At 37.8% G+C, this 71,767-nt stretch overlaps 5 protein-coding genes across 5 annotated transcripts; 2 read left to right on the top strand and 3 right to left on the bottom strand.

Annotated features, from left to right (window-relative positions):
• Positions 1 to 2,438: 2,438 nt before the first annotated feature.
• On the bottom strand, positions 2,439 to 11,969 carry LOC6046285 (HBS1-like protein). Its single transcript, XM_001863476.2, has 6 exons — positions 11,734 to 11,969; positions 11,458 to 11,666; positions 11,145 to 11,394; positions 3,688 to 4,214; positions 3,224 to 3,629; positions 2,439 to 3,154 (listed from the first exon to the last, which is right to left on the bottom strand). Exons 1-6 carry the CDS (start codon positions 11,774 to 11,776, stop codon positions 2,523 to 2,525), a joined length of 2,067 nt encoding a protein of 688 aa, XP_001863511.2. The 5' UTR covers positions 11,777 to 11,969; the 3' UTR covers positions 2,439 to 2,522.
• Positions 11,970 to 28,481: 16,512 nt separating this feature from the next.
• LOC6046284 (peptidyl-prolyl cis-trans isomerase NIMA-interacting 4) lies at positions 28,482 to 29,097 on the top strand. Its single transcript, XM_001863475.2, has 2 exons — positions 28,482 to 28,683; positions 28,750 to 29,097. Exons 1-2 carry the CDS (start codon positions 28,590 to 28,592, stop codon positions 29,061 to 29,063), a joined length of 408 nt encoding a protein of 135 aa, XP_001863510.2. The 5' UTR covers positions 28,482 to 28,589; the 3' UTR covers positions 29,064 to 29,097.
• On the bottom strand, positions 29,087 to 30,720 carry LOC6046283 (protein-cysteine N-palmitoyltransferase Rasp). The gene is made up of 3 exons (XM_001863474.2): positions 30,605 to 30,720; positions 29,807 to 30,546; positions 29,087 to 29,753 (listed from the first exon to the last, which is right to left on the bottom strand). The coding sequence occupies exons 1-3, from the start codon at positions 30,708 to 30,710 to the stop codon at positions 29,121 to 29,123; spliced, it is 1,479 nt and encodes a 492-aa protein (XP_001863509.2). The 5' UTR covers positions 30,711 to 30,720; the 3' UTR covers positions 29,087 to 29,120.
• Positions 30,721 to 30,956: 236 nt separating this feature from the next.
• Positions 30,957 to 40,271, top strand: LOC119769970 (E3 ubiquitin-protein ligase RNF180-like). The gene is made up of 2 exons (XM_038263915.1): positions 30,957 to 31,036; positions 39,705 to 40,271. The coding sequence occupies exon 2, from the start codon at positions 39,722 to 39,724 to the stop codon at positions 40,073 to 40,075; it is 354 nt and encodes a 117-aa protein (XP_038119843.1). The 5' UTR covers positions 30,957 to 31,036; positions 39,705 to 39,721; the 3' UTR covers positions 40,076 to 40,271.
• A 1,774-nt stretch (positions 40,272 to 42,045) lies between these two features.
• LOC6046282 (zinc finger and BTB domain-containing protein 17) lies at positions 42,046 to 44,599 on the bottom strand. Its single transcript, XM_038265965.1, has one exon. It carries the CDS (start codon positions 44,392 to 44,394, stop codon positions 43,054 to 43,056), a length of 1,341 nt encoding a protein of 446 aa, XP_038121893.1. The 5' UTR covers positions 44,395 to 44,599; the 3' UTR covers positions 42,046 to 43,053.
• Positions 44,600 to 71,767: the final 27,168 nt, after the last annotated feature.

The raw sequence follows: 71,767 nt of genomic DNA, 5'->3' as shown, positions 1-71,767 counted from the left end.
GCAGCAGGAGAGAGGGACCAGAAGTGGAAAAGAAGTGCGCATCGCCTTCTCGTCGTCACCGTCAGCCAGTTGCCTCTCGATGGCCGGACCGTTAGGATCTTTCGTGGTAGTGGGTGAAGACTTCCCAACTCTTCGGAGTTGCCTCACTCCCCGTCCCTCGTCCCACCCGGGACGAGGCATCAACAAGTTGAGGCGCGCGCCTGCTGCCTTCCGCCGAAAAGCCTCTCGTGGGTCAAGCCTTGGTTGTGAAACAATCGGGACATCCAACTAGCTCGTCGCATTCGCGGTGAGCGCTTCTGAAAGAGTTACGTCGTATCCAATTCCAAACTGTTGAAAGAGTTGCCCTCATCCCTCGTCCCACCCGGGACGAGGCAGCGAGATGCAATAATTTCAATTTAAATTTCAGGAACAAATTTTGGTCTTCGGGGGCGACGGAATGCACAGCTTGCTGAGGCTGCTCTCGCCCCCAACCTCTCTGCCCTCCCCCCATTCTGCTCTTAGCATTCTTGCCAAAATTCATCGAATGCTCTCGTTTATCTTCAAAATCAACAATTATGTATTGATTCATGCCTAGAAATGCTAAAAGTTTATAAATCTTTTTAATCTAATTGAAAATTTCACAGAATTTCATTTTTTCGAAAGTGTCGAAAGTTAAACAATTTACCCGATTTGATTCTCACCAAACGCACACATCTAAACTTTACGTAGTCTACGCCATTCCGGTTATGTCTGTGACATAACTACTTTGACTTTTTAATCATGTTTCTATTGAAAAATTGTCTCAGGAACACGAATATAATAAAATTTTCACCAAAAAATGGAATTTAAGGGGTCTCCCGAGCAAAAAATTACATCCAAAAAATTCACTAAAAGTAAAAGTGTCTATTTTGTGGGTTGAACTGCCTTGCCCAAAATAGTTATCAGTCTCAGATGGTAGTCCCAGATGTCCCCTTCAAACTCCAGGTCGAATTGAGTTGATATCTGGATGGAACACTTTTTTTATTTGAGTTAGAAAATGGTGCTATTTTTTCACTAAAATGCCAATAACTCGCTTTAGATTTAACTAATTGGGATGCTTCACTTCGCCTTTTGTTGGATTTTTCCTTTCAGATTCACTTTGAATTTTAAAATTTAGTTGAATTTTGCCTAAGTTACAGCATTTTTTAGATTTTTTACATTTTTGAACCTTCAAACTTTGTGTTCCGATTTGCCCACTTCCCGTTGACCTAGAGTGCTCATATTTTGGCCAGATGCTAGGTTTATATGTACAAACAATCCCTGGAAATTTCAGGCAGATTGGTGAGGTCTAAACGACGTCCCATACAAAGGGGGTATGCCCTGTTCGTGGACTCGCTCTTAACAAAACTTGTTCGCAAACAAAGGGACCATCCACAAACCACGTGGACACTTTTTTTGGTAATCTCAACCCCCCCTCCCCCCCCCCCTCGTGGACAATTGTCCATACAAAAAAAAATCTTTTTTGTATGGAGCGTGGGCAATCGCCATCCCCTCCCCCTAAAGTGTCCACGTGGTTTATGGATGGTCCCAAACGTCAAAAAACAAAAACAGACCAAAATGACCAAGGGGTGACTGCATGCAAAAATCAAGTGTTATAATTTTTTTTTTTTTTTGTTTTTGTGAAATGTAAAATACAATTAAAGTAAACTTAAAAACTTAGCTCTAGACACAAATTTAGACAACTTTTATTTTTATATTATCCTTTTTAAAGTAGATTATGCATCGGTAGTCCCCTCGGTATATTTTCGTTCAGCTAACTTAGCGAGAAGCATTCGGTAATAAGCTATCTACAATCACTTAACTTAGAATTGGTAAGTTAATTATAATAGATAAATTGTGGGCTGATATACGTTCTGATTTTTCTGATTTTCCTCACGTTATATGAAATTTGTACATCGTTTTCAAAAACTAGTTCTAAATTTGCCATGCTTTTTTTTACTACTACTTCGAAAATTTCAATTAAAATCTTGTGGAGTGTTTGAATGAAAAAAAAATCCTAGTTTATCCCATTCAGGTCTGATGAGACCCAAAAATCCAAATTTCCAAAACCAGCCTATAATGTTTGTGTGGTTTTAAGAATCATTTGCCCATCAATAATTTAAAAAAATATTTTTAGAGGCCTGAAAGGGTTGAATGACTGAGGAGCTATTTGACAATGGATCATTTCGAATTTTGAGTCATTTCACGGTATTTACAAAATTTCACGGATTATGCAGCTTCAATTCTTGTGTCAATGACGGTTTAAAATTCAAAGTGCACGTGTTTCTGGGGACCCCAAACTTCATGCTTCCCTTCGAGTTGAGCCTGCGCAGAAATTTTGTTGGTCGGTGTGATTTGAATGCTTTTCTAAACGAAACGATGAATGAAACCGTTCAAAATAAATGGCTGTGATATCTCAAATGATAAAATGAACAGCACTATCGAGTTGTCATTTTTATTGCAAATAGTTAAAGATTTGAAATGGAACCCCGTCCTTTCGTATAGGATGATTGTAACTTACATTCTCATTTAACAATGTCCGTCACGAGTCCTGCCGCGATCGTCACTCCACTGACCCGCAGCATAATCCGTCCGAGTTCCTTGCAATCCGCGTACCGTTCCATACAAACCGGCCGCTGAAACTCGATATCGACCAGGGCGCACGAGTTATTGCCCAGACAGCGTGGGTTCTTCTTGAGGACCTCGCCAGTTCCTTTGTGGAGTTGCGCTTTAAGTTTGTGGATCGTAGCCGGTTCGATGAGCGACTGGTGATGGAGCAGCACCGGATAACCCATCGTAATTGGAACTTTAATGTTGAACACCACAATCCGAGCTCGGATGCGCGTTGCCAGAGGAATTGGTGCGTGAATATCGCTGAGTATGAAGCCGATTGCCATGTTGGCCGCTTCGACGTTGGCCAACGTGATCGAGACCTGATCGCCCGCGAAACAGGTCGTGTATTGCAGCTCGTCGATGGTTATGTTCTTGACCACGGCTTGCTCCTTGCTGGGACACACGAGCACGCGATCGTTTACGCAGACCACACCGGCCTCGATCCGACCGGAGATACAGAAGCCGGAGCCGGTGCCCTTGAAGATGTCCGAGATTGACATGCGGAACGGTTTGTCGACGGAACGTGCCGGGGTTTTGAAGGCATCTACCGTGGAAAAAGAGGAAGGTTGTTACAATGAGGATTGTGAGATTTGAAGTAGCTCGTCCAACTTACCAATCACCTTCAGTAGCGTCGGTCCCTTGTACCACTTGAGCAGCTCGCCGTCGGATGGATCCTTGACCAAGTTTTGACCCGTAAGCCCCGAGCAGGGCACGTACGTCACGTCGGAATCTTTGAAGCCGGCTTGCTTCAAGAAGAACCTGAGCTTTCCAACAATTTCGTCGAATCGCTCCTTGGACCAGTTGACCGTGTCCAGCTTGTTGACAACGACGCCCAGTTGGTTAACGCCAAGGGAACGCACCAGCAGCGCGTGCTCCCGAGTTTGGCCGCCCTGCTCGAAACCCGTCTCGAACTCACCCCGGGTGGCATCGACCACGAGCAGTGCCACGTCCGCCTGATTCGCTCCCGAGATCATGTTTGGGATAAAGTCTTTGTGGCCAGGGGCGTCCAGTAGGGTAATCTGTAATTACAACCAACAATTACGTATCTACTACATTGAAATCCCACCTCCAACGAACCGTTTTATTCGGCGTCTCGAACCGGGAACTCCCGACGTCCATGGTAATGCCCCGCTCGCGTTCCTCTCCGGTCTCATCGAGAACCCACGCGTACATGAAGCTCTGCTTGCCCATCTTCTTACTCTCCTGCTCGTTCTTGTGCATCACCCGCTGGGGAATATTCCCGGTGTCGCACAGCAAGTGTCCCATCAACGTACTCTTTCCGGCGTCCACGTGGCCAATCACGACCATGTGAATGTGCTGTTTGTCCGCGCCACGCTCCTTCTTGAATAGCTCCAACCCGTTCCGTAGCAGCTCCTTCGGAAGTGGTTTGGGCGTTTGGTTGTTGGCGTTTGTTATTTCCGGGGTGTTCCGGCCGGACACCGAGGGCGACTGGACGCGCGGGCTGCTGATTTCGAAGCCCATCGTTACGTTGGCGGTCTTTTTTGCCGTTGGCGTTACCAGAATGGACGGTTTGACGACGTCCGCGGCCGGGGCCTTGACGGCGAGCAGTTTGTCGGACTTTTCCAGCAGACGGTCGCCAATGCCTGAAACGAGTTTAGCAAGAGCATTTGGGTTTAGCCTAGCAAATGAGGCGATGTTTTTCCCATTTAAAAAAATAAATAGATTTATTTTTATATTATAAGTTTATATCTCAAAGCTATTGCAAAAAAAAATCCAAAATTTTCAATAACCAGAAAATGCCAAAACTCTTAATTAAAAAATAAAGTTTAAAAAATTCACAATTAATTTTATATGCAAGAATAATGTTTCAATTTTATTTGATTTATTTATACAAGGGTTCTAATTGCTCTAAACGACTCATTCACTCGCGAGAACAAGACGAAACCGACGTCTACCGAACGTTCCTACCGTTGGTCACTTTCACACCAATCGCCACTGAATAATCTCTTTTTGTTCTCCCTCTCACTCGAATCGGTTAGTACAGCGAATGGATCAGAGAGGCCGATTACGCTATGTCGCTCAAAGCTGACTCAAAATAGTCTGCGATCGGCCTTGTTTTGATCATTTATGGAAATGCTTAAAATCTTCAATGTTATCGAAAATATTTTGCGATTTTGTTGATAACACATCATCAAACTGTTGTAGACTACAACAGTTAGACTACAACTTGTAGTGCAGACCTTAAGAGCGCTGCGCTAGAATTTTCTTAGATTCTCTCCTCTCTGAGCATATTCGTTTGTGACTCGGGTCGACAGACGGGGTAGGCTAAGAAATTCACGAAGTGGGATAAAATCGGGAAAAAGTTTCCCGAAGTCCTGCCAAGACTTTTCTTCTGTTAAAAAGTCCTGGGAATCGATTGGAGGGGGTTTCTTCCAGTGTGGACTACGGAGAACCGAGATATGGCCGGATTTTCACCGGAACTTTTATTCCGACGATTTAAAAAAAAATTCCCCAGTGGTCAAAAATCGACGAAAATGTCACTCTTGACATAATACGACGTATAAATATTGTCCAAGATAAAACAGTACAGAATTGGCCACAGGAACCATGTTCCGGAACCCCGGTGGTCCAGTAATTTTGGCATTTCGCATTTCAAACGTCATGATTTCAACAGAGTAAGTAATTAGTAAAACAATCAATTCTGACCGGCTGTGACCGGTTCCAGGTGCCCTGAGGCAAGGATTGGCCACTTTGGTCCAGCAAAAAAGGCAAGCTGCATGTTAAACCTCATGATTTTTCCAAACCAAGAAGCGTTTTGAAGGTTAAAGAATGATTTTAGTTTTTTAAGTATTTAAAAAAAAGCTTTTCTTTATTAAATTGGTTGCGCGCTTAAGTAAGCAAAGATTCGTACGGCGATGAGTGAGTGATTTCTGATCTTTTAACCGAACATCAGGACCGTTGTTTATAATTCGGATATTCTGTATTTTTGTTGAAATAAACAGCTTCAAGTTTAAATTTTGTGAGAAATTAGTTTTTCTCAGTGTATTCAAATAAGCGCTGATTTTTCAACTTGCGATAACTCGGAAACTATTGATTCGATTTCCAATAATAAAATATGAATCTATTGTGAGGGTTTCTATTTTTTCTATAACAATGATTTTGAAATTAAGAAATCTAACCCCTATAAATTCGAAGTTTTTCAGTAAAAGAGCAGAAAATTTCACAAGTTTCATTTTGTAATACTGAAAATCATGTTGAAAATTAGGGCTAATTAAATGAAACTTAAAAACCAATTTTCCCAAAATTTTAATTTTTGGAATCTCAGCAACCAGGAGTCTGATCAGCAAAGTATTTAAAGGAAATTTTGTCAGTGAAGAAACATAATGCCGGTTTCTTTTCCTCCACAAAGAATGATTTTTGAAATTTTGTTTTAAAAAAAAATTTTCCAAAGAATTTCGAAAATTAATATCAAATGTTTTGGAAAATCACTTTTTAGTTATGAAAAGTCAAATAAAAAACGTTACTTAATCCACCTTAAGGTGGTTGGTGCCTTCCTCGCATTCATGTTGTATTTACAAATTTATTTAAGAGTATTTTTTTTTCAATTATTTTTTTTATAATTATTGATTTTACTTAAAAAACAACAATGTTCAATTCTTTTTTTACCAACTCTCCAAAATAAAGGAGAAAAGTCTCATGAGTTGGGCTTCATCCATAAAGTACGTCACTCTAAAATCGACCAAAATATACCCCCCCTCCCCCCCTTTGTCACGCTTTTCCTATACTTATAACACGCAATGTCACACTTGCTCAGACCCCCTCCCCCTAGAGCGTGACATACTTTATGGATGACGCCTTATATATTTCAGTAACAAATTCGTGTAAATCTTTGTCGAGACAAAATGATGCAGCAACATAATTAATACAGAATTTTTCCAGAAGAGACGCAGACACTGCAACAATGTGGCAACCGGGCGATACGCATGCAAGGGGGTGTGGCTGCCAATCCCCCGCGTGGTCAGACCAAAATCCCTACGCATGCTGCGCGACTCTCGCGCGTAAGCAAAAAGACCCGGCCTTTGAGGTTATGCAAAAATCACCCTTTTTTGTAGCTACAAAAAAATGTTTTCTTGGCATAACTTTAAAAGCACTTCACTAAACAGAATGAAATTTAATAGGGTCTTAGGAGACCCCAAAACGAACAGAATAAGGCGGATCCGGCCAAGATCGGTTCAGCCAGTTCTGAGATAATCGTGTGGAAAAAAAATATGTCTACACACATCCCCACATACATTTGTTCAGAATTTGATTCTGAGTCGATAGGTATACGTGAAGGTATATCTAGGAGTCGTATTTAAGAAGCTCATTTTTTGAGTGATTTTATAGCAGGGGTGACCAAAGTACGGCCCGCGGGCCAAACGTGGCCCGCGAGGTGATATTTTGTGGCCCGCGGACCCATTTTGAATGATCATGTAAAATGGCCCGTTAACCAATTGTAAAGTGATTTTATACTTTTCAAAATTAAGGTTTATTTTAAACTTTTATATGCTTATCTTTTTTTTGTCAATAAAAAAACTTATGATTTATCAATATTTTGATCCCCACTTTAGGATACAAATAATTTGTTTAAAAAATTATGGTTAAAACAATTTCACACGTTTCAATGTAAGTGAAACTAGTAAATATCCTCAAAATTTTCATCAAACATTTTTGGAAATATTTAAAAAATGTTCAAGTTTGACTTAGGTAGAATTCTGTAATAGTTGCAAAAATATAAGTTTTCTTTATTAATTTGCAAGTCATAATGACCCTTTTATGAACTGACCCCAAACTTACATTGCACTTCCTTCAGGATTCGAACTCATTACACTTAGATCTGAATTAACTACCAACTGATTCAGGCAGACAAAATGTGGAAAACGGAGGATCAAGTTTGTTGCAAATATTTTACAAAGCTTTCGGAGCAAAAATATATTTTTAAAAAACTTCAAAAAAAAATGAAATTTCAGTGCCATCAGCTGAAATTAATTAAATATGCAATCCATTGCATGTAGAATCATTTGAGCATGTTTGGGTTTATTAAAAATAATTTGAATTTTAGTGAATTTTCGATGAAATAAAAAATGTTTTTTCGCTAAAATGTTTTATTTTGTCGAATCTTATTTTTATTGAAAATAATGATTGCAGTTTAACCACAGACAAACAGACATGAAACTTAGAACAAATTTTTGTTCAAAAAGTGGGACCAATTTGAATTTGAATTTTGCTTGCTCACTAACGAAACCTATCTACGATTCCGAGAATCTCCTCTTCCTGAATGACAGTAGGGCATGCGTATGTGTGTATGTCAACCTATGCAGAATAGCACCAAAAGGCAAACCAAAACAAAACATTGAAACTGAGCTACGGAAGCTTAAAACATTTTCTAACAATTGTTTTCATTGAAATGTTGAAATTCTGGCTCTCAACGATTTGTCATTAGCCACACATAACTAATAGGTAAAATTACGCCTTTAGATGAATTGTTTAACATGTAATGTTACCATTTTCGAAATAAAAAAACAAAACATTTTTTTTTGAAAACTAAGTACATTCATCTAAAAACTTTTTTTCAAATACCTGAAACAATAAAATCAACAATACCGATAAAAACCCGTTATTTTGTGGTTTCTATTATTTTGAATTGACGTTTTTTTAAATAAGAGAAATTAAATCTATTAAAATAAAATAACCCAATTTATTTTTTTATAACTTTTTTTTTTGTAAATTTGGCCCGCAAGCTCATTTGAGCTTCATATTTGGCCCGGCCTCCAAAAACTTTGAGCACCCCTGATAGCCTTGCCTCAGTGAGGTGAGGAAGGCAAAAATAGAGAATGTTTATTTCCGTGTACCTATTTTCCTAATTTACCTTAAAACTTTGCCGAAGACACCCAATCAATTAGAAAATTCCTTCTTAAGTTATACAGATTTCTGAATATTCATACCCTTAGTTTTCCTGGAAAAATAAATGATGCAAATAGTAAGGAATACATGAACAAAGTTTCATCCAAATAAAAAAAAACAAATTTAACATCAAAATTTGCGAAATTTTACATAACCACTCTTGAGAAATAAATTCTAAAAGATTAAATCGAAAATTCAATTTATTTTTTTACCCAATTTTACAGAGCTTAAAATATTCTACACTCACCCCCGGTGGCTGGTCACTTTTTCGTATGACACTTTTTTAGTTTGTACCCCGTTGGTTTGACAAAGTCAAACTAGAAAATGATAAACGGTCACTTTTACACGGGACTGACTCTTACTTTTAAACCAAAAGTTTGGTAGTAGGTAAGTGTGAGCTCTGTGTAAGTAGGGTGTCAAACTAAAAAGAAAGTGACCCCGTTCGTATGACAACAAATTAGACTCAGTGTATAAATTTTGCGTAAATGATCAAAACGTTAAATAGGGTTGTCAGATGTTCAAACTTTTTGGCTTATCGGGAAGTTTTTGATTGCCTTTCCATGGTCATGGGGTGTTTCCAAGCAGAGCCCAGGCCCGAAACTTCAAACACGAACAATGGCTGTGAACCGAAGATTAGCAGTTACGTTTTGGAATTTTGACAGTCTGGAACGTATAAATTACCCCATTATCGCTTTCCGGCACAGGTGAAGTGGAAATTATTGCACATGTTTTCATTTGGTAAATTTTGCGGCGACATAAACTTTGAAAAATTATTTGGAGCGGCCTAATTTTCAATAATAAAAAATAGATGAAAAAATACATCAAATTTAAAGTTTATTTCGAAGGTGAGGGAAAAATATCAAATAAATAAATACTTGAAATGAAATAAAAAAAAATGGATAAAACAAACAACTAAATACAAACTAAATCGTCTCACTTCAAATACTTCGTGCTCTTCAAAAAACTCTTAAAGTCGGCGTTTTATTTTTCAAAACATTTTTGCTTTATTTTCTAGGTTAAATCTAAAATAGTGTACTGAATGGTTTGAAAAAGAAAACTTAATTTTACCACAACTAGGATTACAAAGAAATTATTATCAATTCGTTCGAACGCTTAAAAGGCAGGTCCCACAGATAAACGACCCTCTCTCCCCTCTCAACTACCGCCGAAACTTCTTCATATGTCCCAGCACGACATCATCCGGCGAGGGAACGTGAAACCGGAAAGGCACTATCGTCGCTGCTGCCACCGCCGCCGTGGCCTTGGTAACAAATCCATGCCGCACCCGGACCGTGCTTCGCTTCCGATAGCGCCGGCAAAGCACAGCGGCCAACCCGGACGCGTGCGGCGTCACGTTGGCCAACTGCTTGGCCGCGAGCCAGCTCGCATCGATCGAGCAGAACTCGTCAAAGATTGGCTTTTGGCCGGGGTCCTCCTCCTCCTCCACCTTCTCGACAATGTCACAGTCGATGAAACCGTACCGAGGAGGGGAGGTTGCCTCGTTTTCGGCGTCGTTGGATTTGGCGGAGCTGAGCTCCGATTTGTCCTTGATGAGGGCCGACTTGAGATCAACGATCCACTGCTTTTTGGCGAGTGGGTTTTGCTGCGAGTTGCTTCGGGCGGCGCTAGCTAGTATGAGGGGTGGCCGATTTGCGGTGGGTGGAGTGTTGAACAGGTTTGGAATTGTAAAAGTGGGGCCGAGAGGACTCCCGATTGGAGTGCCTCCACCCTTGGCCTGCAGGTGGAATTTGGCCAGATCGGTAAGGTTTGAAAAGGTGCCCTCCGACGGCGAGGACGAGGCCACCCCACTGTCGTTGCTCAGCGAGAGATTAGCCAGTTTGGGGATCGTCGCCTCTTCTGCGTCGTCACTCTGTTCAGAACCACTTCCACTATCAACGGACGGTTTCTTCATGCGAGATTTGACCAGATCGCTTAGGTTTGTGCCAGCTTGCGCGCCAAACCGAACGCTTGGCAGCGCAAAGCCGGAGCTTGATGGGCTAAACATTTGGGGAAGTTTTGAATCTTACCTTCCAGAAGCAATCCAAGCAGGGCGCCCATGAGACGGGGTTGTGAAGAAGTTACGCCGGAACCGGGTTGAGAACGTGCAAAGAGAAGTAAAATGAAGGAAAACGGGTTAGCGGTAATCAGAACTACTGCACTACACCACTTCACAGAAGTAAAACAACGACTGAACACGGTCAGGTACGAGGCATCAGATTTAAGAGAAAGTATTTCATAATGTGTTGAAGATAATGAAGACTTATCTTTGTTCATGTTGTGAAGCTAAATTGCGCAATTCTTTGGCATTTCGCAAATAGATTTTTTGTTATTTTTAATCGCAATTTTTAAGCAATCAATCAAAAACTTTTTTATCTTTTAGTAATTTTTAGTTTTAAATGTTATTTTGCAGATGTTTTGAAAAGTTAACTTTCTTCATGAGTCAATTTTGGCTGTGTTTTTGACTGCATATCACAGACACATAAAATTACAATTACAATTAAAAATGTAAGAAGTAAAAAATAACGAATGATTGAAAATTGTAGAAAATGCCCAATAATATCAGACAATAAAAAAATAACAAGATAAAATTCAAATAAAAATACTAGAAAAAAATAAGATAAGATATTCACCTTTTTCGATAATTTTCGGGATGGTTTTGGCCGCCGCCGTCACGATCGGCGAGCTCACGCTGGCCGTCGGCGGAGTTTTGGTGCTGTTCAGCACGTCGTCCAGCGCCAGATCAAAGTTGTAGCCGTGCTTCATGATGGCCTCCACCAGCTGCTTGTCCGTGGCGGATTCGCCTACAATGTTTCTGATCTCGTCCATGCAGGAGTTTAACCGAACCCGGTCTTCGTCGTTCAGTTCCGGCAGCTGGTAGCACTGCAAACGCATAAGAAACCCTTTGAAGTCTTCTTAAATTCAACACATTCAACCCTGACCGACCTCCGAATCGCGCCGGGTGTGCAGACCGGCACACCGCTCCGCTTCCAGCCCATCGTCGTCCTCCTCCTCGATGTCCCGATTGTTGGCCAGGAAGGCGGAAATGCTCTGCTGTCCCTTGGCCCGGTCGTACATCCACTGTTGGGCGTCCGTCGGCGAAATGCAGTCGTCCTCCACCGAATGACCGAGGTAATCGTCGTCATCGTCGTACTCTACGGCGGAGTAATTTAGAAATTACGACGAATTGCTCAGGCTGGTGCGGGGAAGGTCAACACTTACCATCGTCGTAGTTCATCGTCCGGACATTCCGATGACGAGACATTTTGAAATTGGGTTTTGCTCCAAGTCACAACCGCTTAATGCACAAATATCATTTGATTAAACTGTTAGGTTGATTAAACGCGATTAGCACACTAGCAAATCATAGTTTAAGAGATTGAAATTAAAATCAGACACTCGCGAAAGCAAAATCACACAAGAAGAGGAAAACTCTTGCGCGATTTGATGCATCAGCAGCACACGGTTACTGAAAATCGCACTTTTGGGAGTTCAGAAATCGCACTTTTGACAGTTCGCTTAAACGAACTCAAAAAAGTGTGATTTCGCGAACTCGAAAAACTGTGAAAATTACCAAAAAACGAGTTCAGTTAAGCGAACTCCCAAAAGTGCGATTTTGGACTTAGCGAATTTTGAAATTCGTTTGAAACGTTTCGTCCTAAATGTTTTTGTTTAGTTATTTTTGTGCTCCGGAGTTAGGAGTTGGATTTCAGGTAAGTAAAACGGACGGATTTTTGGTGGCGAAAAGGGTCGGTCTGGACTGGTACTGGACAAGGTTTTGCAAGGGGAATCTGTCCACCGGTGGACGGATTACCTACCGATGTTGGCGAAAAGGTTTTGCAAGAGGAATCCGTCCGCCGGTAGACGGATTGCCTGCCAATGTTGGGGAAAAGGTTTTACAAGAGGAATCCGTCCGCCGGTGGACGGATTACCTGCCAATGTTGGCGAAAAGGTTCCATCCACCGGTGGACGGATTACCTGCCGATGTTGATGAAAAGGTTCTGTCCACCAGTGGACGGATCACGGCACAAGGTTTTACTAGAGGAATCCGTCCGCCGGTGGACTGATTGCCTTCCAATAATGGCGAAAAGGTTCGGCCCGCCGGTGGACGAATTACTGGACAAGGACGCAAGAGGAATCCGTCCATCGGTGGACGGATTTCCTGCCAATGTTGGCAAAAAGGTTCCGTCCACCGGTGGACGGATCACGGCACAAGGTTTTGCTGGAGGAATCCGTCCGCCGGTAGACGGATTGCCTGCCAATGTTGGGGAATAGGTTTTGCTAGAGGAATCCGTCCGCCGGTGGACGGATTACCTGCCAATGTTGGGGAATAGGTTTTGCAAGAGGAATCCGTCCGCCGGTGGACGGATTACCTGCCAATGTTGGCGAAAAGGTTCCGTCCACCGGTGGACGGATCACGGCACAAGGTTTTGCTAGAGGAATCCGTCTGCCGGTGGACGGATTACCTGCCAATGTTGGCGAAAAGGTTCCGTCCACCGGTGGAAGGATTCCTCTTGCAAAACCTATTCCCCAACATTGGCAGGCAATCCGTCTACCGGCAGACGGATTCCTCTAGCAAAACCTATTCCCCAACATTGGCAGGCAATCCGTCTACCGGCGGACGGATTCCTCTAGCAAAACCTTGTGCCGTGATCCGTCCACCGGTGGACGGAACCTTTTCGCCAACATTGGCAAGTAATCCGTCCACCGGCGGACGGATTCCTCTTGCAAAACCTATTCCCCAACATTGGCAGGTAATCCGTCCACCGGCGGACGGATTCCTCTTGCAAAACCTATTCTCCAACATTGGCAGGCAATCCGTCTACCGGCGGACGGATTCCTCTAGCAAAACCTTGTGCCGTGATCCGTCCACCGGTGGACGGAACCTTTTCCCCAACATTGGCAGGTAATCCGTCCACCGGCGGACGGATTCCTCTTGCAAAACCTATTCTCCAACATTGGCAGGCAATCCGTCTACCGGCGGACGGATTCCTCTAGCAAAACCTTGTGCCGTGATCCGTCCACCGGTGGACGGAACCTTTTCGCCAACATTGGCAAGTAATCCGTCCACCGGCGGACGGATTCCTCTTGCAAAACCTATTCCCCAACATTGGCAGGTAATCCGTCCACCGGCGGACGGATTCCTCTTGCAAAACCTATTCTCCAACATTGGCAGGCAATCCGTCTACCGGCGCACGGATTCCTCTAGCAAAACCTTGTGCCGTGATCCGTCCACCGGTGGACGGAACCTTTTCGCCAACATTGGCAGGTAATCCGTCCACCGGCGGACGGATTCCTCTTGCGTCCAACATCCAACATCGCCGCATCACAGGTTTGCGACGGGGTTCACTGAACCGTCCCGTCCTTTCGTATTAATTTTATCACCAGCTGCGATGGATCCCTCGTCCCTACCAAGTACGCGTTCCGGATTCGACAACCCTCAAACTGGTGAAACTTATTCTTGATAAAGCTTATCTGTAACTAACCTTTTGTTTTTAGGTCAACTCGGACAATCCCGGAAAACATCTACCGCACACAATCTAGACACGTTCCCCGGAATGGACAGCATCGGGCACGAGCCGGTTCACCCGTTCGCAGGACAGCCGCAGTTCACCTGCAACGATCTGAAGCGACCACCCAAGTGGTTGAAGCGACCAACGGGAACGTGCTTTGGGGTGAGTCGCCATCATAAACTTCCACAAAATAAAACCTAAAATTTTCAACCCCTCACAGTTCGGCGGCAAGCTGGTCACGTTCAACGGAACGAGTCGCACCGCACCATGGTCACGTACCTGTTGGTGATGCTGTACCGCTGTATGTGCACCCGGAACTACGCCGAGTAGCGAGCCAGCTGGACCGCGGACAGTGAAAACGAGCAGGAACCAAATTAGCAACATCGCGTCTTGGAAGGCGTTGCCATCCAGGTCAACAACCACCGCGTCGGGGAACAGTTCCTGTTTACAAGGTCACTTTAAAATTTGGGACGTGACGAATGGTGAACTGATGGCGGAAATCCACCGTAACAACTACTTTGACATGCAACGCAAGGAGGGCCACCGATCGCCAACGGGACCTGTGCTGATCAAAGGCAAACCCTCCAACACGAACATCACCAGAATGCAGGAAATCTACCCCGAACTACAGGCTGAAAAAGAAGCTTCAGTTCAACTTCACCAGTCCAAACAAAGCCAAGAACCGAAATCCGGCAAGGATCCGTCCCTCTTTGACTTTGCGGCACAGTACGTGAAGGTGTTTACCAGCGATCCGGCGAACTCACAGAAACGACTCAGCAATGGCGGATTGTGAGCGGAGCTCCGAAACCGCTTCCTCTCGTCTTCCGGTCTAAACACGATGCGACCACCGTGCAGCTGCGACAAAACCGCAACGAAGAAACGTCCCAACGACCTAGCAGCAGTACGGCGCGCAAGAAATCCTACCAAACCTCGCCGATCTGGTGTCTGGACTTTCTGGATAATCTCATCGTGATCGGGTGCGCCGACGGGCGGCTCGAGTTCTGGGACGGCACCACCGGCAACTTGAAGGTAAGCTCGTAGATCTCAAGTCGTGTTGGCAGCTAACTGAGGTGCGTTTGTTTCAGGGCATCTACGAGACGGAGCACACCCCCAACAACGGGGTCACCAACATCAAGCTGACCGGGGACAAGGTTGTGACGGCCCGGCTCAGCGGCCTTATCGACTTCCTGCGGCTCGAAACGTAGACTCAGGGTCGGCAGATCGACTGGGGATTTACGTCCGCGTACCGGAGCAGTAAGTTTTATCAACTCAATTGTCCAAGGATCATTTTAACATCTTCCAAAATTTCCAGCGCACATTCGCACCGGTTCGGCGGGTAGCTTAAGCATGTTCCAGCAGCCGAACGGTCCGACCAGCGTTCATCACGCCTCGGAGGAGGAGCTGCGCTGCATCCTGAAGTTTCACCAGCAGGGCCCCCAGATGCCGGAGACGTGTCGGGAGGTGGCCGGCGAAACCGTCATGACCTGTAGCATGGACCACACGGTGAAGGTGTTCCGGCACGGTCACTGCGGGCCGATCTCGTGTCATGGCCCGTTCGAGCCGCCGAAGCCTGGAGCTGGATGTGACCTCGGCCGAGGACAACCGCAAGATGCGCGAGTACGAGCAGGAAAAAATCCTGAGCATGGTCAAGCAGGCCACCAGCGGCAGAATCGTGCTTCGCTTGGGCTTAACTACACACAGGAAGTGGAACTGGTAACCGGAACTCGCCTGTTGTCGTTATCGTGCTTCCGGCATTTGTCACCGAACCTAAAAATTGGCGGAGACAAGCGATCCTGTCCGGTGCAGCATTAAAGAAGTCGACTAAAATAATAAAATAAAAATAACGCCGTGTTGTAAATTTATTTTAAACTTAGTTTTCATTTCAATCCCAAAAGAGAAATCAAAAAGCGCCCCGAGATAGGCAACCTCTAAACCTGTGAAATATTTCCCCAGCTCGAACTCGGCAAATCATGAAAATCATGATTTTGCCAGTTCGACCCACTTTACCAAAAAAAGTGTTATCCGAGTTGAACTCCAAAAATCATGATAATTACCATTTTTTGGGTTTTATTTGGTAAGCGTGCAGCAAGTCCTACGTCGCGTCAGCTGTCAAGCGTTGTTGTTGCATTCTGTGCGCGCGCCTTTCGCTTTCATGTCCCTTCAGAATTGATGGCTAGGGTAGAAAATAGATTTTGGGCCGGAACCCACTTTTTGCCTTCCTCACCTTAAAGGCTGATACGCAGATGGGAAGGAACGCAAAACTCCATACAAAAAAAAACGCCCAAGAAACGGTCAAGGAAAGGGTCAAGAAAAGATTTTTCTTACGCGGTACGCAGCTGAAAAGTAACAGAAACGGAAAGATTGCGTTTGACGTTTCTTCGCGCGGTGCTTGTTTGTAATATGTTTTGATGAAAAAATCAAAGAATTGTAATCTTCCTTTTTGAATGCGACTGATAATTACAAACGTTTGAATAATTTTGTATTGGATATAATATTGCGGTATTTGAAATTCCCGCCGAATCTCAAAAAGCAGAATATTGAAACTAAAAGGACAGATTTAGTGTTTTGGTAGAAATGGAGTAAAAAAAGAAGCTGTCTTTATAGATGTCGGCCATTGTGTCACCAACAATTTATTGATAGTACCAACCAGCTACCTCTGGATTATGAGTCCCCTGCACTGTCCGATTTATCCACACTCGCGGGACCAAAATGAAGTAAATCAGAGTGAAATTAAACTTGACAAAAATCATACAAATATCCACAAAAATCTACAAAAATCCAACCAAACAACAAATTCAAAAATATGAAAAAAAAAACAAACATTTCAGAAATTTCAAATAACATTTTTTTAAATAATAAAGCAAATTTCAACAAAAATCTGAAATTTGGAAAACCAAAATTAAAAATATGCAGAATTGAATAATAATTTTAACTTGAATTTTAATATTAAAGTTTTTATAAATTCAATAGATCAAAAATGTTTGAATTCGAAACGAATGTACAAGTCGAAATTTCAAAAGCTTTAAAAATCGGAAATATAGAAATTCGTAAATACAAATTTACGAAAACCTTGAAATTATAACAATCAAAAACTTTATTTCTCGGATAAGTTTTCAAAAAGACGTAAGAGCCATTGGTAAACAAAGCCCTTTTTGCAACGGTACTCGACCTACTTACGAAAAAGCACCTTCAAAAATGCTTGAGATTGTTCATTTACAAGTCCTGCAAGTGCTCTAAATTAAAGATAAATTAAATTTTGTTTCAATTTGGAGAAAAATGAAGATTAGTGTCGGAGGTCACGATGGCTCTTACGGCTTTTTGAAAACTCACCCGAGATTTCTTCCAAAATAAAAAAAAACTAGAATGAAAATTTAAGAATAAAGAAATTTTAAAAAAAATAAGAATTTAAGAATTTAAGAATTTAAGAATTTAAGAATTTAAGAATTTAAGAATTTAAGAATTTAAGAATTTAAGAATTTAAGAATTTAAGAATTTAAGAATTTAAGAATTTAAGAATTTAAGAATTTAAGAATTTAAGAATTTAAGAATTTAAGAATTTAAGAATTTAAGAATTTAAGAATTTAAGAATTTAAGAATTTAAGAATTTAAGAATTTAAGAATTTAAGAATTTAAGAATTTAAGAATTTAAGAATTTAAGAATTTAAGAATTTAAGAATTTAAGAATTTAAGAATTTAAGAATTTAAGAATTTAAGAATTTAAGAATTTAAGAATTTAAGAATTTAAGAATTTAAGAATTTAAGAATTTAAGAATTTAAGAATTTAAGAATTTAAGAATTTAAGAATTTAAGAATTTAAGAATTTAAGAATTTAAGAATTTAAGAATTTAAGAATTTAAGAATTTAAGAATTTAAGAATTTAAGAATTTAAGAATTTAAGAATTTAAGAATTTAAGAATTTAAGAATTTAAGAATTTAAGAATTTAAGAATTTAAGAATTTAAGAATTTAAGAATTTAAGAATTTAAGAATTTAAGAATTTAAGAATTTAAGAATTTAAGAATTTAAGAATTTAAGAATTTAAGAATTTAAGAATTTAAGAATTTAAGAATTTAAGAATTTAAGAATTTAAGAATTTAAGAATTTAAGAATTTAAGAATTTAAGAATTTAAGAATTTAAGAATTTAAGAATTTAAGAATTTAAGAATTTAAGAATTTAAGAATTTAAGAATTTAAGAATTTAAGAATTTAAGAATTTAAGAATTTAAGAATTTAAGAATTTAAGAATTTAAGAATTTAAGAATTTAAGAATTTAAGAATTTAAGAATTTAAGAATTTAAGAATTTAAGAATTTAAGAATTTAAGAATTTAAGAATTTAAGAATTTAAGAATTTAAGAATTTAAGAATTTAAGAATTTAAGAATTTAAGAATTTAAGAATTTAAGAATTTAAGAATTTAAGAATTTAAGAATTTAAGAATTTAAGAATTTAAGAATTTAAGAATTTAAGAATTTAAGAATTTAAGAATTTAAGAATTTAAGAATTTAAGAATTTAAGAATTTAAGAATTTAAGAATTTAAGAATTTAAGAATTTAAGAATTTAAGAATTTAAGAATTTAAGAATTTAAGAATTTAAGAATTTAAGAATTTAAGAATTTAAGAATTTAAGAATTTAAGAATTTAAGAATTTAAGAATTTAAGAATTTAAGAATTTAAGAATTTAAGAATTTAAGAATTTAAGAATTTAAGAATTTAAGAATTTAAGAATTTAAGAATTTAAGAATTTAAGAATTTAAGAATTTAAGAATTTAAGAATTTAAGAATTTAAGAATTTAAGAATTTAAGAATTTAAGAATTTAAGAATTTAAGAATTTAAGAATTTAAGAATTTAAGAATTTAAGAATTTAAGAATTTAAGAATTTAAGAATTTAAGAATTTAAGAATTTAAGAATTTAAGAATTTAAGAATTTAAGAATTTAAGAATTTAAGAATTTAAGAATTTAAGAATTTAAGAATTTAAGAATTTAAGAATTTAAGAATTTAAGAATTTAAGAATTTAAGAATTTAAGAATTTAAGAATTTAAGAATTTATGAATTCCAGAAAAAAATTAAACATTTGTACCAGCCTTATTTTATAATTTACAAATTTCCTAGCTTCAGTTTCCGAATATCCTAATTTCCTTATTTCCTTATTTCCTGATTTCCTTATTTCCTTATTTCCTTATTTCCTGATTTCTTACATTCCTAACTTCCTAAACTCCTAATTTCATAGTTTTCTAATTTTCTAACTTCCTAATTTCCTGATTTCCTAATTTCCTAACTTCTTAATTTCCTAACTTCCTGACTTCTTAATTTCCTAATTTCCTAGTTTCCTGATATCCTAATTTCCCAATTTCCTAACTTCCTAACTTCCACACTTCCTAATATTCTAATTTCCTAATTTAATTTCCTAACTTCTTAATTTCCAAATTTCCTAACTTCCTAATTTCCAAATTTCCTAACTTCCTAACATCCTAATTTCCTTACATATAAATTTCCTGATTTCCTAATTTCATAATATTCTTATTTTCTTTATTTAACTAATTTGCTAATATCATAATTTCCAAATTTCCTAATTCCCTGGTTTCCTAATTTCCTAATTTTTTAATTTTCTTATTTCATAATTACATATATTTTTTTAATTTTAGTTTTTCTTGTTTTAGAATTTAAGAATTTCTAAATTTGCTTTTATTTATTGATTTCTTAATTTTGTTTATATTTGTTGTTAAAATCTATTTAATTTTAAGTTTTGAATATTTTTAATCTTTTTATTTTTCCCGCGAAAGAACCTCAAGCGCGCACACCGTCAATCGCGCTCATACCGAACTGTCAACTTTTCTTGGGGGGGTCACGAAAAGAACACGCAACATTTCTTGACCGCGTTCCTTCCGATCAGCATACCGTACTTAAGTTCTTTTCGTGAACCCCCAAGAACAATTATAAACAAAACTAAGAAATCAATAAATAAAAGCAAATTTAGAAATTCTTAAATTCTAAAACAAGAAAAACTAAAATTAAAAAAATATGTAATTATGAAATAAGGAAATTAAAAAATTAGGAAATTAGGAAACCAGGGAATTAGGAAATTTGGAAATTATGATATTAGCAAATTAGTAAAATAAAGAAAATAAGAAAATTATGAAATTATGAAACAAGGAAATTAAGAAATTAGGAAATTAATATGTAAGGAAATTAGGATGTTAGGAAGTTAGGAAATGAGGAAATTAGGAAATAAGGAAATAAGGAAATTATGAAATTTGGAAATTAGGGAATTAGGGTATAAGGAAATTTTTAAAATTAGGAAATTAGGAAGTTAGGAAATTAAATTAGGATATTAGGAAGTGAGGAAGTTAGGAAATTGGGAAATTAGGATATCAGGAAACTAGGAAATAAGGAAGTTAGGAAATTAGGGAATTAGGAAGTTGGGAAACTAGGAAATTAGGTTTTTAGGAAGTCAGGAAGCTTAGAAATTTTTGAAATTGATATGTTAGGAAATTAAGAATTTAGGAAATTATGAAATAAGGAAAAAAATAGGAAATTCAGAAATTAGAAAATCGTGAAATTAGGAAAATAATATGTTAGGAAATTAGGATGTTAGGGAGTTAGGAAATTAGGAAGTTAGGAAGTTTTAGAAGGAAATTAAGAAGTTAGGAAATTAGGAAATCAGGAAATTAGGAAACTAGGAAATTAGGAGTTTAGGAAGTTAAGAAATCAGGAAATTTGGAAGTATGGAAATTAGGAAATTAGGATATTCGGAAACTAGGAAATTAGGAAGTTAGGAAATTTGGAAATTATAAAATATGGCTGGTACAAATGTTTAATTTTTTTTTGGAATTCTTAAATTCTTAAATTCTTAAATTCTTAAATTCTTAAATTCTTAAATTCTTAAATTCTTAAATTCTTAAATTCTTAAATTCTTAAATTCTTAAATTCATAAATTCTTAAATTCTTAAATTCTTAAATTTTAAATTCTTAAATTCTTAAATTCTTAAATTTTAAATTCTTAAATTTTAAATTTAAATTCTTAAATTTTAAATTCTTAAATTTTAAATTCTTAAATTCTTAAATTTTAAATTCTTAAATTCTTAAATTTTAAATTCTTAAATTTAAATTCTTAAATTCTTAAATTTTAAATTTTAAATTCTTAAATTCTTAAATTTAAATTCTTAAATTTAAATTCTTAAATTCTTAAATTTAAATTCTTAAATTCTTAAATTCTTAAATTCTTAAATTCTTAAATTTTAAATTCTTAAATTCTTAAATTCTTAAATTCTTAAATTCTTAAATTCTTAAATTCTTAAATTCTTAAATTCTTAAATTCTTAAATTCTTAAATTCTTAAATTCTTAAATTCTTAAATTCTTAAATTCTTAAATTCTTAAATTCTTAAATTCTTAAATTTTTTAAATTTCTTAATTTTTTCAATTTCTTTATTCTTAAATTTTCATTCTAGATTTTTTAATTTTGGAAGAAATCGAGGTTTTTAAGCGAAGATGGCATTCGAATGGTGTACGCCCGAAATGTCAAAATCACACAGTGGTACCAACATTACGGAACAAGTGTGCCATGGCATGACAGCCACATTTTTTTTTCTAATGTTGGTGCTACTGCGCGATTTTGACATTTCGGGCGTTCACCATTCGAACGCCATCTTCGCTTAAAAACCTGGATAGAGTTTTTGATTGTTATAATTTCGAGGTTTTCGTAAATTTGTATAATTTCTATATTTCCGATTTTTAAAACTTTTGGAATTTCGACTTGTACATTCGTTTCGAATTTTAACATTTTTGATCTATGGAATTTATAAAAAAAGTTAAAAATTTAAATTATTATTCAATTGTATATTTTTAATTTTGATTTTCCAAATTTCAGATCTTTGTTGATATTTTCTTTATTATTTAAAAAAAATGTTATTTGAAATTTCTGAAATATTTGTTTTTTCACATTTTTGAATTTGTTGTTTGGTTGGATTTCAAAATTTCAGATTATTATTGTAGTAAGAATTTCCAGTAAGAACATAGATATTTGTATGATTATTGTCAAGTTTAATTTCACTCTGATTTACTTCATTTTGGTCCCGCGAGAGTGGATAAATCGGACAGTGCAGGGGACTCATAATCCAGAGGTAGCTGGTTGGTACTAGCAATAAATTGTTGGTGACACGATGGCCGACATCTATAAAGACAACTTCTTATTTTACTTTTTTAAATCGGTTCTTTTAGTTTCAATATTCTGCTTTTTGAGATTCGGCGGGAATTTGAAATATTATTATCTCCAATACAAAATTATTAAAACGTTTGTAATTATCAGTCGCATTCAAAAAGAAAAATTACAATTCTTTGATTTTTTCATCAAAACATATTACAAACAAGCACCGCGCGAATAAACGTCAAACGCAATTAGAGGGTGACGATTCTCGAGATTTTCAATTTCCCGGGAATCGAGAGTTGAATTTGGCCATTTCCCGGGAATTCCCGGGACCCGGGAGTTTTTTGTATTATGCCAATAGTGCCAAAATTTAAAAATGAAAAGTATTAAATTCATTACTTATTCGTTAAATTAAGTATCCTCATAATTTTGAGGATTTACATAGTTTACTTTAATAGTTTAAAATATTTACGAATCATTATTCACACTGAGTGATTTTTCAAATGTTGCACAAACTTGTTCCATGAACTTCTTATTATTAATTTTTTGTGAAGTAAAAACACAGCTAATATAAGTTACGGAAATTGCTTTCCGCATAATTGATCGACGCCACCAACATCGTCAGCATACCCGACAACAGTAACCCAAACTGCGGACAAAGCTAAACTTCGTTTACCTCGCCGCGTTTCAAGCAAGTAACTCGATTAATGCTCACTAAGCAAAACCGCAGTACCTCATGTGTGAGGCTCTGGGGGACTTTTCGACGACAATAAAATCAGAACGTTTTGGACAATCTAACTAACCACATCGGTGTTATTAATTTGGTGAAATCTCCCCTTCGATAATGGACTTATATAATAACTTATATAATTTCTTATATAATTTCTCAGTATCGAGATTTTTGCAATATGATAAATAACGACTCAAAAAAAAAACAATTTAAACTTTTTCTATCCTTTTTAAGATCAACTGTAAATTTTAATTGAAGATATATTTACAGTTATCAGGAAAACAGGAGTGTTCACAATTGGCGAACCTTAACGTTACAAAGATTACCGCTTCAGAGTTTTTTTTTTTTTCAAAATATAATTTAATATTGAGGTTGACGTGAAACATAAAATGACTTATTGACATAAAAAAAAAAGAAATTACCTTGATATAGCTTAGGTACATAGAATTAAAAAAATATAAGGATTGCTATGCTCGAGAGAAGATATGGTATTTGAACTTATCTTGAAAAAGCTTTAACCTCTTAGAAATAATAAACAAAAATAATATTTCTAGAGTTTTTTAAAACGTCCTATAAACATATGAAACCCAATAGCTTATAGGACATTAAAAAAACTCTGGATTTATGAAAAAAAAAAAACATTAAATTTCATTTCTGGGGTGTAACTGCAAAATATGTTTTAAGGTAAATCTTGGGGTCCACATTATTTTGGCTTCTCTCGATTATAGTTATTGTATTTTTTTACAAGTTAAAATTTAAAAACAAAAAATATGAATAGGAAGATTAGAGAAGCATTGGTTTATTCGAACTTGAACATCGAACATTAAACATCCAATGTTCCAAACAATTTTGAATTTTTCAAATAATTCTTGATTAGTTTATAGTTTATATTCCTTCAATATTTATAAGTTTAAAATTTCCCGGGAGTCTCGACCGAATTTCCCGGGAATCGAGAGGTCCAAAAATGGTCGATTTCCCGGGAAATTTTTCCCGGGAATTCCCGCTCGTCACCCTCTAAACGCAATCTTTCCGTTTCTGTTACTTTTCAGCTGCGTACCGCGTAAGAAAAATCTTTTCTTGACCCTTTCCTTGACCGTTTCTTGGGCGTTTTTTTGTATGGAGTTTTGCTTTCCTTCCCATCTGCGTATCAGCCTTTACTGAGGAAAAGCTATAAAATCACACGGAAAATGAATTTTTTTAATGGAATACCCGATTCGAGTGGTAGTTTGACAGTTCGCTCCATAAGAAATACATTGCTCACTACCAATCGCGTCGGGTACTCCATTAGGCCTCCTAGGCCTACCTTCATTTGTACATATCGACTCAGAATCGCCAGCTGAGCAAAATTTGATTGTCTGTGTGTTTGGCTGTATGTAGACATGTGTACCAAATCAATGGGCTGGAATGGTTTTAATCGATCCGTCTTAACGTCCCCTAAGTTGGTATTTAAATTCATGCAGTTTTATCTGTGAAACAAAACGAGGAAATAGTTACACGCTTAATACCCCGTTCGCACGGGCTAGTTATAGCCGGTTTTAACGAAATGGTTATAAGTTATAACCAAGTTAAAACCAACCCGTTCGCACGGGCGCTAGAGGTTTTAACGGTTTTAACTGTTTTGACAGTTCAAAGCAGGCTGTGGATTTTGTTTAATGTCATTAATATTTTTTCTGTGATACAAATCTTTGCTTTTGTGGCCACTTGTTCCGGCGGACCAAGATAGTAGGTATTTTGAATTCCAATTGTCTTAATCAAACCTGACCCTCCCGTTTTCCCGACCTGCTGCATATAAATCTTCTCCTGAACTACCATTTTCAGGACTATTTCGGTCGTACCCAGTCCAGATGATCTTCAGTCGCCTCACGGGTTCCAGCTGAAATCAAATGATCCGCTTCCGCCGCTCCCAGACGACCCATTGCAGCTCCTTCATCTACCTACGGTAACTGGAATGCCCGTCAGTACTTTCTTCCTCGCGGACGGAGATCATATCATGGAGAATTCGTCAAAGAGAAAGAAGGTCGCATCTTCCGATGGATCGAGGCACACCCAGGCAGATGCGGATCTGTGTCGCATGGTTGGTGCGCGCAGGCCATCGTTGGAGGTTTTGTCCAGCAGGGAAGTCAGCCAGCCGCTTTGAACACGATTACGTGCTGGGATCAAGATCGCCGATTTTCAGGAAGATTCATTTGTTCATGCTGGAACATGAAAATTTCAACCGCCAGCGAAAAATATGTATCCGAAGCAGGTCAAGAGCCGTTCAAGTCACCTTCAGCGATGGTGGTCGGGTTGCGTCAACTGGAGAAACATAAAGAGGCATCGATGAAGAAGGTGAAGGGGGGGGGGGGGTCTCTTTATTTTGAAAGAAAAACAGGACATGATTGTATCCGCCACCATAGCAGCTGGATACTGTGGTGGCCGTTTGGAGTCTCGCAGTGGAATGACCCACTTCTCGTCCCATGTTCTATCCGACGGGCAAACCCAGCTGGTGATGCCGGGTTTATGGACGACCAACGGGCGTTACTGGTTCCGACGGGCAAGCGTCTTCCCTCTTTGACTAATCGTCAGCCCCAGGATATCCCTCGACGCATCTGGCGTTACCCAAAACCAGGCTTAAGCAAGTAGCCGATACCGCCACGTTATCGCCCGATTTATGATAACGCTCGCTTAGGACAAGTACTAGCCACGCTTCCACCTTCACAGATCGACGCAACATGTGCTGATCCTCCCCTACGTTGCAACTGCGTTGCGATTTGAGTTTGTCCGCCGAATAAAAGTCAGCATTTTTGATTAGGTACTCGTAACTCACGTGAAATATGAGAATAAGCTCACAGCCTTGCTTTCTAAATCATTTTACGGAACAGTTAAGGAGTCAAAACATCTCCATGTGACCTTCATGCTAGGTTTTAAGCTTTTAACAGTCTCTTGTAGCTTTTAGGACAGCTGACGGACGATCGGGAGCCATACAAAACACATGATCGAGCACCACCTATCACAGCCACAATTTGGAGTGTGTGTGTTCGTTAATAGTGTAACGAGCCGGTTTGGAGGTGGAGAAACTGATGATTTGCCCGATCAGTTTTTGATCAACCATTTGCCCGGTGAACTGGAGTGTGACAAGACGCGAGAACCGTAATAGATTTGACTACAGCTCAATGAGCCTGGGTGAAGCGAGCCAACCAGGAACTCTAGAACCCCGCGATTAGGATACTCCGGCATCACCGGTGGCTCACCGAACCACGCCCCACCCATCAAGGTGGCCAGAAACGATCATTGTCCACCATGTCGACGAGCAGCGACCAGCCGCCATTGCTGAGTTGTGCATCCTCCGTACGGGAACCACGAGCCACACCCAATACCTGCCCTACAACTACAACCCTGCATCGGAAACCGGGGCATTCCACGAAACATCGGGGACGTGTAAATTCGAGAATCCGTCAACATACTCGAGGGCGATAGGGCAGGCACAAAGGGGTCAGCGAAGACTGCAGCATCAATCACAACGACGTTGAGACGCCTGCAAGTTGAACGTCCACCACCAGACCAGCGAGCAGCAGAACGAGACGGCTGGAGGTGTTTCCTGCCTGAGGCATGCCGACCCTGCAGAGCAATAGGGGGGTCATGTGGACACCCCTGGACATCCCCTACTGTTGTCAGCAAACCTCCAACTGTCTATCAGCTTAGGTTTCTAGACGTTTGGTAGGCCGTCCAGCGATGTGCTTAAGTGGTTCAGCACTGAATCCGAGGTATGAACCCGTGGTTGCAGTCTCCAAAAGCGTTTCCGGCCAAGGAACTTTTTTAAAGTTTCAACTGCAAATTAAAAATGATCAGTTTCTATTACTCCAACTGTTAAAATAAAAATCCTGTGTTCCTTGCGGCTTCATTTGGCAAAGCCGTAACCTCGTTGATTAGTTGGTCTTCTTTTGTTCCAGATCTCGGTTATTTTTTTCACGCTGATCCGTCCGATCCGTGGAATTGGGACACGAAACGAAGAAACAGAAAAATATTTTTTTGTTTCTGTCAATGTCGGATGTTTTGCAAGTGTTTGCAAAGGCTACTATGAGTTTTCTAGTAGTCGAGTTCCCTTTTCGAGCAGTTTTAACTTGGTTATAACTCTTAAAACCAGTTTTAATCTGACAGATCGTTGTATGGGCAAAACCCGAGTTATAGCCGGTTTTAAGAGTTATAACCACTTTTGGTCTTATAACCGGTTATAACTCGCCCGTGCGAACGGGGTATAAGGTTGTTTATAGAAAAGATGATGTTTTCGCAACAGGACTGCAGATCGCGCTAGTGTGCATCCAAATTTTAAATTTTCTTACGGAACGATGGATTTTTTTTGAAAAATCAATGAAGATTCACGTCTGTTTGTCTGTGGTGTGCATGCCTGGCACGAACACCCAAAGCGTGTTCTAGCGTGTTGCTCGTACTGACTCAGAGCAAGGGTGAGACACAGAATAACCCAGAGTGACCAGTCAGAAGAAATGTCATTTCATTTTTTGGCTCCATACGGTTTGCTGGTAGCAGGCGTGCGATGTACCTGCGATGTACCACCAAGTTGAACCAAAAATCAAGAGGCAGTGGAAACTCTGTCTTACTCTGTGGGTGAGATGTAGGTGTAAGGGCAGTGCGTGTTCGTCGGGAACCTAGTGCATAAGATCGGTCAAGGCCCGTTCTTACACTGAAAATTGCGAATTGCGAATGTTATGATAAAAATCAAAAGAACATAAAAAACTAAGAATGCATAAACTCACAGAAATAATTGAAAAAATATGCCCAAAATATAGAATGCAAAAACTATCAACAATTTTGCAAAATGTTATGCTGAAAACCAAAAGAACTGCTCATGTTTGAAAGAATGCAAAAACACCCAAAAATTATACAGATAAAGTGTTTAAAAAAAACAAAGAATGCTTAAACAAACAGAATCAATCAAAATTATAAGCAGAAAATTAAAAGAACTACTCATGGTTGACATAATGCAAAAACTCCGGACATGTTGCTTCATCAAGCGGGGGTATGATGGCAATCTGCCTGAGTACATCCTGGAACATCTGACACACGGACAACAGCAGCGAACGCGGTCACTCATCATCCCGAGGCATACGACAACCAGTGGAAAAAGTGTCCTGGTGGCGGGAGCGTCTTGCTGGAATAACCTGCCTCTGGAAGTGAAGCAGAAACCCACCATGCCTACTTTTAAGAGTGCTGTCAAACGTTTAGTTTTAAATCAGGATTAACTTAAGTTCAGTTTTGATTTGTTGAATTTTATTTTGGATCCTACAGTAATCAATCGATATGATACAATCCTTGACCTGATGCACAGTTTATACTAACAGGCTATCGTAACCAATAAAACAACAAATTACAAATTACTCACAGAAATAATTCAAATAATATATCGAGAAATTAAAAAGAGAGATGTGAGCCGGTAACATGGAGTGAAACTTTCGCAGCTGTCATGGAAAACTTCACAGCAGTTTGACACACAGTTTAACTCCATGTTTCTCGATTATTCAGGACCCAATTTAACAATTCAACCGAACGTTTCCAGAGGGGTAAAATTGATTTGTCAAAACTAAAATTTGTCATATTTTGTGGCCGCGGAGACGAGCGCATTTGTTTTCGTTCCCTTGTTTCAAAGATTTCCCGGTGACCCGTTCCGCAGTCCGAAAAGCATCCATCTCAGGTTAAAATGCCCCCAAAAAAGGACGCAAAAGGTGGCTCCAAGCAGGCATCCGGAGGCAAAGGAGGCGGTTCCGGTGGCAAAAAGGGTGGCGCCGGCGAAGGTACGATATTTTCCCGTGTGTAGTTTGGTTGGTTTTTTTTTTTTAAAATTTTTGACTTGTTTTTAGCCAAGGAGAAGAAGGGCACCAACACGGCGATTAAGGTGCGCCACATTCTGTGCGAAAAGCAGAGCAAGATCCTGGAGGCGATGGAGAAGCTGAAGGAGGGTCAGCCGTTCAACGTGGTGGCCACGACGTACAGCGAGGACAAAGCTACCAAGGGGGGCGATCTGGGTTGGCAGCCGCGCGGAGCGATGGTGGGACCGTTCCAGGATGCGGCGTTTGAGCTGCCGATTTCGACGATCGGTACGCCCCGATATACGGATCCACCGATAAAGACTAAATTTGGCTATCACATTATTATGGTTGAAGGAAAGAAATAAACGACTCTTTTTTGTATGTTGTGTTCTTAAAAGTGAGAATGGGGTTTTATTTATTTTTCAGAAGGCTTTCTTTAGTGGTCCCCGCCGGTCACCCTCGACAGATTTGATCCATTCGCCGGTGCGGAAGAAGCAGTACGCTACGGCGTACAGCGCAAGGTAGTTGTTCAAATTTTCGTAATAAGTTCGCTGCAAGTAGATGTAGCCGACTTCTTCGCGAGCGAAGAAGAAAAAGTTGGACAGTACCGACAGGACGAAAACGTGCGTTCCGACGAAGGCAGCCAGCTGTTTGCTGTGGCCGCAGAACTTCTTCACGAATCCCTCCATCACGATGCAGATCCAGTTGAGCGTGCTCCAGATCATGATGAAAGTGTACAGACCGTGCCAGATGTAGATGAAAACGAACGTGATCGAGCTAGCCATAATTTTGCGCGCCCCGGACGAGGTCTTCGTGCAGAGCTGGGTGTAAATGTATCGGAACAGGAACTCGTACAGGCCGCGATCAAAGAACTTCCACATGTCCGAGTAGAGATGAACGCGCCCGATGCAGATCGGCTTCTGGGGCATGTCAACGCCGTCGAACCTGCCGAACGCGATCCCGATTCCGTAAAAGACGACGTACTTGACGTAGAAGAACTGGCCCATCAGGTAGCCGCAGCCGTACAGAACCCAGAGGTTGATTTTGTGTAGGAGCTGTTGAAATAATTGGGATTAGAAGGTCGATTGGTTTGAGATGCAAGTCTTACCTTCAAATCTAGTTGAATGATGTTGATGTAGAAAAAGTGCTGCCCAGCTTCCATTACGAGCGCCCAGAAGAAACAAAGAAGCAGTTGGAGAACCAGTTGCTTCGCGCGTTGGAATGTGTTCAAGTTTTCAAATGGAGATCGCACTTTCAAACAGTCTTTAAATCTATCGTAAATTATTACAGGACCGTGCAGCTGCAGGGGAAAGTAAAACGAATAGCCCAGCAAATCTACCAACCGGTAGCGAGATCCATCGTCTTTGGTTTTGCAGCGATCAATGCAGAAGCACGTGCACTTGATCACGTTCCATGAAATTATGATGCTGAACTCGAGCAGCTTATCGTTGTCGATTCCAAGCAGAACGTTTAGCTGATCGTAGAAATACAACAATTTCACACTGTTGATGACCGCGATCCAAAACAACGCCTTCAACCACAAACCAACCGTACTCTTGCTGTAACTTACGGCAAAGAACGTAACGTTCTGCAACAGCATAATCACCAGAACCTTGTACCCGTACACGTAGAGCACCGCCCCGCTGCCAAAAACGGCCAGCGCAGCCGACACGTGCCGGAAGCGCACAATTCGCACCACCTCAAACAGGATGGCGTGCAGCGCGAAAATCCACAGATTTCCGACGGCGGACTTCTTGCCGATCTCCCACTCCCAGTCGTAGTCATCGCGGCGCCGGCCCGGAAAGATTGACCAACCTTCCTCGAGGTAGTAATAATTTTGGAGAGTGTCTGAAAAAAAATCATGCAAAATAGTCGGACGATTTTCAAGTTATAAAACACAACTCACCATTACTTATCAGGTAATTCTTGTAGAATGAATAAAACAAGCAAGACACGTAAAAAACAACGCAAACTGCCGTATCAATCGTAATCTGAACGGACCCAATTTTCATGATTTCAAAAGTTTGCCACGTGTGCCTGCTCTCCCGCTCTTTAACGGCCACGTTGAATCGAATAGTTATGAATGAACTGCACCGGTTCAACCAACCGCTTCGCCACACACAAACACACTCACAATCCCGTTAGACTTTGCTCTCACCACTACAAGCGCACCGATCGCGACGCGTCGTCAAAAAAAGGTAAACAAACAAACGTGGTTTTCAGTGTGCCAAAGGTAGCTTTGTTCGGTTTGGATTTCGACGGTCTAATCAGCTGGCTCTGGGCGCCGCAGACGACGGTTATCACACTCACGTGGGAGATCGCACCGGCCGGCGTAACGGTGAGTTTACTGTGGAACGTTACGGCGGATTGATCGCGCGAAAATTGAGGGGGCAGAAACCAGCGTCGGTGTAGACGTGTGTCTGGCTTCGGAAGTTTTGAAAATTAATCTGCCTGTGGGAGGAAGATACCGAAGACAACACTGCTGTGGGGGTAGGGATGTTCAAAAATGAGGGACTATAATAGGGGTGCCCCGTAGAGGTGTTCAAATTGTCCACTAATTTTTTTCCGTCCTCTACAGAGCAAGGTTATTGATTTTTCGGATTTTTAATTTTTGACATTTACGTACCCAATGAGTTTCTCTTGCACCTGATGATTGTGCCGTGAACCTTGTTTTGAGTACCTGTCAAAATGCTGCGCACCCTAACCAAAAATCATGATTTTCAGAGTAATAGATTAAAGTAGATTATAATCACAACTAATCATAGAAAAACATTCACTCTAAAATAGACAATTTCAAAATATTTTGTAACTCAGGTTGATAAACTTCACTTATTTCGAAAAGTGTTTTAGAAAAACTAGACATAACGGCCGTTTAGCAACCACATTTCTCATCTTTAAAAATAAGTTGCTTCCTTATTCCCAATCTTTTGAAATTTTTATCGCACCCCTACCAAAAATCATGATTTTTTGAGTTCCATATCCCACTTTTCATACGATTTTTTCAGTTCAACCCATATAACCATTTTTATGGTTGTAGTACCTGAACTCAAAAAATCGTATGAAAAAGTGGGATATGGAACTCAAAAAATCATGATTTTTGGTAAGGGTGCGATAAAAATTTCAAAATAGTGGGAATAAGGAAGCAACTTATTTTTAAAGATAAGAAATGTGGTTTTTTTTTTTTTTTTTGTTCATAACTTATTTTTATTAGGTCCTTTTAGGTGCTGTGACCAGGTTAGGACCGAGGATCAATAGTGCAGAAAATAATAGAAGAAAAGAAAAAAAAAAAACCGTAACTGAATTAGATGATCATTTGCTCGTGCCATGTGTCAGCAAGTGTGCGATCACATCAATCTGTTCCTCGGGTGTCTTGCACTGCCTCAAGCGTACTCGGTATTCTCGGTAAATGGCCCACAGCTCCGACTCGCTGTACAGCTTCCGTTCGCCTTGTTGCTCCTTCGGGGTTGCACCGGCGCCGGCGCCAGTATCTTCTCGACTTCTTCCTGCGGGACGAGGATGCTTTTCTTCCGTCCCGATGGACGGCACCGCTCCAGGTAGCGGAGGAAAATCCGCCGCGGTGAACGCGGCTACAGCCGGAGACTGTTTGTCCTTCTTCCATGCTGGCGGCTTCGGCTTGGACGCCTGCTGCCTCGACTGAATGAACTGCGCACGTTTGGGACAGCTGCGGTCCAGACCCTCGTGAGATCCAGAGCAGTTGACACACTTCTTGGCTTCCGTTTCTTCAGCTTTGCACTTTTCTGTGCTGTGGGCACCCCCACAGCTGCTGCACCTGGGCTTGAGATGGCAGTTACTGGTTCCGTGACCGAACTGCAAGCAGTTCTTGCACTGGGTCACGTGCGGTTCTTTGTTCCGGTAGGCCACCCACCGGACGACGACTGGTCCCACTTTCTTTACCTTGCTACTCAACTCCTTCAGACTGGTATGCCCCTTGGGGAAGAGCACGATGAAAGGCGTCTCATCGATGGCGGGAAGCTGCTGCTTCCGCCTGATGGCGTGTACTGACAAGACGTCCAGCTGATGTTCCGTCTTGAGCAGCTCCTTGACGTAATCCGGTTCCGCGTTCGGGAGACCTCGCATTACTACCCGGTGCGGTCTCGCACTGCGCTTTCCGTGCGTGTAGAACTGCACCTTGTTCTTCTTCAGGTGGGCTTGCACCGTGTCGAAGTCGTCGCTCGAGAAGCACGTAATTTTGGTGCCGTACCGCGTCAGTTTGTGTTCCGGCTGGACATCACATGTCGACATCACCTTCGCAAGGCGGGCGAAGCTCGTTTCTTTCATCACCAGCGGCGGCTGCTTCTTCTCCCCGGCCGACTTGCCGGGTGCTGGTACCACGGGGGTAGTTTTTTCTGCTGCTGGGTTCGCATTGTTGTTGTTGTTGCTCTTCTCCGCTAGCGGGCTGAACTTGTTGTTGCTGAGCAGTTTCTCCACTTCCTGGCCATCGCCGACGTTGATCTCCTCGTTAGCCTTCCTGCGCCGAACCTTGATCACGGGACGAAATTCGCCCCCGTCCTCTCCTCCTCCTCCGGAGTCTTCCACCTCCATGCCCGTCGCCGCCTGCGTTTTGGGTTGGAACCCGTCCGGTTTCTCCCACACACTTTTCTTCATGGCCGCGTTCCAGTAGAACGGCCTTCCATCCTCAGTCCTGTGCTCCGTCCACTCACTCTCCGCCGTCGCGGCCGCCGCCATGGCCGTCGGCGAAAGTTAGAAAAAACACCGTCAAAAACGCGCTAAGCTCCAATCAAAGGACACACGTCTGCTCTGGGCGAGCTGTCAAACTGGAATTGTAAGAAATGTGGTTGCTAAACGGCCATTATGTCTAGTTTTTCTAAAACACTTTTCGAAATAAGTAAAGTTTATCAACCTGAGTTACAAAATATTTTGAAATTGTCTATTTTAGAGTGAATGTTTTTCTCTGATTAGTTGTGATTATAATCTACTTTAATCTATTACTCTGAAAACAATTCGCTCAGAAATCTGCCGATTTCTTAAAAAAAAATTATGTTTTTGGTTTACATTTTGTAGGATAAGATTACACTTTGTCACATCTATATATCGATATACCGTAAAACGGGGTGACTTTGATAGCCGGCGTGACTTTGATAGGTTTGAGATTTTTCCGCAAAATGAAGAGTACAAGTAAAATACGTACGGAATGGTTTGGAACCATACTGACCATGGTAGAGAAGTACTCAAAGTACCTCAAGAAGAACTTTTCATAATATTTTGAAAGGTTTAAAAAGTTAGTTAACTATTATTAAGAAAATGTTGTTGAAAGGCATTATTTCAAACTTCTCAAAGTGTCATGATTTTCTCAATGAACATAATTTTGAATCGGAAAATGGAATACATTTTCGGATTCTTTGGACAATTTTCCACTAGGAGGAGGTAAACTAATTTTGTAAATATTAAATAATATGTGTTTTTGAAACATATTGCAGATTGCAGCGATTTTTAGACAATCGTACAACTTGTGGAAAGCTCTATACAAAAGTGCACACCTCAAACTACAGCAGAAAAAAACTGTCTAAGACACACACCCTAGTTCGAAACTGTTCTAGAGTGTTCGAAAGCAACAAAGCTCAGTCGAGACACGCACCACTCTAGGCGGGCGGGGGGGAGAAGGGGTAGGATTTCAAGTGTGCAAATATTTGGTGTGCAGTTATGATTTGCAAGGGTGGAGAATTTGGTGCAAAGTGTGCAATAATTCAAAAAAAATCTCCAAATTGATAGGCAATTTCAGTTGAACAAATTTCATATGATATGTGAAAACTTGTCATTCGTGCTTCGAATTCAGTTTAAAATGTAATATAAATCGATAATTTTATGAACAATACTAGATTTAACGAATTTCAGGCAAAATTCCGACTTTTTAACAACTTTACCTAAAAATTTATATGTATTTTGTTAAAAAAACCTTTAAACTTAGTTAACTTAATATAAACATTGATTTTTTTTTCTTGAAAACTATATCATCAACCTTAGTGATGGTTCATTTAACGAAAAAATGAAGTTTGAACACCTATAATCTGATTTTAACAAGAAAAACTATAACTATCAAAGTCACCCGGAATTTAAAATAAGAATTTTTAACGTAACTATTTTCCTGATCATTATAGAAAAATAACTGTTTCCAGAAATAGTGCATGAACTTTGTGTGGCCTATCCCAGTACATGTTTTAAAAATAACAATCTTGAGAAAAACCTTTCCAGTTGGGAAATATTCCAAAAATAAATTGAAATCCTATCAAAGTCACCCCGGTTTACGGTATATATATATATATATATATATATATATATATATATATATATATATATATATATATATATATATATATATAAAAAGTCCAATAAATAACGATTCTAATAAGATTCCGTTTTAAGAATTTAAATTGAATTGACTGAGAAGTTGTTCCAAATAGCAAATTCGGATTCGCTAATTCGAATGCAGTTCCATTCGAATTATCGAATCCACTCTGTATTCGAAAATATGTATTTTGAGAAGGGTTTTCTAATGGGTTCGATGTCTTCGTCAAAGTTGTAGGTCATAAATAGGATACTTTAGAAAAAATAGGAATACAAAATATATATTCTCGAGCCAAATCAACTCGAGGCTTGAGCCTCACTGGGTCACGATATCTCGGAAACTATTGATTCTATTTTCAATGATAAAACTTTTCTGACATTTTCTGGTATTTTCCATAAAAATATTTTTTTTTTGGTCAAGAGTTAGGCCGTTCCAAATATTTTTCAAAGTTTATGTGCAGCTAATGTACAGCACTGCAAAAACTTTTTTTTTCTCGCAAAAACAAAAATTTCGTCAATACTAAGATATTTTGGAACTTCATGATGCAAAACAACTGGACAGGTGTCTAATGCATTTTAAAAAACTTTTTTGTTCAAATGTTAAAACTTGTTTGATTTTTTAACTTTTTTTTTATTTTTTGCTATTCATAAAGTATATTTTAATTGCAAAAAATAAAAACGAAAGATTGTACGATAAAATGCATATAATTTTATCAAAAAATGTGTAAAGTCAGCTTTGATTGCCAATTTCATTTTGCACTTAAAAATCAATATTTTAATGCAAAACATAACAAAATTAAAAAATCTAAAAAAAAATTCAATATTTTCTAAAAATTTCTAAAATCTAAACTACAAAAAGTAAAAAAATTACAAAAATTACAAAAATTACAAAAATTACAAAAATTACAAAAATTACAAAAATTACAAAAATTACAAAAATTACAAAAATTACAAAAATTACAAAAATTACAAAAATTACAAAAATTACAAAAATTACAAAAATACAAAATTACAAAATTACAAAAATTACAAAAATTACAAAATTACAAAATTACAAAATTACAAAATTACAAAATTACAAAAATTACAAAATTACAAAAATTACAAAATTACAAAATTACAAAATTACAAAAATTACAAAATTACAAAATTACAAAATTACAAAATTACAAAATTACAAAATTACAAAATTACAAAATTACAAAATTACAAAAATTACAAAATTACAAAATTACAAAATTACAAAAATTACAAAATTACAAAAATTACAAAATTACAAAAATTACAAAAATACAAAAATTACAAAAATTACAAAATTACAAAATTACAAAATTACAAAAATTACAAAAATTACAAAAATTACAAAATTACAAAAATTACAAAATTACAAAAATTACAAAATTACAAAAATTACAAAATTACAAAATTACAAAAATTACAAAAATTACAAAATTACAAAATTACAAAATTACAAAAATTACAAAAATTACAAAAATTACAAAATTACAAAATTACAAAAATTACAAAAATTACAAAAATTACAAAAATTACAAAAATTACAAAAATTACAAAAATTACAAAAATTACAAAAATTACAAAAATTACAAAAATTATAAAAATTACAAAAATTACAAAAATTACAAAAATTACAAAAATTACAAAAATTACAAAAATTACAAAAATTACAAAAATTACAAAAATTACAAAAATACAAAATTACAAAATTACAAAATTACAAAATTACAAAAATTACAAAATTACAAAATTACAAAAATTACAAAATTACAAAAATTACAAAAATTACAAAAATTACAAAAATTACAAAAATTACAAAAATTACAAAAATTACAAAAATTACAAAAATTACAAAAATTACAAAAATTACAAAAATTACAAAAATTACAAAAATTACAAAAATTACAAAAATTACAAAAATTACAAAAAAAAATTATTTAAAATTTTTAAAGAAAATCTAAATAAAAAGTAAGTAACTTTAAATAGTCTAGAACAAATTAACAAAAAATATTTAATTAAGAAAATACAGAAAAAAATAAAGGGGACTAAACGCCCTTTCAAGTCTGATAATCATGCTCTAAGTTTTTGGATTGACTAAACTATTTTTTATTGATTCTTAAACCTTTTGACATTTTTTTTTTAATTTTTGAATTTTTTGAAATTTTAAAATTTGTCTGGGAAATTTTTAAAACTTTTGAAATTTTTGAAATTACGATCGAATGATCTCAATCTACTATCGACAAATTACGACTTACCATTGACAGATAACGGTCGTAATATTACGATCGAGAAATTGCGATTGAGGTTTTACGATCGAACGTCAATTTTCCCAAAAGATTTTCGAATACCTATTCACATGCCGCGAAAGAGAGTGGAGACGAAACACGCAAAAGAATATCGCTCCCGAACTTTTCGAAAAAATCAATCAGTAGAAGATTTTTTGTGTGACTCTCACCACTTAAATCAATTTATTTCGTTTTCGCTTCGCTTCGCTTCGCTAGGAGACGGTGATTTTAGCGGATTGCAGACTGGATTTTCGCCATGTGATGTGATGATTGTCTAAGCCCAAGTTGCCTAGGAATCGATAATTGGGAATAGAACCAATTCCACCTGAACCAGATTCTCACCACCATGGCAGCCGTCCATTGCCGGCCGCTCCCATCTCCACCGCGCACCAGGGACAAGGAAAGGGAATTGGAAGACGGGAAGTGTTGATGCTCCACTTTTTAAGAGTATTAAGGAAAATCTCCACGGTATCCTCAAGTAAGTTTCGCTTGGAGTTGGACGGTTTTTGGGAAGGTGAATGGTCTGAGGAGCCACCCTAGGCGAGTGGTAACGACCGTTGGCATTGTTGTTCGAATTCTTCGTGTGTTCTCATTTCTAATGGGAATGCTTTCAATTCTTCTCATCTCTTATTGGATGAATTTTAGCAGTCGCCCAGGCTATTTATAGCGAGGTAATGTAGGTTCATTTCAAATGCGCCTGCATGCATGCAATGCAATGCATTCTTGTATGTTCTGATATTCAACTTGCATTCAACTTATTCTCGTCCGTTTCTTGGATTCAACTATACCAGTCTAAGTCCTACTAAAGCTACTAATGCTCCACGGTAAAGAGGAAAGCATGTTGCTTGCCAATCCTAAGGACAGGGGATCGAACCCCGCCGTGAGCTAAAGTTTTTTCATTAATTCCAAATTGGGAGCAGATGGGTATCGAACCCAGAACCATTCGCTTATAAAGCGAACATCGTAACCATTCAGTCACGACCGCTCCCCCCCTTAAATCAATTTATTTCGTTTTGTTTACAAACATTGTTCAGTGACGGGTCATTTTTGGACGTGGACCTTTAAGTGTAGTAGATAAATCGATGTTCCGCCGAAAAATCTTAGTGCAAAACTTGTGAACTTTCTTCACCCGCGAAAGAGATAAGAGACGAAACATGCAAATGAAAATCGCTCCCGAACTTTTCAAATAAAATCAATCAGTTGAAGTTTTTTTTTTTAATGAATTTCCTTGTTAGCATTACTTAAAAAAATATTTATTTCGTTTTGTTTAAACACTGTGCTTTCCTACAAAAAGGGACAGGTCATTTTTCGACGTGTGACGTTACAGCTGCAAGTGTAGTACCGTAATCTGAAGTGAATCGGGACTACAGTTTGAATAGGGACAGCAGTTTTTAGAGCACTTGAAGCTTTTAAATTTGGAAATGGATGTACCCATTTTGTTGGCCTGAGTCTGTTCTAAGCGAAACCAACCAGAAAATTCAAAATATTGTGCTCCAACATGGTTGAAACTGCTGTCCCAATTCGCCCCATGTGTCCCGATTGACCCCAGTTTACGGTATAGATGTTAACGAAATAGATGTTCCGCCACGTGTTCCACCGAATAATCAAGATGATGACTTTAAAATTTCTTTTCTCGATCTTTCGTGCGCGAAAGAGGAGAGCCGTGTTCCCATCCGATTTTTTTCTTGATGAGCGTCAAAAGATTTTCTTCACAAACGGTCTTAGAGGTCAACTGACACCGCAAAGGAAAAAAAAAGATTTTCTTTTGATGATGATTCTTCAGGGGTATTCAAAAGCACCCAAAAGCAAAAAAATATGATATAGTTTATTTTTATTAAAAAAAGATGAAAGTTATTCAAATTAGATATTTCAACATAACACTATATAATTTTATTCAAATTGAAAAACTACTTTGACCTTTTACAAATTGTGATCCTCAGCTGGAAAAGAAATAGAACTCAATAAAACAATGTTTAAACATTATTTTTGATAAACTTTTTATATTTACAACATTTGAACTATAGCTAACCTTGATCAACTTGGGCAATTTCGGAGCTTTTCTTCTAAAGCAGTTGAAAATTTATCCTTAAATTTGAAATATTTAATTTGTCTACGATTTTGATGGAGACGCATGGTACATTATCGATTTTTGTCACATGGAACTAATAAAGTGAATTCTGCAAGACAATTTTATGTTGATTTGTTTTTTTTTGACTGCAATCGAGGTGAATAGGGACTACAGATTTCAAACAAATTAAACAATTTAAAGCATATAATTTGGAAATGAAGTAATTGGGGATTGTCTTTAAAGCTAAAGCGAAGAAAATTACTTAAAATATTTTTTTAATGCTCTCTTTTACTTTTTTTACGCTTTCTTTCCAGCTTCCCCCCCGCAAACAATGCTGATCAAGTGCCGCAAGTGCTCGAACCCGCTCGCCGCCATCGACGACGCCCACGTGCTGGCGGTCCACTCGAGGCGCGAGTTCGCCGCCGATTCGCTGCCGGCGTGCCCCACCGAGCGGGACGGTGCGGAAGTGTTCCTGCACGAGGACCACCTGCCGGGCTGGATGAACGCGGAAATCGAGCAGACCCAGTGGACGCGGGGAAAGCTCAAGTGCACCAAGTGCGGCCAGAAGGTCGGCTCGTTCGACTTTGTTTCGGGCGTGCGGTGCAAGTGCCCGGTCGGTGGGAGTGTCCTACCGGCGGTGCATTTGGTGCGGAGTAAGGTCGATTTGCGGAAAAGTGTCGGATAAATAGAGACGAGGTTTGTTTTTTTTTCGCTTTTTTTTAAATAATTTATTTCAAACTCTTATGCATAAAAGATACAAAATATTTTTTTTTGTTGTTCAAATTACGAGTAACCTTAAAATTTACTAGAAATATGTACGCGTTTACGGTTTGAAGAGACGAATTAAAAATGAAACATGTATAAGTGTACGTGTGTAAAGATTCGGCTTCTGTAAAAACTTACTCATCTAATATCACATTTCATTTTGTTACACTATAACGTTTTTTTCCTCCAAGATCATTGGATGATTTGTGATTTGTTTTCATCTGTTTCAAGCGATTATGATTGTTCGTCTCCTAGTTTAAGTTGGGCGATGTTCTATCTCGTTTTTTTTTTGCTTACTAAACGATAACTTATGAAATATTATAAATTAGGTGATTAAAACTATAGTTAGAACTCATTTGTAGCAGTGGTTTGTGGCTGTTGTATGTACAGAATTCGTTAAATAACTTAAACTAAATTTGAAGATTTGGAAAAAGACTAGCATTTGTGCGTTGAAAATTAATTTCGATGACTAGGGAAACCCATTACTTCTAAAATTATTAAAATTACGTGAGATCAAACGAAAGCTGCAAATTAAAATCTACATTTGGTTGTACGGACTAGAGTCGAGAAACGGTTGACTAGTTTTTCTTGACTAAATTTGCTCGTTCGCAAAGTTGACTGACTAGATTTTAGAAATAAACCTACTTACAGTTGACTAGGACTCTGACTAGCACTAAAATGACTATTTCTATTGGTGCTGACTAGACCTTACACGAATTGACTGCTGTTGAAACCCTTGTCTGTAAACCTACATTTTCAAAAACCCGAAGCAACAAATTTTGTCCGTTTTTTTAAACCCTTCCCCTTTTTACACATGTAACTAATATGGCACAATTTTCCACTCGATTGCAAAAGCCAACCCCGAACCTGCTGCTGGTGCTTCCTTTCCTGGACAGTTTGTCACTTTCAAAGCAAAACCAAAGAATAATTAAATGAACGAAAAAAATCTGGCGAAAAATCTCACTTAAGTTGTCTTTCGTGCTTTCTTTTGTACAAGCTTGAGCCTTTCAACCCGATTTGAGGGAATGAAAAAACGCTCAAAAGTGCTGGCGAATATTGTCCTGTACACGGTAAATAATTTCGGTAGAAATTGTTGTTTTGCTTAAACCTAACCTCTGATGGCTTCTGAATGGCTTTACCCATTCTGAAAGATGTTACACGGGTAGTGGGGGAAATGTACATTTAAATAAGTTAAATAAATACGGTGCACGAATATATTAATCTCTGAATAAATTACTTTTTGTTTTCACTAAACTGCAGTTAAACGTGTAACTGTACCATGCTTTTGAGTTTCATTGAGTATGAAACAGTAACGCGAAAAATTACAGTTTAGAAAAATGACTAGATGAAACTTATCTTTGGTGACTTTTTGAATAATTTAAATAAATATGAATATATTAATCTCTAATAAATTAGGGTTTTCTCGTAAAACACTGCTGTTGAACGAATAACTGTCAAAATACGATCATAAACACACTCATTTCTGACTTTTTTTTAACCATGTTTGTTTCTTATTAATCAGTTTTGAGTAAAGGCAAACAAAACTGGGTTAAAATGTATCAAAAATCATTATTTTCAATGAGCGTGTAAACTTCACACAATGACAGTTACGCATGCAGGTACATTCAAAATTACTCAGTTTTTTTCGGAACCAACCCACGCAGAAATTAGGCGAGGCAAATGTCAGATTTAAGTGATGTTCACTCGGATTAGGGGAAATATACCCATTTTAATCACTCTAAGCCATTCGACCGATTCTCATCACTTTTGCCGTTTTCCGCTATTAAATCAAAATGTTCAGATGTATTAACAATGGAGAGTTGCTTGCTCACTTTTATTTGAGCTATTTATTACTTTGGAACAGTCAAAAACACTTTATGGAAGCTGTAATTCATGATCAAAGTGCTGATAGGCCGATAATAGAAATAGGCTGAGAAAGGGTATAGTTCCCCTACATAGAATTCCAAGTAAAATTCACCACAATCTGATATTTTCATCATTTACTCATTCCTGAGTTGTTTTGGTTTGGAAAATTAAAGCAATTTTGGATTTGTGTTTAAAACAGCAATAAATTTAGGAGGATGACTAGATTGAACTCTGTTTGGTGACTTTTGAATAATTTAAATAAATATGGTGCACAAATATATTAAGCTCTTGAATAAATTAATTAAATAGATCTGTGCACTACGCAAAAATGCCCAAGTTACTAAATCCAATCCAAAATAACTCAAATTTACCACCAAAAACAAAAACGCGTTTTTGTTTAGAAAATCGGAGTGATTTTGGTTGAAGTTTTCAACGTGGGACATTAGTGCATAAAGCGACAGGAATACTCGAATGACTAGATCGAAACTCATCTTTGGTGGTGAATAATTTAAAATAAATAAGGTGCATGAAATATATTAAGCTCTTCAATAAATTACTATTTTTTCATTAAAACTAGGGGAATGACTAGATGGATACTCATCTTTGGGTGATTGAGAAATTTTTGGAAAATTTTCAAAATCGAATGTACAGAAGTGTTGGAGGACGCAATGCTCTCTGCGCCACAATTTAGAAAGGAAAATTATTAGAAAGTTTAAAGCTTGTTAGTAGAAGGAAAAGAAAAAGGTTAGTTTTAGAAGCAAGATTTGCGGACGCTCGAGCATTGCGCCGAATTTCCTTACAAACTAGTCGAAAGCTTTGCTCCCAGTCTCTTACACTTGTGTCTAAAGCTATGTACAAACAGTCTTGTGTCTTTTTGGGCGATCCAAGTCTCTTATTTGGTGTGATGCTGTTTCCAGTTTGTTCGGTACTACGAAAATTTACACAAATCATAAAACCTATTCCGAGATAGAACACCGCCCTCGTGTGGTACTTAAGCGACTAATGATAGGCTGAACTTACACGCACGGATTTCTAGACAACCAAAGCGGTGGTGTGCCGAATGACCGATGGTCCGTTCCGCAGGTGGGCCAGCGCCGCTGCGGCGATGTTTTCCTCCTCCGTGAAGCGGTCGCAGTACGCCGACCGGATGGCGTCCATTTCCTCCTGCTGGTAGTCTTCGTTGATGACCAAGGCACGTTCCTCGTAATCGTCGTCGTCGCTTTCGTCGCTGGTCGACTGCTGCGAAGAACTGGACTGATACTGCTGCACGAGGTCACTTCGGAGCGGTGGTTCGCTGGCCACCACGGTGAACACGGTTTGTGGTAGCTCGGTCATGTGGTTCACGTAGACGGTATTGCTGCTATTCGAGTGGTTCGATTCTTCGCTGCCGCTGCTGCTGCGGAAGCTGGACACGGTGTTGATTGTTGCTGCGCTGATTTCACTTGTTTCGGCACTTGATTGATTATGTTTGGGCTTGTTGACTTTCGTTTTGTTATGCGTAAGTTGGTGCTTTTTCAGGTAGGCCGGCCGTTTGAACGATTTGTTGCACTGTTCGCAGCGGTATTTGCACTCGGGATCTTCGCCGGCTTTGTCGCCGTCGCCCTTCTTGGCGACCTGATCGCGGGGTTTGTGCCAGCGTCGGTGCGAGGCCAGGTTCGCCGGGCAGTTGAACCGCTTGCTACACTCGGGACAGCGGTACTCGAGCAGAACAATGCACGCACAGCGATGCTGAGCCAGTCCGAAGGCATCGTCGAACTCCAACCGACAGAGCTTGCAGTTGTACGCGCCAATCACGTTCGGGATCGTAGCCAGTTCGGCACGAACCTCGTCGGAGATCTCCACCAAATTAAACTGCGGATCGATGTCACCCGATTCCCGTGGGATGTCCCCGTTGATCACTTCCTCGAGCGAAATAATCACCGTGCCCGACACTGGCGACGTCGTCTCCTCGTCAAACTTCAACTTCCGGGCTGCCTTTGTACGGCGTTCCTTCGAAACCGGACCCGCCACCCCAGCCGGGTTCTTTGAACTCTTCTGACCCACCTTCGCGCCTTGACTCTTAACTGGTTTAACCGGTGTGGCTTCCTTGACCGGCTCCACTTCCACCTTAATCTGCTTGGTGCGCTGATGGTTCCCATCGCGGTTCTCGTCGTTGTCCTCGCGGTAACGCTTCTTCAACGGCGACGGCGTCAACGGAGGCGTAATCGCCCCGAAGCTCTGCTTCACCGTCAAATCCAGCGGCGACTCGGCGGTAAGCTTAGTCGTGGCGTTGTTGGCCACGGCTATGTAACGCACCTTATAGCTCGGCGGCAGGTCGGCCACCGTCGTCAGGAGGCCCATTGGCGGGCGGATTTGGAGCTGCGATGAAGCCATACTAGCATGTCCCACAATGCCCCCACTTGACACACACAACTCTCGCGTCCACACACTCTCACTTCATTAACCACTTCAAACAAAATAAAATCTCGTTTCGCAACTCACTAACCTATCGATACGGTATTTACAAAGAAGTAGGAAAAACGGGGAAATACAAATAATCTACTAAACTCAAGCCGGATCAATGTCTTCCGGACCGAAGCCAGACGGCGAATGACACGATTTCGGCTTGAGTCCTTGCGCTTTATATAGCGCCGAAGCGAAACCCCCCGAAAAGGACGCAAAGCCGAGCATGCGCAATCAACGCACGAGAGAGAGAGCGAGCTCGAGTCCTTTCGACCGACGCCCGAACGTGTGAGAGTAGTGGTGTAACGACGCCAGCGCTAGACACAGGGGTTTCCCCTTGGCAGAGAGCGAGCATTAAATATGTTGCAAGAGAGACGAAGGAAGAACGAACAACAACAACAAAAAAGCGGCACGCGACCCGAGCTAGGAAACATACACAAAAGACTCCGGAGCACGTGCGGATGTACCGGCGATTCCTCAGGTTACCGCGCGTCGCGCGCCACCACCGCCAAGCCACATCGTCCGCGCTCTTGCTCGGTTCTTATGGGGTGGACATGGTGGCAGCCTGGGATTGGGATAACATTTTTTGAAAACATTTTATTTTTTTATCTTTTTTATAGATGTTCTTTTATAGATTTAGGCCAAATCATCGTTTGTTTGTCTTTTTTCTTATTTTTAAAGGCACTTTTTTAGATTTTAGATTATTTTTTAACATTTATTTTTGCTACATAATTAAATGATAAATGCTTTTGAGTTATAGCAAATTGCGCTCAATTATAACATAGGAGTCATTCTCCCCAAATTCCGAAAATTGATTTTATTTGTACCATACACAATTACACATGCACAAACCGCTACGTAAATATTCGAAAATCTGTATTTTTTGAAGGAATTTTCTGAACGATTTGGTGACTTCGGCAAAGTTGTAGGACTATTCAGAAAAAATAGGTATTGCGCAATTAACAATAACTTGGACTTCGCACTAATTTATTGCTATCGATCGCACTATTGCGACTTGTCACACTGGCCTGGTAAATTTTTAATTTCCAAAAAAAATATCAAAGTGAGCCTAGGTTACTTGCTTGTTTATCAGCTGTCAATCGTAATTGTTAAGTGCGGATGTCCAGTTTGGTGGAAAATGCGACTGGAAATGTAAATAAACAACAACTCGTTGCCTAGTTTTCAAACTCGTGTTGTCAAAAATGCGAGAGAAAAGTGCGGGCCAAATTCAAGTTACAATGAAAGGATCAATACACTCACTTTTTTTTAACCTTTTTTGACCGAGCCACGTAGCCCAGTGGTAACGCTTCCGCCTCGTAAGCGGTAGATCGGGGTTCAAATCCCGGCTCGGACCAACACAACTGGTGATCTTTTCCCTTCTGGAATCGATTGCTTAGTAAAGGGAAGGTAGTGTATCGTCACAAACTGGACCTTATCACGACACCTTAGGGAGGCGACCTATGGAATGTTAACATTAACCTTAACATGTTAACATTAAGTTGAAAATGAAACTGCCACTGAATCCGCTTTGTAAATGCCGGCCCCGATACTCTTCAAGGGTGTTCCCCTCAGGAACTGGGAAAGATTTACTTTTTTTTTTACAAAATTTTGTTTTCCAAGATCTTAAATTTTGAATTTTGTTATATGTTTTAGAGGACAAAAATCCATAGAGAAGTACAGCCAAAATGTTTTTAAAAATGAAATCTTCCCAAAGTAAAAAATTTACTCAAAAAATACCTACAACTTTGCCAAAGACACAAACTGGATCAAAATGTGTTTCCAAAGACACAGATTTTCGAATATCAACGTACCATTTTTGTATGGATTGCTGCCAAAAAAGTATGGAGACTTGTATGGGTTAGCCAATTAGCCCCCACAAAGCTTGTGCCTTTTCAAAAAATACAAGCAAATAAAAATGCAACAAAAAAAAACGGCTGATTTCGTGTATTCTCTAATAAAATTTTACAACAAATTTTGTTACCTGTTATGACTTAGGAATAATAGACGATTATTTACGGCCAAAGTTAGCCCAAAAAAGGTTTTTTTAAATATTTTAAAAGTTTAATATTTTCACCTGATGCAAATTTAATGAAAAAAGGATTTTGTGGTTGGAAAATAAACAAATAGAAAAAAATGTGCTTAGTAAGACAATTATTGATATTGATTTTATTAAAAACTATGCGTGTGTATTCTTAAGCTCGTGGATTAGGACAACCGGTTTCCGGTCGTGGATGGCAGTGGGTTTATGACAAGTGTCGCTCATCCAGAGTCGCATGCAGAGTTGTTCCTAGGGTTTCAACATTTTCAATCATTGATTTTTAAGGCAATCTATTTGTATTCTATTGTTAAAGTGTTTTTTAAACTTAATTTCCTATTTTGTATACAAAAATACTTAAGCAATATTTTGTCAATGGCAGAAGCAGTATTAGTCTTAAATAATTAAATATGAGGTTGAGGACATCAAACGAAAAAATCCTCCTTTTGAAAGATTGTTTGTAACTGTTGATAAAACGAGTGCTTTTCATACGTTGAAATTATCTTTCAAAATTTAAGTCGCCCTCCCTTTTCAAAAATGTTGCGACAATCAGACTAAAACACTTTTTTTTTTCAAAAAACTGCAACAAAATGATGAAGTATGCAGTGTTATAAACTAGGCACGTTTTCGTGCATAATTTTTAGTTATTATGTATATTTGGGCTCTTTCTCCTTCTTTCTCTTTCAATATTTTGAATGTGTTTAAAAAAAGTTGAACTTTTGATTTTTTACAGAAATCCTGCATGATATCTGTAATCACGTGTAACGCTCTCGAAAAAAGTTTCCTTTTTCTCTAAATTGTTAAACCACGTGTTGAAATTTAAATTTTTGCAATTCCGTCGTGAAACTACTAACTTTTCCTGTCATTCTTGAACGACGAAATAACCTATTTTTCTGTACCAAAAATAACAGAATCGAATAGCAACACTTTTCAAAATAAACGCTGAAAAGTTCTACTCTTCAGCACTGAAATGGGTGCTGAAAAGTTGAACTTTTTAGCACTTGTTTCGAAAAGTAACACTTTTCAATTTTTTTTTGGTTTAAACGATTTATTGACAAAATACATGAAAATTTGACTTAAAATTTCACTCAATGGGTGTTTTTAGGAATTGCAAAAAATGTTGTATGGAACTCGTTGCAAAACTTGATTTTTTCAGCACTCTTCGTATTTGAATGTACGACTCGTGCTAAAAAAATCCTCTTTTTGCATCTTGTTGCATAAACTACTTTTTTCTCTCTTGACTACAAATGTATAGTTTGGAAGGGGGATCTTCAAACAATTCCTCAAATATCATGGAAAAAAAATAATGTCATGAAACTTAAAGAAAACTAATTCGTTTTAGGTTAGATTTCTACATTTAGATCAAATGGGACTGTTTTCGGATTTTTGAAAAGTCTGAACTATGTGACAACAAATCTGGCAAGGAAGAAAAACTCCAGGATTTTTTTGTCATTTCTCGTGTTAGTTTGCAGTAGTGCCTTTTGTAAAAAATGCAGTTTTTCAATTGGTGGTCGACCAATTTACGAAAATTCAATTTCAAAAATGCTTTAAATTGTTCATTTCACGTCCTTTAAATGCTCTCAACCCAAACACAATGGAAAATAAGTTTTTTTAGAGAAACCTTAAACGTCGTGATGGCTGATAAGACATATTTCAAACTAGCCCGAGATGCGTGCTTTGGTATTTTTGCAATATCTTGGCAGTAGTGATAATTCTGCACAATTGAAAATAAAGTCTGAATTTTTTTTGTTTGCTCTTCCCCTCCTTGACGGTCCGAAGGAGAAATGGATATTTATTAAATTTTTTTTGCAAAACACCAGTACAATCGTGTAACATTTCAGATTTTTCCATAAACGTTTCACAAACGTGTAAAACAGAGAGTTACCAAATTGTACCAATTGAACTAAATTTTAAAAAAAGTTCGAAACAATAGCTGTGGGAGTTTGATGAGAAAAAAATGAACTATAATTTTGCAGAGGATGCTTTTAAGGTAAACATCTCAATGCATTTTATAAATTAAAAAAAAAAACAAATTTCAGTGAATTCATTTCAAGAAAATTTAATTTTTAAATCAAGTTTTACACAAGCCTTCACCATGTTTCTAACTGTGACCGATCAAAACACAAAACTCTGCCCTATCGAGTCCCACCTTTGGCTTGCTGTCCACACTGTCTCTCTTACTCTTTCAATCCGCGTGCCATATCCTTCCTTCCTCTCAATTCAGGAGGGTGACGGTGGCGGTGGTGGTTGTGTTGGTGGTGATTCATGCCTGAACATATTTTTTATGATGCATTTCTCGTTTGCACCCTATTTTTTTACACTCTCCGCATTTCGGCTCAAATGCAACAAACGCTCTGGACGCTCGATCATGCAACTATTTGCTACTTGTTTTTACATAAAGCTTATTTTTTTAATGGTTAATTATGATTAGTGTTGTTACCTGGGCCAGCGGCGACGACGACGGCGGCGCCCCAGCTTTTCCGAGCTGGCGTGAAAATAATGGAAATTTATTCACGCAGCGAGCAACATTTCAGCAAACTACTCAACCCAGGTACGCAACCCAACCTGGGTGTCGCCTGTTCCGAATCAATGTGTTGCACCTGGACCCGGTTTCGCCGCTTCTTCTTCTTTTTCCAACCCGCTTTTACCTGGGGGTTCCGGATATCGGCCGGAATGTGGTGGTATCTTTCAAAGCATTTAATTGATCGTGTGCGCACACGACGTCTATTTTTGTATCTCCAAATAATAGGGGTTTTGGGTTTTTGGCAAGCTGCTGCAGGAATTGCGATGCAGCCGGTTGAGGCTGCCATGCTGGAGAGGAGGATCGAATTTGGGATCGGGGTTGAACCTGGCCAGGTAACTCGCCGAGGTTTAGGCTGTTTGTTGTGTGTGTTTTTCTGACTTTGGAAGGGAAATGCAGCAGCTGGTCGCTGGATGTTGGTGAAAGGTCGTTGAACTTGGGTTATTTACATATTGTAAAAATATCGCAATTCTAAACATGAATATGTTAGTCTAAATTTTGTGAACTATCTTCTAATTAGCAAAGTTTATAAGATTTTTAAACAATACAAAAACACTTTTTTCCCTTGGGTCACATTCTTTTTTTTCAATTTATCAAAAAGTTCCGATATGCTGCAAATTTAGATTTTTTTCCACCTAGTGCCACCACCTGTTGCGTTTTTCAATTACGAAAATTTTAGTACCCAAAAAATTATAGGACCTCGCCTTCATTTTTAAGTTATCACAGATTTAGTGAAAAATCATGGAATCATGGAACATCGAGAGTAAGTTTGCTCAGTGGAGTGAGAAAGGAGCCCCTTTTCAGATGTTTTCCCGAAAATTTAGTCTACCCTCAAACCCCGATGGTTTGACACGAACTGTTGTCAAACGAACGGGGTCACTTTTTAGTTTGACATCCCTTTTCCACGGAGTTCACACACACTACCAAACGTTTGTTTTTTAATTTGAGTTGCTTTGGAGAATTTGCCTTGGAGAATTTGAACGGTGCGCGTCGCGTTCAACAAGCCAGATTTTCGTTGCCGTTTCCGTCTTTGTTTTCCCCCCGATTGTGTGTGTATTTCGGTCCGGGCGGTTTCGCGTTTTCGCATTTTATTTGGTTTTATCTTTCCACAGCCGGCTGTCTAAGATTGAATCATTTATGCTAAACTCAACACCAAATAACCGGGAATAATCTCATCCGCATCCTTCGACTGTTTGCCTTGAGAATGCATAATACATCACATCATTAAACAAAATTTATTGATTATCGAGTCGCATCATCATCCTCTATGATGAATCCTGGCCATTACCCTTTCCCACTAACAAAATCCCAAGTAGAAGTAGTTTTCCGGCACACGTGGGGTTGTGGATATCGTATAGAACCTACCCTTTGTAGCAACCTGTGCTAACTAACATTCCCGTCCCAATCCCCCCGAGATCTACAAACTGACATGGCGGGCGCCGTTGGTAGCCAATGACCTATTTGCTTCAGATCTAGTTTTAATGATCTTCATGTTTTATCTTTTCAGCGCATTCATACATGATGTTGATAAGGGAAACACCATTAGATCGTTTAAGCGTATGGTCAGTTGTATTGATAGGATATTACGGTCCTGTTCAGCAACGGAGAAGGACAACCATGGGTGGTCTCTCATGCTCATGCTCATGCTCATCACAGATTTAGTGAAAAAGTTGGTTTTTGACGTTTTAGCCGTCGAAAAACCCAGTTTTTGTTTTTATCCCCGAATCCTGTAAATGGATATTCACAATTTTTGTATTTGTTATGTAAAACGTCCTAAATAATAATGGAAAAATTTTGAAAAGCTGTGAGCTCTTTGGTTCCTTTAAATCAGCAAACAAACTTTTTTTTATCTATGTTTTTAAAACGTCTTAGTAATTTTCATTAGAAGCCCAACTTATTACCTTATGTTCAGATAAGTTCTACTTTCCAGCACTAAAAAAATGCTGGAACAGAAGTTTACAATACAAATTGTAAATACGACGAGTGTTGAAAAATCATTAGCAACGAATTGCTTACAACATTTTCCGCAATTGAATTTCAAATCAAAACAATTTTAAAAAGCGTTACTTTTCGATACAAGTGCTGAAAATTTCACTGTTTCAGCACCCATTCCAGTATTGTGTCTATTTCAGCCCTTGTATCGAAAAGTATTACATTTCTATTCTGTTATTGGAAGGTAAAAGTAGGCCATTTCGTAGTCCGAGAATGATAGCAAAAGTAAAAAGTTTTAAATTAATTAATTAAAAAAAGTATTTTTAGATTTCGTCATTCGAGAATGACAGGAAAAGCAAGTTGTTTCCTATGGAATTGCAAAAAACTGTTTTGAAGTTGAGAATTGTTTATGCATTATTCTTCATAACAATGAATAATTTTGAAATCTGTTCAGTATTAGGGTCAGGTCAGTTAAAGAATGACAAAAACATTTTGTCGTGCGGTGCACTGAAAAATCATAAATATTTGAAACTCGCACTAAATTGCACCTTTATTTTTATTCAAAATTCCCGGGAAATCTCGGGAATTCCCGGGAAATTTTAAATTTATTAAAAATTGCTTTGATCCTGCTTCTGATAAATATTTTGCAACAAAATTGTATAGAAAAGAAACTTTAATGGTCGAAATGAGTGTTAGGATCAATTGATATTTAACATCATACAACTTTAAGAAAATATATAAAATTTCGAATTGTATGTGCTGTTTATCCAAATTAAAAAAAAAATAGCACTCGTATTTTCGGTTGTTCGGTAATTTTTTTTATTATTATTTTATTTGATATAAAAACAATTTTCGTTAAAAAGGTTTTTTTTTTAATTTTCAAAACATATTTGTGCGAAAAAGTAAGGACATGTAGACTTCCGCTTGAATTTCGGGAATTCCCGGGAAATATAAAAATTTCCCGAGAAACGGGAAATATTTTTTTCCGGGAAATCCCGTGTATTTTTTTTCCGCGAGGGGAAATTGGACGCTCTAGTTGAAAGACATATATTTAAAACTGAAATTAAGCAAAATAATCTTATCCTTAAATTCAGGTGTATAGGATCAAAGTACTTTTTAAGATTTTGTATAGCCTACTTTTTAAGCTGTTTAAAACAAATATAGTCAAGCTGGAGAAGAACTGCTAAATTGTTTAAGTCAGTACATAACAAAATGGAATGGAAGCAGTCTAAGTTAGAGAAAGTGTAACAATTCCCCCTCAGGGAACATTTTTTGAAAGCTTCAAATTGTATTGAAAATGCAAGTCTAATTTATTGAAAACAATTTGAAATATATTATCCTGCGTTGATAACCATATTTAGGTATCATATATGTCGGGATCTGGTTAAAAATATTTTGATTTTTTGTGAAATTCCGATCCCGATTTTCGCGATTTTTTTTTTTCGTTTGTGCTTGGATATTTTGAAAACTATTGATTGTAAAACAACAGGACTGGTGTATAATGCATTTTTTTTTCATTCAAATGTTGTATTTTTTGCCCCCTTCTCTCTACTTTAGTCAGAGTTGAGTTACATAAACTTCAAAGAATGTTTGCAACGGCTTTAAGTAAGATGCTGTTTATATTTATGAAATATTTTTATGTAAATCATATTTTGTATCTATTCAAGATGCTGCTTTCTCTGTTTTTTTTTTAAATCAAATATTTTTGTTTGTTTCAATTTTGAATCGAAACTGAGATTATCCCAAAAGAAACATTCCTTCCTCGCAGGTTGATTCACCTGTGCCCCTGCCGCCACCTCGAATACCCTAGGTCTTCCCCGAACGACGTCTAGTCTTTTCGTATAAAATTTAATGTGGCAGCAATAAAAAGGGTCGTCGCTAAGGAATCGTCAAGTAGAATTACAGCAAACAAAAGCAAACAAGGAAGTAAACGTAACCGGAAAAAGGGCAAAGAAAACCTCCGACGTGGAATGAGCAAACGAGCGCGAAGACCGTGAACTTGAACGACAAGAAGGTATCCGAATAACACCTCGGCAACCCCTCAGCGGAGAAGGAAAAACAACGTTAGCTTCTCGCCGAAAGAAAGTGAGAAGCATCGTCCTTCCGGGCTAGAAGGGTGTCTCAAACAGCTACTACGAGGATATATGTTGATGCGCATGTTGCACGGCGACGTGTGCGTTTTCATGCCCAATTAGGTCGATGCAGGTTGTTGCCGGGTTGACAACAAGTGTTTTCTTTGAAACAGAGATGGTGATCCGTTTTAGGGAAATCCCATTAGTTTTGAAAAATGAGTGAAAAGTTTGATTTGTGGTTTTCTTAGCTATTGATTGTCTTTATGGTTTATTGATTATTTTCCGCTATTTTGACTTTTGACTGACTGTTGAAAAGTCAGTATAAAATCATAAATTTTCCCAACTTAAAAAATATCTTTTGGTTTCAAACACAATTCAACTCTGAAAACAGTCTAACATTTTAATAAAAGCGATTCTAACTATTCAGACTTTCCCTAATCGACGCACAATTACCACCCTCCCATGAGTCATTCAACGGGTGGTTGCATACATCCCTCTCCACGCACAACTCCCTCCAAGTTTCCTTAAGAAAATAAATACCGTAAAACGGGGTGACTTTGATAGCCGGGGTGACTTTGATAGTTTTGCGATTTTTCCGCAAAAAGAAGAGTACAATTAAAATACGTAAGGAATCATACTAACCGTGGTAGAGAAGTGATCAAAGTTCCTCAAGAAGAACCTTTCATAAATTTTTGAAATGTTTATAAAGTTAGTTAACTATAGTTAAGAAAATGTTAATGGAAGTCATTATTTTAAACTTCTCAGAGTGTCATGATTTTCTCAATGAACATGATTTTTTATCGGAAAACGAATTGCATTTTCGGATTCTTTGGACAATTTTCCTCTAGGAGAAGGTTAAATAAGTTTGTAAATAATAAATAATATGTGTTTTTGAAACACAATTAAAAAAAATCTCCAAATTTATAGGCAATTTCAGTTAAACAAATTTCATGTAAAATGTGAAAACTTGTGATTCGTGCTTCGAATTCAGTATAAAATGCAATATAAATCGATAATTTTATAAACAAAACTATTTTTAACAAATTTCAGACTTTTTACCAATTTACCTAAAATTTATATGTATTTTGTTAAAAAGCTTATAAACTTAGTTAACTAAATATAAACATTGATTTTTTTTCTTACAAACTATATCAGCTACTTAAGTGATGGTACATTTAACGTTCAAATAAAGTTTGAACATCTTAAATATGATTTTAACAAGAAAAACTATGACTATCAAAGTCACCCCGGAATTAAAACTAAGAATTTTTAACGTAACTATTTTTCTAAACACTATTGAAAAAACTTTTTGTTCCAAAATAGTGCATGGGCTTTGTGTGGCCTACCCCAGTACATGTTTTAAAAATAATAATCTTGAGAAAAACCTTACCTGTTGGAAAATATTCTAAAAACAAACTGTAATCCTACCAAAGTCACCCCGGTTTACGGTACCTTCCTTCGGCTGGTAAGTGTCCATCCCTTCCCTATTCAAACTCCCTTCCCAGGTTGCCGGGTACCCCTATACGGTAGGCTCATCCGAAACCGCAAAACGGTGGCGCCTTCCAGTCAAGTGAAATTCCACAGGTGTTACCACCTTTAACGTGGCTCGGTCCAAAAGACGCTCTTTTCCCATTCATGGCAAGTTTCTCAAGTTGACAAACGCCTTTCTTCGACGAACGTCCCCTCGGCTTCGTTGATTCACTCACTATATTTGCTCAAGTTCTTTACAGCTATTCCTGATAGGAGGGCGACGTTGGTGTTGGAAAGTTCTATACACATTCAAACCCCGAATACCAATACACTGGAACTCTGTGTCGAGAGTCGGAAAGTGTGAGGGGTTGAATCCGGCACCCTTTTTTCTGGACTATTCCACGAAACCGTACTATACTGCATATACGTAGAGAACCAACAGCTCAAGTTCGATGGAATAGTGTCGCACCCTTCAATTTTGTTCCGAGCCAAACCAACAAAAAAAAAAAAAAAAGAGCCAGAACTGCCGCAGGACGCAGAGCAGAGCTTAAAGTGGGGAAATGCTTGCCTTAATACCAGACTGAGCTAGTTCGCTCGTTAGAGACGTACACACCAACAACAATGTGCAGCAGCACTTTCAGGTTTGGTTTGGGGTGGGCAGAATTTTTCGTATGAATTAGTGGCGATACGCGCTGTGCGATATGTATAGGACGGTATCGCTGCCAATGCAATGGGTTGGAGGGTTCCGATGGACACCGGTTCGATGCAGCTGTGATTTTTGGACAGCTCGAAATTTGCGGAACAAATACTCAGAATAAATAAAAATTGTGACAGGTCATATGAAAAAAAAATAAATACAATAACAATATGAGTAAGATAATAATTGAAAAAATCGGACCATAATGATCAATTGTTCAAACATTTTTTTTAATAAAGTTGTAAGCCGCTGCAAATATTTTTCAAAGTTTATCATTACACCCAAAATCGTTTTTTTATGGATGAAACTTTATCCAAGATTCGATGAAAACGTTTCATTTATATAAAAAAAATCAATGAAAAGCCGATTTACGAAAACGTAGTAAATTTGTTCAGCTTGTAAAAAATAAGTAAAAAGTTTAAAAAACTTTTTTATCAATATCTCCAGAAGATTTTTAAGATATTTATTTAGTTGACAAATAAATTTTGGTTTGGGTTGAAAATCATAAGTTGGATTTTTGTTTTTGTTCAATTCTATTTATATTCAAATTTGACTTTTCACAATCCATTGCAGGGCTGAATTGTATACGGGTGTACTGAGCCTTAATCCCAATAATGAGCTCAACTGGACGAATATTTTAGCAGCCCAAGTCAAACACCTTTTCCACATGTTTTTTTTTTATGGGGAAAGTCACTTTTTCAGTCATTTAGTTATACAGCAATTCCATTTGAAAAGAGCCTAAACCGAAAAAAAAGTTCTCCGATCGGACTCAAAACCTACATCGTGCTACCAAAATTTTCGTAATTAAAATACGCAACTTTTGGTACCCTAACATGTATAGGTCATCGCTGAAATTTTTAAGTTATCGCAGTTTTAGTGAAAAAAGTTTATTTATTGCCGATTTCGTCATTTTCCTGTTTTTGCGCGTGGTGCGTCGGAAAACTCAGTTTTTATTTTCAAAAAATCATATCTCGGAAACGTACGGTTCGACATCGCCATTTTTTTTAAATGATACGTGAAATTTTCCGAGGAATCCGATAAAAATATATTCAGACATAGGCTCTTTGGTCCAGACACGGTCAAAACGCAATTTTAAGTTTTCATACGACTTTTTCAAATGTGAAGCTGGATTTTTCAAACTTCTTACTATTTTTCTCAAATATCCAAACTAATCACCTTTCTTTAGCGTCTAAGACAGCTAAAATCGGATGAAATGACGCGGAGATATGATTTTTTGAAAAAAGTGGTTTTTGCAAAAAATTAAGAAAATTCTAATCCAAAATCTAATCCACCCAAACATTTGAAAAGATTCAAATCGATTAGTTTTCGCCCATATCAAATTACATGTAATAAATGTGACTTTTTTTATTTTATCAGCAAAAAAAAATTGAACATTTTAATAGCCTTTTGGTATGGTTGCATGCGCCAACTTTAATTACAAGCTTCACAAAAACACTCACACAGTAATAGAGTTATCTAAGCCCGATCTCACACACACTAGCTTACCATTTGTTGGTGGGTACAAATTTTAACCTAAAAACCCTTCGTGTACGTATACGCAATACATGCGCACGTAGATAACTCTATTGACTTCCCTATAGAAATACATTCGCTCAGAGAACGGTCGTTTGAAATTCTACCGAGATTCCGATCATCTCTCCAATCTTCGCATTCAAATGACTTCTGTCACCACGCAGCAAACACAAAGAAGAGACAGACGAAAACGAGAGAAAAAGAAAGAGCACGATGTCTTGTTCGGGCGGCTGCTTGAGTGGTGCTCATTTTTCGTTCGTTTCGTCTTTGTGTTTACGTTCACCGACCGTCGCCAAGCAATGACGATCATAATAGGTGCTGTGTGTCAGCGATCAAATTTCGTTTTCGGAAATTGTCGCTGACCAAGTTCTATCGCTGACAGAAAGTTCTATCAAATATCGAGCAGTCCCATTCAGTGACAGATCTCTTTTCACGCATTGATTACAAATTTAATTACAGTTGTCTTTTTGTCTGTTAAAAAAATCATAGAAGCTTTTTAATGTCAATTTTTTTTACACTTTTACATATTTTACACTGTTTTCTGAATCAGAACACTGTTTGTTTTGTTTCGAATTTTAGTAGAACAATCTTTGAAAATTGGTCTCAGATTTTGAAAAAAAAAGACAAATGAAGTTTAATTAAATTTAATTGATGGTTTGCATAATTTTGGAAGTATCATATACTTTCATAGGCATTTTTCTATTTTTTTTGCTTAAAGATAGCTTTGACATATTTTGTGTGTGTGTTTTTGCCTCGGTACCATTATTTTACACCCAGTGTTTCAGTTCAGCATGTCCAGTACTGCTAACTATAGGTTTATGCACAACCGGTACAAGATTTCTCGTGGAAAAGCTCACGCTCACTTATATATGTGTGAGTTTGCTGCTTTGCAACCCCTCTGTGCACGTGAAAATGCACACTCTCACACAACATGCACTTTGTTGCACCAGAGGGTAGAGATTTCCACATGGTCCTACACTCTGTACTAAGGGTGCAGTGGCACCAGATTACAATAAAGTCCCTTTGCCTTGTGCATTCTCGCATACAATAAAGGAGGACAATTAATGATTTTTTTTGTTGTCCTCTGTAGTTTAGCCCTGTTTCCTTCCAATCAATCCAAGTGAAACGTATTTCAACTTTACATGTTGAAACCCGGCCTCGCACAGCGAAGCTGAAAGAAAAAGTGCGTCGCTCGGGGAAAACTAATTTATGCAAATACATTTTCCAGTTTGTCGACTTTAGAGAATTCTAATTAGGCCCGTGCGCCGTAAAACTAAGCTTGGGCGCGTGTCACTTTACAGGGTTCGTGCCATGTGGGGTGGTTTTCTGGTTTGCGCATGTGGACAACCTAACCTCAAAAGGACACGCGCGCCACAGATTGGCGCAGATGCAGGAGATAATATGCAAAGCGGGTCGAATAATTTGAAAGTTTGTATGGAGAAATATCATTATACTGATTGCTGCTTTAGGCTGGCCAGTGGCCACTCAGGAAGAGGAAATACGCTTCGACGGATGGTAGGACGCTCGGCCTTATGGAATTGCTGAACACTATAATTTATGCATCGAAATGGAAGTGAACACTTTCGGTGCAAGATAGATATCGTTTGAAAATAAAATCGGCTTGGTTTCATTTTAATCTAAGTCGAGTCTGACGAAAATGAATTTGCTTAAGGGGTTACATACATGTAGAAAATCACAAAATTTTATATTACAGAATATTTGTTAAATCCACTCAAAAGATGATTATTAATCACTCCTGAAAGTTTCATGAAGATATTTCATGATTAAACTGAGTAGGAGACGATTTAGCTCAAAATTTTGCCATGCGCAAAGTGGGCTGTCAAACTTTGTTGGCGTTTATCTCTAGATCCCGAGATGATTTACGGGTAGTGCCACGTTATCACGAGATGGGATGGACCAAATTGGCAGAAATTATAGGTGAGGACTCCCTAGATGTATCCCGTGTGCATGACGAAGCCCAATTCTTTAAATTTGCTTTTTTTTTAAGTACAAAAATCAAAAACAAACGGTTTTTTTATATGAAAAACACAAAAATATTTTTATGGGATTTGCTGGTTTTGAAGAAAAAGTGAATTTTGTGTTAAAATCGTCGGGAAGTGAAGCGGTTTTTTCACATCCAGCCTGGATGGATCGCGGTGCTGGAAGAGGACGGCTCAAACAAGGACGTGTGCTCGTTCCAGGGTGGCCATCGAAACTTCCCGGAAGAGCAGGGTGGTTATGGGTTCGACCGGTATATAGGCAACAACCGGAAGCATGCGGGACCTGGCTCGAATTGGGAAGGTGGCGACAGTTCTCGGTCACAGCGTGGACGGTCCCCGTTAAGGTAAAAGTATCGTGAGCGATAATGAATCGGAGCCGTGGGGCACGGATTAGTGCGCCGGCACTGCTTTACGTGGCAAGTTCCCTACGAGGTGGAAAAAAAGGACGACGAAGGCAAGCGGAAGCAGCCCAAGCGGTAACCGGCATATTTCTGATGTCCGCTGTTGATGCAAGCCCCCTGAAAACGTTTGGAGAGAGGCTAACTGGTGAGCTCGTTCCTTTTATGAGACAACCATTCTTTCATATATTCTGACATACACACACATCATTCAAGACAACCACGCCAAATTATTACTACAAAGGAGCGGCCGTGGCTGACTGGTTACGGTGTTCGCTTTGTAAGCGAATGGTCCTGGGTTCGATTCCCATCTGCTCCCAACGAGAAAGTTTAGGAAATACTTTAATAATTCTTGAAGCTCTGAACATGAACAAAAATCAAAGTTGCTCGAGTCGGGGTTCGATCCCCCGTCATTTGGATTGTTAAGCAAAAGGCAAACCACTAAGCCATCGAGGCTTGGTGAGCTTACGATAGGAATTAAGAAAACTGTTACCACTAAAACTATATACGCGCTGGATCCTTGTCCGTTTGACAAGGGTTCAGAAGTGCTAAATAACGTTTGAATCCGATTGATGCAAACGTTCTTTAGGGCGGGGCTTGTCGATTCAAGCTGAGGTACCTCGCGCACGGCTAGCCTGCGTAGAAATGGGTCACCGAAGCTCGGCAGAGCTAACACCGTCCAAATGCCTATGCGAGTTATTTGCATGTATAGAATGTAAATCTAAAATACATGGAAACAACTCAATTTGTAAGAAGCGACCGCGTGGTCCCGTTTGGTTGATTGCACACACACACACACAAAACACAAAAATATTTTTATCTTTTTTTAAAATATTGAAAAATTGAAAATTTTGAAAATCGGACTTCGTCATGCACACGGAATCGGTTTAACGAGTCTTCACCAAAATTATGAGCCGATTTGGTCAATGCAGTGTTGAGATATCGTGGCACCCGTTTTTTGAAACTGCTAACTTGAAATTGCTATATCTCAGCAATAATGCAATCAAATATCTTCAAATTTGTTTTGTTAGTAGGTGAAAATGTATATTTTAATGCCCTGAAAAACGAAATAAAAAAAAGTTGAAGTGTGTGCTCATATTAACCTCTGACTTTTTTGCCGCTATACATGTATGTAGCCCCTTAACATTAATCAAGTACGAGACATATTAAACATTTCTAGAAAAACCTCGCCTCAGGATTTTGGCAGTAGGTGGCACAGGTCTCGCCCAAAATTGCCCAAGTGTGAGATTATTGTAGGAAATTTAATTTCCTAAAACTTTGTCGAAGGGTGCAAGAAGATCCTAGTTGATCCTGATAAGTTATTAGCAATGCGATGAAAAGAAATCGGCTTATATACTTGAAAGAATATAAGGGATACACAGGCAGTTAAGAAAATACTTTTTACTAAAAAATCACCAAAAATCTGGATCAACTCGGAACGTTTCGCACCCTTGGGCAAAGTTGTGGGGAATTGAAATTTTCTACAAAAATCTCACACTTGGACAATTTTTGGCGAGATCACCTGGCAGAAAAATGTTGATGTTTTTCTGCATACATTTTCGCGATTTTTCCCATACAAACTTCAACGATAAAAAGCGACCCTTATAACTAAACCGATTTGCCTCAAAATTGACACAGAGGTCAGAGGGTATTACTGATGTCGATTTTTTTTTATTGTCACTCTAGTCTCCATACAATTCTTGCAGCTGTCCATACAAAAATGATACGTAAATATTCGAAAATCTGTATTTTTGAAGGAAATTTCTGATTTTTGGTGTCTTTGGCAAAGTCGTAGGTATTGATGATTATTCAGAAAAAAAGGTACATTGCATTCAATTTTTTTTCCTCATTTTTAAACGTATAATTGAATTTGCAATCGAAAAGTACTTTACAAATTTTTGATAATGTGCCCCGTTTTCAAAATATAGCTACCGAATGTTTGATTTCAGCGAAATATTTGTAATTATTAGATTTTTTAAAATAGTGACCATGAGTGACCATTTTTGAAAAAAAAAAATGTGTTGAAAAGTTTAATAATTGGTATAATGTTGTCTAAGAGCCATTGAAGATTGAGTCATCTAGTTGCTGAAATATAGCGGCTTAAAGAAAGAGAAACAGGCAAATTCAAGTTTTTAAGTCTTACGCAAACAACCCTCCATTTTCTAATGCCGATGTCTCAGCAATTAATGGTCCAATTTCAATGTTAAAAAATGAAACATTCGTGAAATTTTACGAACTTCTCAAAAACAAGAATAAAATAACAATAAGACATTTCAATGGAAAAAAGTGCTGGGAAAAATTGTTTAATTTTTACATAGGAACAAATACAAAAAAAAATCATTTATTTAAAAAAATGTATGCCTTGACGATTTTTTTTTGCGAAATAATAGATTTTTTCCGTAACTTTCCCTACAAAATTTCACAATGATTAATTAACAGGATCAATCATGCTAAAAACGATAAATAACGAACGCAGAAAAATGCATTTTTAATAATTTTCAAAAGATTTCTAAAAAAATGCTTCCCAATTTATTAAGCCAACATTGAAAATCTTTGTAAGCATAGAAAATTCACAAACATAATCTGCTCCACAAACCTGTTGATTCTGTATGACTCATTCGTTTCCACGCGTCTGCCAAAGGATTATTCATGCAACAGTCCTGGGCAAATATATACCAGGTCTAGCCATCCGACGACTCCAGAACATGACGTGGAGGAGTTTGCGTTTGGGTTCGGACCAATGATTCATACGACTGCCGGGTTTAAAATTAGTTCAGACTGTGAGACTCCTGCCGTGGGGCGCCACTTGTTGGACCAAGAAGTATGACGCATTGTTGATTTTGCTGTTCGTGAGCAAGATTATGATGGTGATAAGTTTTGTGGATTAAATATTATTATTTTTTTGAATTAAATTAAAAATTATCTGCTTAGCGATTAGTTTAGGGTTTGAGAACGTCATTTATCATTTCAACCCATGAAGTGTATCGAAATTCCCTTGACAATTTGAATATCTTTGCACCCCCTCTTTTTCTAATCCATGAACTTCACCCTCGTAATTCCTGCCGGGAAGTGTGATGCTCATATTTCCATTAAAATTACAAAACTTCAAAATGGGTAAAATCAAAACTAGTAGGTAACGCCGCACTCCCTCCGCCTTCCACCATTACTGCGCACGATGATGTGCACAAATTTATCAGTGTCGTGTAGCCAGGCAAGCGTCAACTTTCTCACCATAAAAGTGTCAGAGGGCCATTGGAATAAATATTAAATTACCGAAATTGCGGATCATCGGCGCACATTACGGTGGGTTTCATGAAGGGGGTGGGAGGATAGATTTTGTAGGGTGATTGCACGCTGAAAAAAATAACTTGTAAAAGTTCTAAAAAACTGTATGGATTAATCCATTTACACAATAAATTCAAATCAATCAATTTTATAATTAGTAAAAAAATGAATTTTGAAAACCTGAACAATGCTTAATTTTCCTTAATTTTTTAAATCAATATATTTCTCTTTTTTGGGGTATTTTTTCAATTTATATTATATTATATTTCCCAAATGTCGTATCACAACCCTAAAAGTCGGTAGCGCCATCAAATATTCGATCGGCTTTCCTTGACAAACAATGCGTAATTAAGATTCGACCAAATAGACCAAGTGTACATAGCCAGTGCACTCACACAATAAATTTTCATTTTGTGTCAACATCTCAACGTAATCCCTCTCTCGCTAGCAACATAGAACCCGACTCGGAATCTATCCTTCTAGTGAGGCATTAGCAGCAGCGTAAAAGCCAATCCAAATACCTCTGTTCACGGATGCTTCCAAGGAAGGGAATTTCGGGGAGTTTTCCAACCCGAAACAACAACAGCAGCCACCCCCTTCGAAAAGGGCGGGAAACGCTGCTGCCAGTGAAAAATGAATTGCACCGAAGGATTCTGCTAAGGAGCGTCGTCTTTGGCGGTGCGCAGACAGGACACGTGTCTCGAGCATACGCCGGCAAAACGAAGTCATTTGTTTACATTTCGGGGATATGGAATGATGTGCTGTATGGGGATTTGGAATAGAAGATGGTTCGAGAGTGGAAAGCTTGGTCCAGCTTGGGGAGGGAAATCTGGGAAAAACAAAATCGTTGGCGTGGGGTGATAAAGTGAAAACGACATTGAAAGAATAATCGTTATGCGTTTGCTTGGAGATCTAATTTAATTTACTTCATAAAATTAAGACCGGGCAATGATGCAAAACAATAATGATAAATTCATGCAAGCGAAATAAATAAATACACTCAAACCCCGATGGTTTGACACCAATTGTTGTCAAACGAACGGAATCACTTTTAAGTTTGACACCCCTTTTATACGGAGTTCACAAACACTACCAAACGATTGTTTTGATAGTGTGCGTGAGCGCCGTGTAAAAAGTGACAGTTCGTCACTTTTTAGTTTGACTTTGACCAACCAACTAAACTAAAAAAGTGTCAAACGAAAATGTGACGAACCACCGGGGTTGAGTGTACATCGGTCTCATTAAACATGAAAATTGTTACAATATATTTTTGAGATTATTTTGTCACGAACGAGAAATCATAATTCATAATTTCATAAATTTTGATTTGCTGCTTTTATCATTCAAATCAAATTTTCGATGGAGTTTACTTTGTTTGGACAATGTAAAAAACGGTTTAACCGAACCGAATTAACGAAACCTGAAGAAAATTTAACAAAACATACATTCACGATTCATCCAGATCTGTCGCAATTTCAGCCGTATCACAAAATGTGGTTGCATTAGAATGCCAACATCAATATCAAAACAATAAGTTCACGTTAGATTCCACATCATAGGTATCATCATTCCACCAGAAACCCAGTCCCAAGAGTAAAGTACCCACTTCATCCCCTTTTTCCCTGGCATACGGGTGAACGGAATTGCCACTATCGATACGACGATCGTCGGACGTCCTGTTCGAAAAGGACTCACAGCTAACCAGAAAAAATAAGCCAACAACGGAAACACGCCCCACACAATCTGTGCTGATTTTGCAGCCCGCGATGTCGGGGCCCATTCGTGTCCTTTGGGACGTGATTAACGAGAAATAAGTACCTTCAATGTTCGTTACACCGCTGCACTGCTGCGCACATGTCCCAAAAATGACTTAAGAGGGAACCATCATAAGCATTAGGCTCACGGAACGAAACGGATATCGGGACGCGGTGGATGCGGGTCCGGTGTGTTTGTAGCTATTCATTTTTGAGGCGACGTTCAGAACGGATATGTTCAGAAATTTTGGGAAAAGATTGATGCAAATCAGCGGAAATGGGACACTGCGTATGATTCTTAGCATTTTGAATGAATAGGTTTATACAACAGTATCAATTCTTTCCTATTAGGGCAATTTTTGATTGTCGTCTTATTTTTCTATTATTATTCGATTCAATAGATCAAAAATAAAATGTATATTTTTTTAAATTATGTCATTTTGATTGGTTGAGTTATGACCGAGAACCAGCGAGTTGAAGTTACCGTTCCAACTTATTTGAGGGCTTATAAAAAGTGAGATTCCCAAAAAAATTCTAAGTGAAATTTCACGATTTCGCGGAACGTGAGAAATTTTAAACTTTCTGTGAAATTCCGTGAATTCTTCCTTTTTTCATATATTTCAATCTCAATGTTTGGCTTAATATAAACTTAAAATATTGTGAGTGGACACGCAAATAACACAGTTAATAGAGATATAGCATGCAATTCCATCATGTTTTTATTGTTGGCATATCAGCACTTTGACGTTCAATTACAGCAGGAGGTGCAGAAGTGAGCATGCAAGTTTTAATCAAAAGTTTTGCAAAATTAGTTGTTACAATAGTGAAAGTCAGCAAATCTTATGGAAATAACACCAAATCCTTATTCTGTCTAACATATCGTGCATCTTTAAGAAATTATGCAAATTTTCCAACTCCAGAGTATAGCGTCCAAAATTCCCGGTTTTGAATTTCACTGGAAACGGGAAATATATTTTTGGAATCCCGGGAATTCCCGGGAAATTTTTGAAACAGGCATAAAATCTATGTTTTTATTATATTTGTTATGTTGTTCAAGCATAAAATCATAGAATAATCTCATCTTCAATCTAAACAAGGACGACAGTTTTTAAATAGCGAAAAAGAAATTAAAAAAGTTTTTTTTGTTCTTCGTTGTGCTTTGGATTTTAAACGAACGGCAATGTGATTCAAATTCATCATGTCTTATATAAATATATTTCTTATTTATATGACATGACTAGAAAAGCTTGATTTTTTTGAAACTGTCTTTTTTTTTAAATAAGCGAAAACAAATAAAAAGACACCAGTCAATGTAAAATATAAGATAAGTTTTGAATTTCATGTTTTTTATAATCGAAATTGAATAACAAGTGGCAAAAAAGATTTTTTCAGCATGAGTTGTACATTTATCGGATAAATTTCGATTACTTTTTCAATATGTCCTATGTTAATAGGAAACCGATTGCGCTATGGTTGTTTTGAAAAAGAAATCTAGAAATACGACAAGTGCTAAAAAAAAACAAGTTTTACAAATTATCTTAAAGTTACTACCGCCAACTGGGAAAACTGGAATACAGTCTGAGTAGGTAAAGAGATTTTAGAGGAATAAATTTGGAAATCGGTGTACTAATCTAATACCAATCGTTTTGTTCTGTTCCCGTTTTAACCGAAGTCATTTAAAACATTTTGTAAAATAAAGGCATGCCAGTGTTTGATGAAAAATAATTTGAATGGATGTTTTCCAAATTTTAAATCATAAAAAACGTAAATATAATACCCAAACTTTTAAAAATATATAAAATCAAGCAGGAAATATTGAAAGCGCTAGGCATTTTGCAGATCTGTAAACTAAAATTAAAACAATTTTCCGTAATAAACCAAATTAATGCTGATATATGCCGAATACAAATTATAATGCTTTAACATTATTGTAGATTATTAAACATTCAACTGTTTATCTATTTCCACAAACAAATCTGAATTTCCAGACCAAAATTTGCTTTAAAAAAATCAGGAATACCCGGGACATATTATAAAAAATCCCGGGATTCGGGTATTTCCGGACGCACTACTCTAGAGAATATGTTTAAGAAAAACATTGAAAAAATAAAGTTAAAAAGAAACAAAAAAAACAAAAACACCACACATAACCTTCGGACGCCTAGAAATGAGCAGAAACTTGCAACACAGACCACAAAAGACCCGGGGGTCGTTAAAGTGGATTGCTTTGCTTTTTTTAACGGTTTAATACCTCATTCTAAAATGATATTACAACAATTTTCGGTTAAAAAAATAGTTCATTTCCTTTTTATAATATAGTATTTTTTGTTGCCCAAAGTAAGATCTATTCCCAGTTGTGAATGCTTAAAAAAAAAATATTATCTGAAATAAAATTTGACCTGAAATTTACAGACAATTCTAATTTAGAATGAAGAAATAAAATTAAGTTAGGTACTCTCATTAATTTTTTTTGTAAATTTTCAAAACACAGGTGCCAACAATTTAGAAAAATGTATGCTTCCACTTGAATTTCGGGAAACAGGAAATACTTTTCTCGGGAAATCCCGAGAATTCCCGGATTTTTATCCCGGGACGGGTAATTGGACGCTCTAAGTTAGCATAAGAGAGCACAAAGGCATCGATTTGTGGATAATTATAATTATTTAATGTAAAGTGTGTGACAGGCACTCAATAATAGGTAAATCGCTTATCTTAGAAATTGAATATCTTAGAAATGGGAAGATTTAAAGCAAATTAGAACATGAATTTTGGTTCAGCGGTTCAGCTGAAATTTTTTTTACAAAGAACATATAATCTGCTAATAGGTGAAAAACGTATTTCTGGTGAACTGTTAGTTTCAAGTAAATTCAGCTATTATACAAAAATACTTGTTTATATTTTTGACTTCATAAATTTTCATAAAAGATTTGATTCGAAAAATATTTTTTTTCTATTAAAAACTACGGAATGTTTTTCTGTTAAAAATTACGGAATTTACCGAATAAATAAAAGTTATTTTGTTGTCAGACTTATTTATTTATAAGATTTTATTAACTTACAGCAGGCCTGCCCAACGTCCGGCCCGCGGGCTGGATCCGGCCCGTGAAGCCATTTCATCCGGCCCGCGACGGCTTTTCAAAAATGTTCTATGACCGGCCCTGTTCATGGAGTGTTCATGAAATATTCAATAAATAAACTGAGTGTTTAAATTAAAAAATAAGCATGAGATTAAATATTCACGCAAGCAAAAATTTAACGAGAAAAATTTTGGTTTTTTATTTGTTTTTTTTTTGCTATAAAATGTTACTAATTCAACGTATTATTTGGATTTTGCCTTTGTATTTTCAAAGATTTTTGTTTCAAAATCTAACATTCTTCATGATTGAATTTAATTCTTATCATTTCTATATTGATGACTTCAGAATTAATCAATTAACTGAAAAATGGCTTAAAAAAATAAAATTATCCATTTCGTGAGAATGTGAAATAAAACTGAACTTTTTCTTTTTTTAGGAACTTGATTAAAATTGATTTTAAAATTCAAATATCGTTTTTTTTTCAGAACATCTTTTCAGTGATGAACTCGTGTTTGAAAAAAAAGCTTTTTAAAAGCAAATTATTAAGACCGAAGAAAAAATAGCTGCAAATATTTTTAAAATATTGAAATGTTAAAATGAGTCAATAAATCTGGGAGCATAAAATATATGACACGTTCTTCAGTATATTTTTCATAAACTTCGATAGTTTAAAGAAATTCAATGAACTAAACATGAAAACTACTCAATATATATTTTTCTACACGTTTTAAAATTTGTTTGTTTAAAATCTTTTAAAATGTTTCATAAAATATATTTCAATAAAGGTGAACAACAACGCAAAAACTTGTTTTTGTTTCATTACGCTTGGATCCAAATTATTTGGATCCAAATTTCGTTTAGATAGTTTTTGTCAAGCCTCATTGATTTCTTTTATACATGGTTGTGTTGGCAATCAAGCTTTCAAAAAAAACTTGCAACGACCAGTTACATTTGAATGTTTTTGCATTTTTTTTACTAATTTTTAAATTAATTAAATCAAGGTATTGAATAGCAATCTACAAAACCAATAACAATTAATGAAAAAAAAAACTAAATGAAAATAAAAGAAATGAACACATTTTTCAATGTTTTGATTCTTATTTTTAACACTAGTTTATTCATTTGATTACATGAAAAGAACCTATAAGAATAATTTTATGAAAAAAATGTTTACTTTTTCAATTTTTTATCAAACATTGGTTCCGGCCCGTCACTGCTTCAGAAAAATCAGATCTGGCCCGCAGGGCCAAAAGGTTGGGCACCCCTGACTTACAGAGACAAAATACTGAATAAAAGTTATAAAAAAGCCTACATAATTATCATTACATTACTGAAATTTCAAAACAGCGTGAGAATGTATCACTTTCTCACATCTTAGCTTGAACAAAAGATTTCTTCGAACAAAAAAACTTCAAGTGTAAATGAACCCTCAAAACTATTTGTAACGAACCGACTAACAATTACACGCCGCTCATACGAACCACTTGAAATAAATATATGCTCATTTGTTTTCCCTAATACGCCCATCATCGGGGGGCAACGACGACGGACGTCTTGCAAACCAAAAGGTCCAACCCGGTTTCAAGAAGGGAAAAATCATTAGGGGTTGCAACCGCACTCACCCCACCGGAAAGTGAGCCCTCACACTACCCTCATCTTTGAAGAAAATGAAGTTTAAAAGAAGACTGCGAAAAAGAAAAGTGATTTTACAGAAAAATGATCAAGATTACGTTGCGTGTATTGCATTGTACCGTATGCAATAATTAGACTGTACAATTTCCATGCAACAATAAGAAACACTTTCGAGTGCCATTCAAATCGAGAGCAGTGCTCGAGATCTTGATTAATTCCTTGTTTTTCTTTGATTAGTCGTCTCGGGGTTCCGAGGAGGGAACCACAATGCCGCGGCGGGGCGCCAAGGGATGCGTTTAATCAAAAAGTTTCAATCGTACTGTGCGTTACAATTTTCAAGTTTTGCGGTGAATGGTCCAACACGCAGCGAAAATTGGCACTCACTGCGACACAAAACCATGCTGGCTGGTGGCGGGGCTGAGAATTTCTCAAGAATACCTCCATGTATGATCCGCCAAAGGGCACGGCGGCCGGTCTTGAGTTGGCCAATCTCCGGTAAGAAATCTCGAGATTGGCCGTAAAATTACAGCCCCCGGGGATTGTGAGGGGAAGGAAGTGGTTCATGCTCTGGGAAACAATTGTTTCGACCAGAGGTGATGCCTATTTCGAGATGCGGAATGAATAAATGGGATTGATCTTAAGAAAATGATATCACACCCTTGGGTTGCTAAACTGTCCATGATCGCATAAATGTCCCATAGGCATTTTCAACACTTTCGAGTTATTGATGCAGTTTTGTTCAAAATCGTGTGCTCTTTCAAAAGAGCCTATAACATCCAGCACTTTGTTCTAGAAATCAAGAGGAAATCCTGTTTTTTCGTGATAACTTAACACGTAGCCTTATGTGTGGGACAAACTTCCCTTGCGTTTTTCTCAGCTTGCTGTTTTTGCATATGGGACATTTATGTGAACATGGGCAGTAAAGGGATTCGCAGCAGATTTTCAATGAGGGTTTTAGCAAATAGTGCTGTAATTGGATTCGGACTGGCAAATCGTGAGAAAGTTCTAATTTTAATTAAAAGTTTAAAAGTTTCATAACATTTCATGGATTTTTTAAATATTCACATTTGAATAAATAATATTCATTAATATCCTGATGGATATCACCCACAGACAATGTAATACCGCTGATGGTTTTTTATCGACAGGATTGATGTCAACCACCAACGTATAGTAATTTCTGCATCACTATTATCCTAGTCCTAGACTAAGCTAGAAAGTCCACCACTAGACAATCCACTACGGAAACACTTATGTGCAGCAATTTCTGTCGCCGATTCCCGACAACATGCACCATCGTGATAGACTTGCGTGTCCATCCCCGCCTTTTTCCAAGTTGGGTGAAGTGAGTGGGGGGCTCGTGCAGGGGTTTCACGACGCGTTATTTGCCGCCATTCATCGTGCAAGGCAGGCACACTGGGGATTGACGGTCCCGCAGTTGAATCAGGTAGTTGTTGTGTAGCTAATAGTATCGGTTCCTCTGGTGGGCACACGAAACAAAAATTAATCCACTATCACCAACACCACCCCCTTTACACATGTTAGGGTGGCTTACATACCGAAATTTCAGTTTAATACGCATATTATTTACAATACTTCTTAATAAAGCGAGGCAAGTAATTATAAAAAGGAGCGTCTAAATTAATTGTAAACAATGATTCAATGATTCTCGGATTTGAACTGGCATTTTTTTTTAAACAGTCAACTGGAGCGATTTGGGACTACAGTCTAAATAGGACATCAGTTTTCACAGAACTTAGAAGCTGTAAATTTGGAAAGCGATACACTGTTTTTGTTGTTCTGTGTCTGTTCTATCCGAAACCAATTAAAAATGTCCAGATTTTGTGCAGAAACACGACTACAACATCTGTCCCAATCGCCCCATGTGTCCCGATTTGCACCAGAAACGGCGTAATATTGAATGTTTGGCCCTTTTGAAATGTTAACCTTGATTTAAAATTTTTGAAAATATTGTTTTCGAAAAGATCGGAAAATTTCACAAAAATTTCATATTTTAATATTGAAAATCGAACCATTAATTGCTGAGACATTGACACTAGAAAATGGTGGGTTGTTTGGGTGAGACTTAGAAAACATCAATTTTCTTGTTTTTAAACCTTTACATGGCAATATCTCAGCAACTAAGGGTCGTATCAACAAAGTTCAAAAAAGCAAAATATAGATAATTTTCTTAGCTTTTCAAAAATATTTTTTATGTGCAATAATTTAAAAAAATTTAAAGCTGCTACTATTTTCAAAAAAGTTTAACTTGAAAACGGTGCACTTTATGAAAATTTCACTAAAGGACTTTTTGATTGCAAATTTGATTTAACATCGAAAAATGAAGTTGAAAATTTTTTTCGACCAATATTTCGATATTTTGAAATAATCAGTATTGATTAAAAAAATCATAAGACCGATTCTTAGCGAAGCTACACCAAAATGTCACTTTTTTCAATTTTCAATGTGATTTTTAATATGAAAGATTTCATTTCTATTTTGATCCAATAATTGCAATGTGCTTTAAATGCGTTTTCTTACCTCAAAAGCCAAAAATATTGACCAAATATGGTCTGCAAGCCATTGAATGGGAGAGGAGTTTTTTTCATAAATCTGCTCCTTTCGTTGTCCCGTCACGAAAAGAAATGGCTGGCAAAAACTCAAATTTCAACCAATTCGTTCAGTTCAAGGAGCAAAAGATACGTTTTTAAATTTGTGATAATGTGTAGAAGAGCAAAAGTTTTTAAAAATCAAACTGGCAAAACTGTAGCGATTTTGGTAGTGTGCCTTTTAAAAGTCCAGTTTTACGATGTTGTCCCGTCACGCTACATTTTTATTTCAGGGGAAGCACAAGTACTATATGGTTCATTCTGCATGATATTTCTTTGTAGAAAAATC

This window comes from Culex quinquefasciatus, chromosome 3 (assembly GCF_015732765.1).
Source record: "Culex quinquefasciatus strain JHB chromosome 3, VPISU_Cqui_1.0_pri_paternal, whole genome shotgun sequence".
Lineage (NCBI taxonomy): Eukaryota > Metazoa > Arthropoda > Insecta > Diptera > Culicidae > Culex > Culex quinquefasciatus.
This window is presented reverse-complemented; position numbering and strand designations above follow the sequence as displayed.

Bases quoted from the DNA above. Each gene is read 5' to 3' on its own strand.
- LOC6046283 (XM_001863474.2), bottom strand. From the start codon at position 30,710: ATGAAAATTGGGTCCGTTCAGATTACGATTGATACGGCAGTTTGCGTT. The intron at 30,547-30,604 runs GTGAGTTGTGTT...ATTTTTTTTCAG, and splicing joins GAATTACCTGATAAGTAATG to ACACTCTCCAAAATTATTAC. The intron at 29,754-29,806 runs GTAAGACTTGCA...TTATTTCAACAG, and splicing joins TCATTCAACTAGATTTGAAG to CTCCTACACAAAATCAACCT.
- LOC6046282 (XM_038265965.1), bottom strand. From the start codon at position 44,394: ATGGCTTCATCGCAGCTCCAAATCCGCCCGCCAATGGGCCTCCTGACG.
- LOC6046284 (XM_001863475.2), top strand. From the start codon at position 28,590: ATGCCCCCAAAAAAGGACGCAAAAGGTGGCTCCAAGCAGGCATCCGGA. The intron at 28,684-28,749 runs GTACGATATTTT...ACTTGTTTTTAG, and splicing joins AAAGGGTGGCGCCGGCGAAG to CCAAGGAGAAGAAGGGCACC.
- LOC6046285 (XM_001863476.2), bottom strand. From the start codon at position 11,776: ATGTCTCGTCATCGGAATGTCCGGACGATGAACTACGACGATG. The intron at 11,395-11,457 runs GTCGGTCAGGGT...ATGCGTTTGCAG, and splicing joins ACACCCGGCGCGATTCGGAG to TGCTACCAGCTGCCGGAACT. The intron at 4,215-11,144 runs GTGAATATCTTA...AACTCGTTTCAG, and splicing joins CCCGAAAATTATCGAAAAAG to GCATTGGCGACCGTCTGCTG.
- LOC119769970 (XM_038263915.1), top strand. From the start codon at position 39,722: ATGCTGATCAAGTGCCGCAAGTGCTCGAACCCGCTCGCCGCCATCGAC.